Raw genomic sequence first — 72,089 nt, 5'->3', positions numbered from 1 at the left:
TTGTGTATTTGACTTACCCTGATTAGAATTGTGGCACCCTACTTAGACAGGGTTCAAACCTCTGCCAACTAGTAGAGACCCAATTTCTTACATTTCTAAATACAAATTTCTTATAGTATGTATTGATGTTTTGTGACCAAAATCCGGACACAAAACTATTGCAAATGGGAAAGGGACCCCTTCCCATTTCTGAATGTTGAAAAAACAACATTGTTCAGGAGTAGGCAGTCGTTCATGGAAAAACAGCTCACTCCTAAAAAACGCTTAAGGAACATTTTGTTTTTTTTAAAACACATCCCTTTTTCCATTAAGGAAAATGACCTACATTTAAAAAAGTGTGTAGGTAACACATTGTGGTGGGTTTTTCTTTTTGAATTAACTCATTAATATTTATGAGGTAGGTTGAATTGCGCCCCACAATGATTCGGTATTTTGTGACCAAACCTATGAAATCAAAGGTCAGTTCGCAAAACACAAATACATCCAGTAAATATCAGTACAGAAATTGCGCCACTTTTACTGAATGCATTGTATGCACATCTGTCCCACAGAGTGTATTACCTTATTTTATAGAGAGTTTGTTTGCAAGTGCATTTTGATATGGCTCTGACCTACATGACGAGTCTGGTATGGCACATTTAAAACATGCTTTTTTAAGGGGGTATATAAGAGGCCATTGAGCATAACTGGGGGAGAATCAGCCTTTAATGAGGCCTAGAAGGATATGGAATCAATTGTAAGAATATTGGGCAATGAATTGGCAACATATATTCAGTTCTTGCTCCCACAGTTGGCTAGTATGCAGGCTTGGCAAATGATCAGGCACCCTATTTCAAGGTGCTAAAAACAACATTATTTGGGGCCCTAACTAAAGACTGTCTGCTCCGTTTTCATTACTGTACAAATCACAGCAAGAAGGAGACCCATTTACTCAAAGACTTAGGGGGTCATTAGGATGGCGGGCGGACTTTGTCTGCTACCCACCCTATCAGGAAATGGGACCGCCGGCCATAAGGGTGGGGGTCCCGCCACAGTGGCATTCCTGTCATTGTGGCGCGGCGCCTGCCATGTTGTGCATGGAACTACTCCCCACTCCCAGAGTCCCTGGGGGCCCACAATGGGCCCCCAATGTCAATCACTGCATGCCTTTCCGTGGCGGCAAAGGCTTGTCCCCGCCGGCATAGTAATATGGATGGCGGTGTCTAACAGACACCACCACTATTTTAAACCCTTTCCCACCCGGTCAACTCGTTGACCGGGCGGAAAAGCGGTGGATGGTCTTTCCATCCGCCGCGGTCCCCCCACCATAGTAATATGGTGGGGGAATTGGGTGGCGGGCGGGGTCGGATCACGGGCGGATTGCCACCACCATGCGAGCAGTGGCGGTCCGCCCGTGATCCTAATGGGCTCCTTAGACTCCTGAGTAAACCCATTCTCAATTACCTCTCCGAACCTTCATTTGATTCTTCCTTAGAGCTGTTTTACTTGCTGCCTGACTTCTCTCACAAATTTCACGATTTTCTCCAGTTTAGCATATTTGGGAACTCCCCTTCATGGGAAGCTTTGCTGTTCGATTTGCTTTTGACAGCTTTAAGAAATGTGTCTTTGTATTTGCTATTTTAAATTGAATTGAATTATACTGATAGATTTATGTATTGACTACTGATTTTTGACAACATTAGAGTATTTGAATTTGTAACTATGCTAATCTGCTAAAAGCGTTTATTGTCTGCAAATCTACTACTTTCTATCATCACTGTGGGGCCTAATGTGCTGAACTGTAACCTATTTTATTTGAGTGTTAATGACAGTACTCAGTCCAGGATTAAAGATCCATCCACTCTAGAGCAGTTTGTACTCAAGTTTGCACCAATGATCTGCACGGTGCAAAACCTGCTGCAACGGCAGACAGCAGACTGTTTTTTTTAAAGTCCCAGAACCAGTAAATTAGGCAATTTTAAGGTGGGAAAATCTCAAAACCATCTCAGAAATGAATAGTGGTATATTGTTGTACTTTGACAGACTTAAACCAAATCTACCATAATCTGGGCATGTCACATTCTAGTGAGAGGGAAATAACCCATGTTAGTTGAAGGTGAGGGATTTGTATACCTGATCTTTTGAAACTGAGTAGGTGTTTCATTTATCAGGTGCTAAAATCCCTGGAACCCTCAAAGAGGATGCAAAACAATTGCTCTGCCTTGTAATAAAGTACTAAAGGCTGATGCCGCTTACCAGATCTGGAAGGTGAACCTTCTGATCTATGCCCAAGGATGTAGGTATGATACACCTATTCTCTTACCATACCTGCTGCTTACTGTTGTATCTCCAAATGACAAGAAGTCTGTAGAGCTGGTACCTGTAGTTTCAAAGATAACAGAAGATCTATGGAGACCTGCCTCCTCCTGGCTCCAGCAGGTCTCCTCGAAATACGAAGCTAAGAACCGTCATACTTAAAGCATGTTCCAGGTTCCAAAAAGGAGGTGTTAGGGTCCCACAGGAACCCACATGTGCAGTGCTGTGCAGATGCTTGCCCATACGGTGACCAGCATGAACAAGCCTGGTTGATTTGAAAGACCTAACATCTGTAAATCATTGTCAGTGGGACTTTATTCTGAAGGGTCCACCACTGACACTAGCAAAACCTTGTTCTTAAAGGCCTACTTGAAAATGAGGTGAGCTCCATGCCCAGCCCAGAAAAGGCACAAAGTTCCAGTCCATTGAATGTGCTTTGACCAGCATAAAACGTTTTCAGTCTTCCAAAGCATGTCCACTAAAATCTACCTAACGGCACCTTCTAATCAAATGCATAGTTTATTGGAAAAAAACTCAAGAGCTGCACAGCTGGGGAGGATTGAGCTCTGAAAATATCCCAAATCATAAAGGTAACGTTTTTCGTTGGCATTACCTAAAGACGTTTCCAACTACAAGTGTGAGTAGGGGTGTCACTGGACCTGGTCCAACTGAAAAAAGAATACTGGCACTCACATTATCTTACTTCTTTACGATCTCCAGTTTAATGACTTTACCATTCACAGATTTGTGTTTTAATGGTTGGCCTCTGTTTTAGTTAACGCTATTCTTCTACACTTTTGCATTATCAAGTTCTTTGTATTTTTTGCAATAGTTAGGTTTATACTATTTTGAACTTTGCTTGGACCTCATACTTGTTTCTCCATGTATTGTGGATAGGATAGGATAATACACTTTTAGGTACTGAATCATTGAAAATCATCTCCTGCTTCACTGCAATTTTACAGAGTAACATTTTAGCTTAATCAAACATATTGGGGGCGGAAACAAGGACAGTTTGCTCTTTTGATTTACCAAAATTAATAAGATCACCCATGATGATGTTGTGAGCATTCAGCACTGTGTTGTGGGGAATCTCACAAAACCCACAGGATAATGCAGTGACTTAACATTTTCATTCTTTGCATACACCCCAGGGCTTAGGAAAATCCCAAATATATTTCATTGGGATATTCAAATCTTAGTTAAATCCCTGTTATTCTACTAGAGCATCTTCTTACCCAGGTGGCTACACACCCTAAGGGGAGGGATATGTTTATGAGTATCAAAGCTCTGGGGGCGAATGGTAGGATATGCACAAATGGATTTGGGAGTATTCCTCAGATTTTCTCATGAGGCCTAATCAAAGAAGGCTACTGCCAACTCTGAATTAGCAGGATAACCACCACCTTTCCACCTCCCTTAGGATTGCGCTACTGTGCTCTAAATTGGGCTACCTCCTTCAGGACAATGGCAAAGGTAGAAGAAGGGCCAGGATACCTTCAACAGGTTTTTGGAATCTCTGCACACACCTCTATTATCAGAGAATCAGTGACTGCTTAAGTCCACCCACAATTGCCATTGGTACTTGGACTTGTGCCTCCTCTTGGTGGTGCTACAGCAACATACCTGCAACTTGTTGGTGCAGCCCTTGTCTCCAGGATCCTGCTCTCTTGCTCTCCAGCCCGCCTTGGTGCTACTGGAAGTCTACGTATCTCTGTACTTTATTCCAATGCCTGTCCCCTGACTTTTGAATTCCTCACCATTTGAATGAAAGGTGGATCTGCCCGGTGCCACAGAGAGCAGGGTGAGCAGTAACATGATTAATGTCCCTATAGGGGGCAAGGAGTTCATGGGGAGTCTTATGGAATCCAATGGTCTGGCCTTTTAGGATGTCAACCCTCTTTCGCTCTGCCCACTGCTGCTTCAGCCTGTCCCACCAATCTACAGCCAACTCTTCTCAGTAATTGGAGATGAAGCAAAAGGCTAGGGGTGATGAAGGGGGAGAGAAAGCAGGTTCTGTAAAAGGACAATTCCTAAGCTGATGCCACAGCTCTGACAATGAGGTGTGGTTGGTGGTAGAGGGTATTATTTCTTGACATATAACTTAATATAAGGTCAAATATAATGTATAACTTTAAAAATTACATCCAACTAAGCATTTGGTCAGTACAGGTGACATTGGACACATTAGATACTGCAACTATATACAAACCATAGGGTTGTTAAATAAAATGCAAACAAGGTGAAACTGTGGCAGCTGTTTAGGGATTGGGTGAGTAGATTTGCAAACATGCTTGTTAATTGTCTCATATCTGATAATTAACCATTGTTTTTCTTTGATTTATAAAGAAACTAAAAGTGCTTATAAGTGTACCTATCTTGGAGCTCTTCTAAAGCACCTTGGCTCAGAGTTTGTAGATGAGTGCTTCACAGAAGGCATTATAGATATTCATAAGTGGCCCGACTTGGTCCACAATAGCAGGCCATTTAACTGATCTCCGGTTGTTACTTACTGACAATTGTGGGTACTTGTTTTCCTGGTAGATTGAGTGGGTTAATTGGGTGGTGATCAGCCTCCTAGTCAAGGTGTTAGTGCATTCGATATCTGAGGGGATTCGGCCATTGCAATCTCTTAGACCTCTTTCTCTGGTGAAATGAACTTGTTGCATTGCTGCAATGGAGCACAGTACCCTTGCGTTTGTGGCTAAGAGGGGAATCCCCCTAGCCAATTCTTCGTCTTCAAAAATAGATTAAATCCCTGACAATGATTTGTAACAGCAATTAAAATAGCCCCCCCACAAGAACATCTCCATTCTGTTCGATAGATTTAAGGACTTCTTATAACCGGTGGATAACTGGTGATCCCTTTGTGAACTGCCTCAGTCTTATGTTAAGGTTAATGTTAATGTTAATGAAATTTGTACAGCGCACAAATACCCTTGGGTGTCTAGGCACTTCCGGAATAACATACTGTGCTTGATACTACTACTGCTGAAAGAGCCAGATCTTCAACTGTTTCCTAAATTCCAGATGGGTAGGGATTTTTCTAATATGTAATGGAAGGGAGTTCCATTCCTTGATGGTGTTGAAGGTAAGACTCCTGATAGACTTAATGTACATACACAATAAAAAGCTATAGCTGTGCTGTATTTGGGGGTTTACATTTTTATCCTAGGATGTCTAGGGAGGCAGTCCTCAAGACTTCTATGGTGCCATTTAAGTTTTTTTTTACCCATATCGTCAACCCACCCAAAGGCCTTTCTTTGAGGGTAGAGCCTCTATGCTGAATGTCCTGTAACCTAATTTATGTGGTAGCTCTCCTAGTCAGGTCTCCTGAAAAAGGCAGAGGTCAAAATTGCAGATGTATTCATGCAAATCTGGCGCCAAGAGTTTTTGATTGAGCCCGGCTATGTTCCAGGATACCACCATCATATTTTCTGGGGCTAAGTTGACGATCAAATTCAGAACACATTCAAATGTAGTTCTGCTGTCAGTACTGCCAATTGGAGAGGTATTGGGTACCTGGATGTCATACACATAGGTGTCATATATGTCCGGAGATACAGATATTAGTGAGGAACAGCATCCACGTTGGTAAATGTATATTTGGTACTTCGATTCGCATTGTTCCGCTCGGTCAGTCTACTAGGTCTAAGTTTCCTTTGGGGCCTGTAGAAGACTATTGCCTTTATCTATAGTGGTTTTGTTCTGTCTGAAGCTAATTCTGGACTCAAAAAGTGAGTGGGTTCGCAGATTCAAAACTATCAAGCTGTCTGTAATAAATTTTGAATGGAAGGTTAACCTTATGTCATCCAATTCTTGGTGGAGGCGTTTGACTTTTGTTATGTCAGATCTTACAACCAATACACATTGGCGTCTACTTCTAATCCAATGTATCACTTTGTTTTTTAATGAGTCCTCATCTTCTCTAACACCCTGCTTTATTCTGGGGACATTTGTCAAATAGACATTGTAGGTATTCATCCTGCCCTGATTTAAATGTTGAGCTGCGATTAAGGTTTTGAGGGCTGTGGACTTCCTTTCCCCCCCTAGAGTTTTGACATAGTCCTTCGGGTCTTACGGAGTTGGAACTGTTTGGGATATGGATGTCTGGGGGCATGGCAAAAAATCCCTTATGTCTAATTAAAGGCGGCATACTAGGCCTTGGTCCTAAGTGATGTAGGTAGTTAACATATCCTGATGTGGGTAAAACAATTATTTGAGTACAGGACAGTCAGCACTGATTCCATGGGCATTTAAAGAGAGAGGGTGAGGCAGGCTAGATGGACGTGTGTCCGGGGGCTGCAAAACTGGGTGGGGTTTCTTTTCACAGTGAGATTTTTTATTTTACTTGTGCACTGCCGATCTCACTTTCGAGGGTGTTAATACAAAGGGCTAAATTCCCAATTATCTTTTTCAAGGCCAAGACCTCATCTTCTAATCTATTTAGTTTTTGGCACAGTTATGCCGTGAGTTCAGGATTATCCATTCTGTCGTCCTGTACCCCATGTCTTTTGTACTTTTTGATAACCGTTTATTGCATTGGGCCAGCTTTGTAGGTCTTAAAGAGTCTTGCTCTAGCAGTGTTGTTAACGGGGAGTATCTATTAGAGCAATCTACTGTTATAACCTCATTATCAGTGCACGTGACTCGGCTAGGTGATGGCAGGGTAGCTGTAGCGCCATACAAATGCAATAAATAAATAAATTAATTAATAAATAAATACCGGATGTAGGAAAGTTAATTCGGCAAGGATCACTCGTCACAAGAGTTATTGGGGGAATTAGCTTCTGTAGGACTCCCTCGCCAAAATTATGGGGAACAATTATCCTGGGTGTAGGGAATTTTATTCAATTGGGTTTATCCTGTTTGCTGTAGTAGGAGGAGATCTTTTTGTAACAAAAACAAAAATGTGTGGGGAGGGTCAAGGGGAATATTTAATGACCTGTCTGCTCACACCCCTAATATCATGACAAAAAGCACACAAAGGGGCAGACCAGGTCTATAAGATGGTGTGTCGCCATACCTAGAAACTGTGAAACCATTAGATGTGTGTATGAGCGAATGCTGTCAAAGACATAGGCTTGAACAAATCCCATCAGCCCACCCTTGAGGTGGAGTTAACGTCATGTGGGAGTTGCTGATCATTCAATACCACCTCCGACCATGTATTACCGGTGCGGGAGTGAATGTCAGTGATCTTAGCCATATTGTCTGTGCTAAAGTGGAGTTGATAGAAGTGCAGTGCTCAGGTGAAAGTGAAAATAAAATTGACTACGTAGACTTTGAGAAACGTTTAGAAAAAAGTCTGTATGTCAAAGGTTAAAAACACGCCGAGTAGTAAGACTACCCTATGGCGCTATGTAGAACGGTCAACATGTTTCAGCCCTTGGGGCATTGCCCCGGCTTTCTTCAGGACCTTAGATGTAGAAGAGGCTACTGCAACTAAGAGTGATGTGTAAAGTGACAAATAACAATAAATGTACTAAGAGAAGTTACATATCTACCAGGAGTGTATCACGCTTGGATGCCCAATGGAAAGAAAGAAGAATGTCTTCTTCCTAGAAAAAAAGAATGTTTTACAATAACATTCAGTAACACACACAACCATGAAAGTACACAGAGACTGTATTAACAAACACACCTGCATGAATGATTTGCATTCAGCATTATATCAAAAGCATATTAGCTTAATCTACTGGAGGCATTTCCTCACAGTGATACTCACCCAGCTTTGTGTGGGTGAAGACCTCACCTCACCCGGCAACCGCTCGGGAGTATGAGGCCCGCTCTGTTGTGTGGAAAAAGGACACTGTAAGTCCACAGCTCTACAGTGCCCGATCTAATTATTCTACACATTAACCCAACAAACGTGTGTTAGAGACCCACTGTCACACTTCAAACTAGCCCACATTAAAAACTACCATTGAACACTTATAGAAGCACACTTGCTACGGTATTCGTATTGTACAGGAACCCAGCGTTGACACATTAAAAACTACCATTGAACACTTATAGAAGCACACTTGCTACGATATTAGTATTGTACAGGAACCTAAATGTGCCAATAGGCAACTTCTGTATGCCTCCTGGAAGTATAATCCAAACCACAGTCTATTAACATGAGTAGGAAGTCCTGATAAGTGCCATAAGAATAGCTATCCAGGGCACCTATAAATTGAATCTGAAATGATAGTGGCGCTGCCAAGGCTCCCTCTAGTCCTATCTCTTCAGACGAGAATTTACCGATCTATTATTAAGCAGGAGAAAAGGAATCAGCCCCCAGGTTACTGACCTGTCCGTCGGTGCCTCCGGTATTAGACCAAGCGGAAGTGGAGGTGTGTGTCAAACCGACCTTCACCCTTTTATGGCCGCCTCCAATTGGGTAATAAGGCATGTTGGGCGTGTAATACGAGTAATCAAGATGAACAGATTGCAGATGGAGGCTCGACGTAAGACGCCGCTCCTTCGCGCATGCGCGGTACTCAGGATCCGCCATGACATTATACATTATTTCAGTACATATCGCCGTTTCTTTGCGATAAAGGAGACAGAGAATTAGTAAAAGGTTCCATATTACTCGTGCAGCCTGGTGCACTACGAGCTGTCTTTTATCGGAATCCAGTATAACAAGAAGACACATGACGTGTGTAGTGTCTGTATCGGTCTTGTCCCCAGCGTGAATTCACGCACATGATCAGTAAGGAGACACTGTTCCTATGACGTGCATACGGAAAGAATACTGAATCGGAAATCACATAACATTGGAGGTTCCTTTCAAAGATGTCCTGGACACACTTCTTCCGATATCAGAACCGACAGTGTAATGAAACTCAAAGCTTACTTACTACATAATCATGAGGTTCATGAAGTAAATTATGTGGTCATTCCCAAATTAGGGGCGTCCATACTGAGTTGAAGGGAAATTCATGCTCACTGTTCTGTAAATAGTAATATATTCAAAAGGACAGATATGTTCAGAGATACTGAGAGATGTAAGCCCACTTTATAGACTGCTACTGATCATTTATGCTCATGCAGTATTTATCATAGAGTGAAAAAGAGAAGGATGTTGTTGTCATCAAGTGTCCAAGGAGGGGAGAGGCTAGATGTGGTGGACAGAGGGGAAGCACACACAATTGAGTTGGGTGAGCTAAAGGGGTGCAACCAAAGATGTGTTGCACTCATTCAAAGACCCGCAACTAAAAAGTTGCTCTTAATATAAAAAAAACAAAAATGTGTGGGGAGGGTCAAGGGGAATATTTAATGACCTGTCTGCTCACACCCCTAATATCATGACAAAAAGCACACAAAGGGGCAGACCAGGTCTATAAGATGGTGTGTCGCCATACCTAGAAACTGTGAAACCATGAGATGCGTGTATGAGCGAATGCTGTCAAAGACATAGGCTTGAACAAATCCCATAAGCCCACCCTTGAGGTGGAGTTAACGTCATGTGGGAGTTGCTGATCATTCAATACCACCTCCGACCATGTATTGCCGGTGCGGGAGTGAATGTCAGTGATCTTAACCACATAATTTACTTCATGAACCTCATGATTATGTAGTAAGTAAGCTTCGAGTTTCATTACACTGTTGGTTCTGATATTGGAAGAAGTGTGTCCAGGACATCTTTGAAAGGAACCTCCAATGTTATGTGATTTCCGATTCAGTATTCTTTCCGTATGCACGTCATAGGAACAGTGTCTCCTTACTGATCATGCGTGTGAATTCACGCTGGGGACAAGACCGATACAGACACTACACACATCATGTGTCTTCTTTTTATACTGGATTCCGATAAAAGACAGCTCGTAGTGCACCAGGTTGCATGAGTAATATGGAACCTTTTACTAATTCTCTGTCTCCTTTATCGCAAAGAAACGGCGATATGTACTGAAATAATGTATAATGTCATGGCGGATCCTGAGTACCGCGCATGCGCGAAGGAGCGGCGTCTTACGTCGAGCCTCCATCTGCAATCTGTTCATCTTGATTGCTCGTATTACACGCCCAACATGCCTTATTACCCAATTGGAGGCGGCCATAAAAGGGTGAAGGTCGGTTTGACACACACCTCCACTTCCGCTTGGTCTAATACCGGAGGCACCGACGGACAGGTCAGTAACCTGGGGGCTGATTCCTTTTCTCCTGCTTAATAATAGATCGGTAAATTCTCGTCTGAAGAGATAGGACTAGAGGGAGCCTTGGCAGTGCCACTATCATTTCAGATTCAATTTATAGGTGCCCTGGATAGCTATTCTTATGGCACTTATCAGGACTTCCTACTCATGTTAAAAGACTGTGGTTTGGATTATACTTCCAGGAGGCATACAGAAGTTGCCTATTGGCACATTTAGGTTCCTGCACAATACTAATATCGTAGCAAGTGTGCTTCTATAAGTGTTCAATGGTAGTTTTTAATGTGTCAACGCTGGGTTCCTGTACAATACGAATACCGTAGCAAGTGTGCTTCTATAAGTGTTCAATGGTAGTTTTTAATGTGGGCTAGTTTGAAGTGTGACAGTGGGTCTCTAACACACGTTTGTATCTTTTTGTGACATTATTTGTTAACTCCTTCCCATTATCTAGTATTGTCTCTACCTCCTCAAAGCTCATCAATTGCGGCTAGAATACAATTGTCTGCTGCAGTTTTCGTTGGTTTAATTTTCTTTGGTACTTTACTCCTTCCTGCGACAGTCTCTGTGGCCTTCCTCTTTCCCATTTTCTGGAATGGTACAACAATGATACATCAAAATCACTGCCCCCACTTGTTACAGGGCATGGGCTATAGAGCTGGGGAAGGGAACAACAACAACGCCAGTACTTCCCGTGTGGCTCAACCAGTGTGTGGCCCAGGGAAACACGCACCCCCAGAACACAGAAGACAATCGGGTAGGCAGAGGGTCAAACCAACAGATCAATCAACAATTTAGTCGACAGCCCCACAGCACATTCAAACAGCAAGAGCGAACATGTAGGAAGAGCTTCTTGCCAAAGTTGGAATTTCTCACATACCCACGGCAATGGAAGAAGGAGTTTATCAAAGTCTTATGAGGGTCCCAAATAACAATTAGTCGCCTACTGAAAAATCGTGGAGCACGTAGTTGCTGCAGGCAGGTAGCACCAAGGGATGGCCCTGTCCTGCCTCCTCCTGGCTCCAGCAGGTCTGCTCCTGGCACCGCAGGGGGACAGGCAGCATAGGGAGCATGTTAGTATCACTTCCCTCTCATTTGCAGCGATGGCTGAAATCACGAGTTGTGCTCTAGGGCTTGTAGACCCACCAGGGTGTCCAGAGCATAAGGTGAGCTCCGCCAGCAGGTCAGTGCATCCAGGAATCAAACATTAGAGGCCGCATGCATCCCGCACTGCAGGAGAGCTGTGCGGTACTTGGAGGCGAGCGGGCTCCTCCCCCTTGCTGGTTACACAGATGTCGGCTGGATGACTGAGTCCCACCCCAACAAGTGCTGCTGACAATGGGTGTGGGGGCCCAGGAAATGCTGTGATCGAGCAATAAGCACGTACAAAGCCAAGAAGGGGTAAAAGGCCGCCTTATTGGACAGGTAGGCAATACATAATACAAATGCATAACAGATCATAATGTAAACATTTCCCAAGCTAACACCCCAGCCCCTAAGCAATATCCCTGTAGGAACTATTTCCAGCCTAAACCTCCGCTCAAACGCCTCTCTCCATCTCCTGCCTACATCTTGACTCCAACTCCTCTCCCCTGCTTCCCCCTGTCTAAACCTATTCCTAATGCCCCCAACCCTTCCTGCCTGTCTTGATCTTCTCCAAATCTTCCACCAGGAAAAACCCTAACCCAGGTGTTTTTCCTGTCCCCCCCCCTGGCCAGTTGTTTTGATAGAATGAACTTTTGTCGTAGACCAATGTCGCCAAATAGGATAAAATTCTGTATTCCACAATAGAACCAATTTTTGCAAAAACCATCACGAAATATATATATATATATGTGCATATTTATATACTGTCGCCATAACAGTACATAACTTCAGCCAACAATAAATATTTCCAGGGAAACTACAACCCCAAAAAATGAATACATTATCGGGAATAGTGATGTATGCAAAAATCTTTTGTAATAAACTTGGTAAAAAGGAGGGGGAAGGAGGAGGGGAAAGGAGGGAGGGTGAGTGACAGAGAGGGTGAAAAAACATGGAGCAAAAACCATTGCTGAAAAACATTCATATATATGTATGTTGTCGCTTAAACAGCATATTGTCAACACCACGTATGTACATTTAAAATCTTAGCAATCATTTCTCTTATGTTTAAGATATAAATTTTGTTCCCAATAAAAGACAAGTGGACTCCATCATGTCTAAAAAACTGAAAATCCGCCTTAGCAATTTCCTCATGAACTAACCAATGAATACCATTGCTAAAACAAAAACGTTGTAAATCACGATTACCTTTCCGTCTTGCACGTTCCACAGCGATGAAACTGTGTGCCCCTCTCCATATTCTGCGGGGTATGAGAGCTGTAAAGATAAGTTGGGTTCTGGGCCAGGTCTTTTAGAAAAGAAAAAATAGTTTTATGTCTATCAAAAGCCCCAAACCAGAAAATTGCAGCAGATCAATCTCCCCAAGATGTATTAAAACCACTTCTGGCATTATTTTGGAGGATAACTCACTTACTAGCGGTAAAAGTTGACCCCATTTCATCCCGCTCTTTCGTCACCAAGATAGAACAACTTCTTCAGAAGAAAAACCTAGATTCTTGCCAAAGTGCAGTTTTTCTGCCTGGGTAGCCGCCCATTTGATGAAGGAGTGACCAATGAGCCATACTAGCTGGTGGGATTGACCCAAACCTAAAAAGAGAGAACAATTAATATCTCTATCCTTAGTTGTCATGCTTCAGTTTTCTAATATACCGTAAAAAACAGTCGGAAGACCATCTCCCTAACTTTTTAACATCACCCACAGAGAAACCCCATCTGGACGCTTCCAAGGCCGCCCCAATGCGAAAAGAGTGTGTACCAAACTGTTTGGACTCCTTGCCGATAATCTTCAATGACTTTCTTAACACAGCTAACAACTGTGATGCTTTTAGCTGTGCACCATCCCAATGACGGAAAATACATTTTGTCATTTTACCGCCTATGGCTATAAATTCATACCACACTTGTATGGGGCAAATAATACCTCCTATAGCCTGTAATATTACCTTTGAACCTTTTCCTGACTGGTCAGTTTTGGAATGCTCTAAGAAAATTTAAATATTTGAATGGACCAGGGATACCTTTTTTATCTGTAAATCATCCTTTATAGCAGTACCTAGCAGTTCTGACACCCTGAAAGCTCCAAAAACGAGCTAAACCATGCACAATTTTTGAAAATGGAACTTGAACTCAGAAAAACAAATCCGGCGCAGAGTTATAATTATTTTGTATGACAACTTTAGCGATATAGGTTCTCCCTTGTACAACCCTCTCCTTTTTGTCTTGGCCCATCCTTGCAGCCTGCTGAGGGCTCATATCCCCAACATGATTTACCATAGAAAGAGATACCCGCAAGCTTACCCGATATAGTGGTGGAGGAAACATTCTTGTTGATATTAAGCATAACACATTTTACTACTTCCTCTCTGTGCAATTGTAAACCCCTTCTACTGCAGATTCTAAATATAGCACCTGAATGTAAAAACTCCAGCCACGCTCTTCTGTAAGCCAATTTGGAGCTTTTTGCAAGCAAATTCTCGGCGAGCTGATAAGCATTCATATCACCAAATTCATATCTCGCTGGGAATGGGAGTCCTCTGTGCGTCCGCTCCGGGTGCCAAACCACAGATTCTCTCCCACTGAAAATGAGACAGGGCATCCGCAATACTATTTTCTACTCCTGCAATGTGTTTTACCTTGAAAACAATGTTAAATTTTAAACACCCCAACATAAAGGTCTGCAACAACTTTAACATCTGTATGTCCTTCGCCTTCTGACCGTTAACTAAGTCAACTACTGTCTTGTTGTCAACATTGAAAAGAAAAGTTCTGTTGGCCAATTTATGACTCCATACCGCTAAAGCCACTATAAGTGGGAAAAATTCCAAGAAGGCTATGCTATTGTTCTCACAACCCAATTATCCGGCCACTTCTCCGCACACCACTTAACCCCCTAAAATAGGCTGAGACCATGAGCACCGGAGGCATCGTAAAAAAGTTGCATTTGCCACATAAAATCATTGTCCAATGACGAAAGTGTTATGCCATTGAAATCTGACAAAAAAAGTGGACCAAACCTCGAAGTCCGCTCGCATATGTGCTGTGACCCTGATTCTGTGGTGTGGGAGCTTCAGCCCTGACATAGAGAAACCCAGACGCCTGCAAAAAGATCTACCAGCACGTATAACTTTACAGGCAAAATTTAGATGACCAGCAAACATGGTGCCTCCACTAAAGTAATTTTTTTAATAGTGTGCGCATGTTCTACAAGTCTTGTTATTTCTGTTATTTTCTTCTGGGGAAGCCTTGTCAGGCGCTGACCCGAATCTACCAGTAACAGAGCGCCTACAAAGAGACATCTCCAACAGACGGAACTACATCTCCCAGAAGGCTAGTAAATGGGAGGAGCTTCATCTATTTTACCTAGCAATACGTGGAGTGAGGTGTGCGTAATCTGCCGTTGTTCCTGATTCTTTCCCGTCTCGAGTCTCACGCGTGTTGCGTGGAGACCCTTCTTCGTCGGAGCTTATTGTGCTGGGGATATCGCCAGGACTTCAGTATCGTACTTGTGGAAGCGAGGTTCTTCTGCTGTTTGTGTTTGACTAACAGACGCTGCTGGAACCGCCACCATTGGGGGACACACGTTGAAGGAAGTGTGTTGTTTTGTGCCCTCTTCAGAATAACAGAAACGCAGTTGCTATTACTTTAGCGCTGAAGGAAGCGCTTGTTGGCAACTTTATTCATTGTGAGTCAGAGTTCAGCGTTGAAGGAAGCGCTGCTTTTTCTATTACTGTGGAAGCTGCTCGGGAGGATTCCGTGCTGACGGAAGTGCTTGGCTTCTTGAGAACTTCTTCAAATATAAGCTGTTTCTTTTCCACAGTTGGGGAGAAAAAACTAATCTAATGAAACTTGGAAAGGGGAGAAGAACATCATATCGCCCTAAGGGAAGCGCTTAGTTGTTTTGGTTCTATCTTCCCATGGAGGGAAAAACTTACTTTGAATGGACCTTGAGTTTATTATTTTGTTGCTCTATTTATGGTGTTCTCTGGAGCAAGAGAAACAATCTTAATTACATTGACGTTATTTTGAATCTCAGTTCTGGAAAGGAAGGAAGCACTATAGTTGAGTCTGTCTTCTGTTCTTGCCATCATAAATGTTTGATGGGTATGTGTGGTGAAGTTCCTTCCATATTGACAAGGAGTATGCAGTGAGAAAGGAATAATAACTGGTTGTGTTTATTGTTGTAGGTTTGCCTCGAGGTTAGAGGTTGACGTCTCAGAGAATTGGGTGTACAGTTGTGCGGACTTCCTTGGCCAGTTGAAAGGTACTAGTTAGCCCTAGTGAGAACATATGAGAGTAGTGACATTGGCAGGATCTGTATTAATTCTATATTCTTTTATTACAGGTCTCCCGCTCCCCGCTGTTCCTTCCCTAATCCTTTTTTCTTCCCTCGCCTAACTACCTTACTACTCTGAGTTGTTATTATCCAGAGTTGGGAAAGTTTGGAGGTGGACCCCTTTTGGCATCATACGAAATCGGAGGAGTGGCCTTGATGCTGACAAGCCTAACCTGCATCTTGACGGTATCAATCTCAATGTCCAGGTATGTAAGGCAACAACAAGGGACTTCTGTTTTGTCCTCTGCTAAAGGGACTCCTAATTCTTGTGCCAAACGTTTGAAGTCTTGTAAAGCAGCTTCGCAGCAAAGTGAGGTAGCTGCGCCCGTAAATAGAAAATCGTCAAGATAGTGTGTAATGCCCATGTGACCTGTACGGAAAGAAAAGCAGCACTGAAGAAAAGAGCTGAATGCCTCGAATAGTCTGCATGAAATCACACAGTCCTATATGAAGGGTCTGTTCTACAAAGTATTGTCCTTCAAAAAATATGCCCAGTAATGAGAAATCAGCAGGGTGTACCGGTAATAACCTGAAAGCAGACTTAATATCATACTTGGCTAATTCTGCCCTCTCCCCAGTGTTTCTGATCATAGCGAAAGCTGAATTCACTGATTCGAAATGTACCATGGAATCATCTTTGGCAATGAAATTATTGACAGAATAACCTTGTGGCCATGTTGGATGTTGAATCATCCTGAACTCACCCTCAGCCTTCTTTGGAACCACACCCAGCAGTGACTATGACTATGTGTGAAAAAGTATTGGCTGATTTTAAATTTGGCGCAAATTTAGGGTTCCGTGGTCCTTGGTAGCCTAGCCTGAAACCTTCCTTAAAACACCATTGTAATAAGGTAGCGTCCTGGGCATTTGGATAGAATTGTAAAGAGTTAGATAAAATATCCACTTTGATTGGTGTAGAAGCCCTTGTTACCAAGCTCAAGTGTAAACCCTCTTCCTCTACCTGGAAAACTGCTTACCCAATTTGTCTGCTCCCCGAAACATTGTATAACTGCATGTTTACCACCGCACCTGGAACATTCATGTTTGTATTTGCTGAGCTTTTTGGTAGAATACCCTTTTTATTGAAATTCCAGCATGCTCCAGAGACCATTTTTTGAGATCTGGTCCATGAACCCACCACTCCGATGGTGGGTCTGAACTGAAAGGGCCGGTATGGAACCGCCAGACCACTGGCTGTGTGCATAGACGGGGGGGCCTTTGGGGGTACATCCACTGTATCAAAAGCATGTTATCAACCTCACCCTATGGTTTCTCAGGCATCAAAACTAACCAGGCCCTAAACTCTTCATCATAGTGAAGCCAAGCATAGCTCCCAAATTCTGTTGCGGACTTCCTGATGGTATTTAAATACTTAAAGAGTGATACTGATCTGTCTGAAAATTTTTAGCAGTATAAACTGGCGAATATAAGAAATGTAGACATCAATGAATATATATTAGCAGGTACCCTCGGCATCCTTGAAAGTTCCCAAGCTTCCTCTTTCTCTTGTATGTCCCGGTGAAGAAGCTTGAAAACGTCAATGAAGTCCCGTTTCCATATCCTGTCCTTCGGCCTTGCTTAAGTGAGCACCCAAAGGCATAGAATAACCCATGTAGGTAAACGTTTAAACGCGCTAGATGATGCGTTGTCAGACTCGCCTTCTGTGTGGTGGCATCACCTGCCAATACTTTTACTTTATCAGTTACTAGTCCCCCTTCCGTACCTTCTTGAACAAGTTTATTTAGAGAGATCAATTCATTATGTTCCCCATCAGTACCCACTCCCTTATCAACCCTAAAACGTTTCCGAAACTGTATTTGAGCCTCACCTGACTTATTGATAGCTTGTTCATCGGACAACAATCTGTGCTTCGCTGCTTTGTTCTGCTGGCTTCGCACCGACTGCATAGTTGGCACTGTCCATTCCTTCACTATGTGAAAAATGTTATCTGGAGATATCTTTAGTACACCCCCCAGTTTTTTCCAAAAACTTGGGAAAACCACCTGATATGCCCTCACAATCCGATAACTCCCCTTCTTCCAATGATTCAATATCATCCTCTGGCAACAAGGTACCTACCACCCCTTTCCTACCTACACTACAACTCCTTCCACTGCTACTTGTCTGCTCTCCATACCCAATACCCCCATCAAACTCCCTCCAATTTATAGCTTTCTTGAAAGAGGCAGCTCTCTTATCATCTAATGATATGGGAAATTTCGCAGAAAAATCCCCCTCATTGCCAGTTCTGACATTGCAGGACGCTGGAAGCCTGACTGATACAGCCTTACTAGCCTTTCTTGTGCCTGGCAGAATCTCGCCCTCGTTGTACTGCCAACCGCCTGAATTCACAGTAGAAATTCTACTCTTTTCTTTTAAAATTAGCAATCTACGTTCATCAGTGATCTCTTGCGGTATCCACACCCATTGTCCATGTGCTTCAAGTCCGGGGGAACTGTTGAAATAATCAGAAACGGCCTGATTATTGATGGCTGATAAATAAGGAACACCTGTGGACATTACTGCACCTGTTTTGGCCGTATCATTCATTTGACAATTGTCTTTAAGCAAAGACTGCCCGACATCAGGTTTCTGAGAATTAACAGTGTTCTTTAACATAGCATTTACTGTTTCATGTGATATAAATGGAGCTAAACCCCTATCATTTTTAACTTTGTGTACCTTTTTAATGATATCGCCCTTATGGGTAAAATGCAGATGTACTTGCTAGACGTAACGAAATGTGCAGCAAAAACGGGTTTAAGCGCAGTCTGGCCACTAGATGGTGGTCTCTCATCACTAGAGGCTTTTTGTATGCCAGCCTGCCTAAGCCCGACTTGTTTTTTAATTGTTGTTTTCGGCTGATAATAAAGGAGGGGACTGCGCCTGCGCGCGTTTTGCCCCTCCTTCCACGTGAAGAGACTGCCCGGTGCTGAGGAGGCGGAGGTCCCCGCACCTGCACCACTGGTAAAAATGAGTGCTCGCCTGACAAAACTTCCACATGCGAGTGGTCCTCTTTGGCAGACGGCGTTGGCGAGCCCTCACTCAAAAGACAAGCGGCGACCACTAGCAACACGCCGCCTGCTGCCTGGCGTCCACTCTGCTCCAGGCCGACCCATGCTTGGGAGAGCGTGCCCGACACTAGTAATTCCTCCCACCCTGCTGGAGGCGGAGGATTCCATAACGCCAGTGAAACCCTGAAGACTTTTATTAATATGAAAGCAGAGCCCCACCAAAATGTTCCGCCCTACCTCTCCTGAGCCTCATAAAAGTGCGCAACATCGAACGTTGGGGGATCAAGCTTGCGCTCCCCATGGCCAGCCAATCCCTGAAGCCCTCCTGCTCAATGAAACGATAGGGCGTACCATTGCCCGAAACTGCCTGGGGCTGCACACTCTGCGAGTGTCAACCCCAGGAGCCCCCGTTGTCTCCCGCGCTGCACAGTACTTGTAGGCGAGTGGGACTCCTCCCCCTCACTGGTTGCATAGATGTCAGCTGGGGGACCGAGTTCCACGCCAGCAAGTGCCTCTGACAATGGCTGTGGGGGCCCAGGAAATACTGTGATAGGCTCCTGCGCTACGTGAGAGCTTCACAATACTTGGAGGTGAGCCGGACTCCTCCCTCTCACTGGTTGCAAAGAAGTCACCTGGGGACCGAGTCCCACCCTAGCAAGTGCCTCTGAAAATGGCTGTGGGGGCCCAGGAAATGCTGTGATAGTCTCCCATGCTGTGGGAGAGTTGCACGGTACTTGGAGGTGAGCGGGGCTCCTCCCCCTCGCTGGTTGCACAGAAGTTGGCTGGGGGACCGAGTTCCACCCAAGTATGTGCTGTTGACAATGGCCGTGGGGGCCCAGGAAATGCTGTGATAGTCTCCTGTGCTGCAGGAGAGCTGTGTGGTACTTGGAGGTGAGCAAGGCTCTTCCCTCTCGTTGGTTGCACAGATGTTGGCTGGGGGAGCATGTCCCACCCTAGGAAGTGCCTCTAACAATGGCCGTGGGGACCAAAGAAATGCCATGATATTCTCTATGAATTCTTTATGTTCCCAGTCTCTTTTAGATTGTGCACCTTCTTGCCCAATAAACTTTGCATGTACTAAATAATAATACACGAAGATCTTGAACTGGGCACTTAAAGACCACATTAATTTTTGTATGCCCTCTCTTGTATGTAGAATCAACGATAACAAGGGGCACTGAAAAACATGCAGAACCCCCGTCTTTATCTGGAAACCCTGTCTCCTCCAATTTTGTGTCTGAGTGGCCTATGCTAAGTAAAAGGAGAGGTGACCATGTATTATACAATAGAAAAATTCCCTCTTGAAGAAGATATTTCAAGGTGCAAAAAATGGGTAGGAAAGGTCAAGGGGGAATACAATGGATACACAAAGCCACTCTATGATGAGTTTTCGTGCCCTTAGAGGATGTAAGAGAATATCTTACAGAACCCAACTTTTTAAACACTGTTATATAGGGACTTTAAAAATAGCTTTTCTAGGTAGAAAGGCTCAATCAAGATTAAATACAGCTATGAGCGTTAGACCATAGGATGTTCTTTTGTACCTCAGGCCATGCTTTAGGAGGATTATTAACACCAGTCTCTTCCAGGGTAGCCAAGGATGTGTTGGTATTATTTTTTTTAAAACATTTTTTTATTGGCATTTTACATCAAGTATGGTTTGGCATACTTAAAGATTTTATTGAACTACAATTACATAGAAAATAAGCAGAAGTATCAAATAATTAGCATTTGTGCTGAAAAAGGACACCCAAAATATCAATTAGTTCAACATAGGAAGGTATGAGCTCCAGTATGCAGTAACTATTACTGCCACTGGTGAGGCTGTTCTCCATGTGCAAGACTGGAATTGTATCAATACACACTTTGTGCCATTCCAGTAGGTAAGTAAGGGGTATCTTTGGAGCTAGTCTAGTCAATTAGGCACATTACCTATGGCTCTCCTGTCTGTCACCGAACGTCTGGGTACAGTGTGAGGTCAGTCCTACAATCTCAAAGTAATGGTTGGGTGTGAAGGAGGGATGAATGGGAATCCCTGGAAATATAATGTATTAAAGCTCCTCACGGTGTAAGAACGGTCCCTAGGTATCCTCAAGGGGTACAATTGATCTTGTATCTTGTATATGTGTTTCTAATAGGTGTCTAAATGTTATAACACCGCAAACCACTCTTGATGTGTGGGTCTTTGTGAGGAACTTAGTGTCGAAGAATACATATCTTGACCATCATTAAGGCTGTGATAGCCATCTATGACAATGGGAATTGTGTCATCCACATTGCTAAAATCATGTAAGAGGGCCAATTGGGTAGAGTTTCTGGAGGGTGTAGAGCTAGTGTATGGGAGTGTTCTCCATATTGAGTGCCAGTAGGATGTCAGACCTTGACAGGTCCATAGTATATGGTAGAGACCACAGCCATTGGCAGTACCATTTCAGTAATTGTTGCTTGTAAACAGGTAGGATTTATGTGGGGACCAGTACTGCAGTATGGTCTATGGGCCTCTTTCTGCGTGCATGTTAAGTTAGCATGGCATATTAGAAGTTTAAACGCCATTTTTCCTTTTTGCACACAACTCTGCTTGCATGTTGTTACTGATTTAGCTTTCACGTAGGTCTATACATGAGAAAAGGTTTATTTTTTGACATCTCTTGACATACATCATGTCCCCAGTCTGTACAGTGAGTGCTGAGCCGACAAGGTTATCATAACGTGCAAGCCTGTTTATCGGCGTGTCCGTGTAACACATTCTAGGCACAACAATTTGGCAGCTGCAAGCCGAGTAGGATTCTGGCGCCTTTATCATAGCACACTGGGCTTAATTGAACACACTTGGAAGATTCCAGGCATGCAGAGAGACTAACCAGTCCTGATGTAATTTACACGTACTGAGCAGACCGGTAAATGGGGCCCCCCTAAGAAAGCTCAAGAGAACTTCTATAGTTTTATAATACATAGTTCCTAGATAGGGAGGGTGTTTTAAATAGGCGCTTTTATCACCTGTTTGCACTATCATCGAAACATGATTCCTCCTTTTGTATTTTATGTAATTGTAACCATGCTGAACGTATTATTTTTAATAATATGTATGCTTATGTTGATTAAAATACTGCGCTTGAGATCAAGTCGTTAAAATAAACATTTTAACCTTAACATGTATCTATTTTACTCCTGTTGTGGACTGGTATGAGCGTATAACAAAAGAGTGTTCTCACTTCCCACCATTCCTGAGATGGTCCTAAGACGCATGTTCTAGGTTGTCTAATCATTGGTTTATTTGCTATAGGACGAAAAGCTAATGTGACACTGATTGCTAGTCTAGTAGGGGATTTTGGGTACTAAGGTGAGTTTTGGCACACCCTAATTCACTGAGGTCCTAAGTCTCTTTTTTTTAAATGTATTTTATTTATAGTATCACAGCAGCAAGATCACATAAATCCATATATAATTCATAAACCATAGATACATAGATGTAAACAAAACAAATACGTAAAGGCAACTTAGATCTTAATCATCAATCACAATACAAAGGAAGAGAAAAAACATTAACAAATATTTGACAAAAACTCAATTCATCCCACTTTTTAAGATTAAACTTCGTAATAATCACGAAAAGCTCCCCATATATTTATACCCATCATTCGCTTCCTGGAACCTTTAACCGAAAATAAGCCCCATTCCAATTTATATAGATTATATATTTTAGCTGGCCAGTGCTCAAATGCCGGCGGCTTTTCCTGCAGCCATTCCGTTGCGATACACAGGCGAGCTACAGTCATAGAAAAAAAAAAAATAACAATATTGATATAGTCTATTCGTTGATCTGTTTGTGGTGATCTTCTCCAATAACATCATAGCAGGAGTAATGATCAAAGGCATATTAATAACCAAAGACAAGAATTTTTGTATACCTGCAGTAAAACTATGCAGTTTGTTACATCTAAAAAAAATATAAACACTGTCCACATTATCTTCACCACATCGAAAGCATTTCCCATCATACCACCCCCCCATTTGGCCATCCGTGCAGGGGTATAATATATATCAAATAAGGTCTTAAAAAAAGAGGTCCTAAGTCTCTCTGCACAGTTCTGTGTTTGAGCACAATCTCTGTTTCAGTACCAATTATGTAATATCTTGACGTAGGAGTGTTTCAATGGTTCGTCTCGATTGACGGGTCATGGTGTTCCATGATCTCGTTCCAGTCTTCGTCCAAGAAGGCAATTCCTTGCCTGTCCTGCCCGTAGGTTTTAGGGGATTGTAACATACAATTGGAGTAAGCATTTTCACTATGGATCCCATACAGGTTTGAGACAATACCCCTAGAAAGTCACTATTCTCTGAGATATTCCAATATGGGTGGTTCCGGAAGGTATACAAGAACCCCTTCAAGTCTGCCTTGTAGGCAATGTCTCAGTTGCCATTACCCATACTGTTGTGATTAAGGTGAAGAGAAGTCTGATTGGAGCATTGCAAAAAAACAATATTAGTCCCCAATAAAGAGATCTCGAATCATCATGATCACCCTGTGCCCATGCCAGACATCTAACTGGCTTCTAGTCTATATTTATGCCTTCATTAGACCCGAGTGGCACCTCCTTATGAATCATTCTATCTATCCACAGCACGGGGATAGATAGAAACATGGGGGACAGTGAGCAGGCTGGGATATTGTGGTATCATAAAAGATACCACAATATCCCAAAGGCTTGTGTCAATGTACATTCCCGGGGTAACCTTCTGGGGTTGATTGTCGGCTGGTGCAATAGAATAGGCCAACTGTGAGAGGTGGTAAGTGAGACAATACAATGCATATAGGGAACACATAGGTCTCCAGCCTTAGTGATCATATGTAAACTTGCAGGTTTAAAATGAGGTTTCCTGTCTGCCCATATAAACAGTTTTAAATGTTGATTTATAGTCAGGAGTATGTGTATATAGAGTACAATAGGCAGCATGACAAAGACATAATTGAATCTGGCCACCTTTACCAATGTTTTTCATTTGGATTGTAACCCAGAAGAAACCTGCAAAGCAGACCAGCTCCATTCTGGAAACAAGGAGGTGCAGATTCTCAAGAACCATGCCCTCCAGGTCTACTGTTAATAAGAATGCCCAGGTATTTTAATCCTGTAGTCTTTCATGTGACGCCGTAGGAACCAAGTGTGGGTTCTCCTTTGTGGGGGATGTTTTGATTTAAATGCAAAGTGCTTCCTTATATAGTTCACACTAATCAAATTATCAGAAAAATTCGAATATCATTTCAGTGCTTGTTGTAAATACATGTATGAATTTGGTGAATAACCCTGATAATAAGCAACAGTAAACATTTTTGGTATTGAGTTTACCTAAAATTATGTTATCTTATCCCAGTACAATAATTGTAATCAAGGGGGATTTTAATCTAAGACGTAACCGTATTACAAACAACCAATTGCAAGATGATGTTTTGTCTGTTTAGAATATCCCATTAGAGGTCTTCCTAAGACTTCTATGTTATCTTCATCATTGAAAGTAACAATATTGTTATCAATGAAGGCTGTGGTTCTTTTAAATAGTAATTTTTTGATAGATTCCCTGGTAAAGCACACTTTTACAGAAGGCAATCAAAATTGCTCTGTTCAGCATATGTTTGAAAAATTCATCTGTTTAACAATTTCCAAGTGCTCTATAAGAATGGGAGTAGTCATTGTTTCCTTTGAACAACTCTATGCTGTGAAGGTCAGTTATAACAATGAAGAACACTTTCAGTGGAGGTAGACTTATTAAAAAGACTGCCTACCCTTCTTAATGAACAAAATCTGTTGAAGAGGTTCGGAGCAAAAAACGTAATATCATGATATTGAGCTACTGTTTTTGAAGTAGTCAAGTGCCTAAATATGAGATTCAGACAAGTCAAACCCAACACTACCTTCAGATAAGAGAACACATTGATGGTTTGATGAGGATTGTCATATCCTTAAGTCTAAATTGAAGACATTACAAATAGCGCTAAGTCAAGGCCAGTGATGTCAGTTTCTTTTAAAGTATTGGAATTTCTTCATAGAAGCTAAATTAAAAAGAAAAAGCAGATTTATAAAAACTCCTGCTGGAAAAATATGATCCAAGCAATTATAACTAAAGATTAAAAAAATACTGGGATTTAGTTAAACAGGGCGTAGGGAAAACATTACCCATGGTAATATGAATGGCTACTGAAGGGTAGGCTGTCTTGAGGTAATACATGTGATGGTCTATACGGACTCTCTGTTGGACTAACTAGAAAGCAAAAAATAGATTCTAGCCCTATTTGCTATTGCTGCAGTACAAAATTATATTTTCACTTAATATAATGAGTGTTAAAGGCCTTGACAATCTGGCAACAATAAGTATAAAATCCAACGTAGAGTGCTTGGATAGAGCACTATCCCTGGTGAACCAACAAATTATTATCATGAGCCAATTCCTATATAGATGGAGAGGGGTAATTATAAAACATATTCGCAAAACAGTGATCTAATATCACCTAAACACTACCGATTGATAAGTCTTCTTGATGTTGGAGGATTTGGTTTTTGCCAAAATATTGCTCCAGTGTCTTAATGAAAGTTCTGTCGATAAGGATTTAATACTGATGGAGCAAGGGGGATTTAAGGAGGGATATTCCACTTAACCATTGTTGCAGCTTATGATCACCTGCTCTCAAATCAATAGAGCAAACAGGTAATCTTTTCTGTTGCTTTGTTGACTTCAGAGCAGCAGTTCACTTAGTAAATTTAAACATACTCTGGGATAGGGAAAAAAAATGGAAATTCCCAATGCGTTGCTCTCTATTCTGAGGCAGCTTATAAATAAACAAAGACGATAACCTCTCAAGGAAAATTCCATTTAAATTTGGCAGGTGCCAAGGCTATGTTTTAGGCTGATTACATACGCAGTCTTCTTGGCTCTTTCCATTGGCCTTTAGAAACTTGGGCACTGATTTAAATCATGGTGGTTGATCAGCCATATCTCCGTGGCAGTGGTTTCAAGTACTCCATCGAGTTGACAGAGTGCTGCTTGCCATATTTAGATGTGTGCAGGCTGGCAGTATTCAGCTGTGTTGATTTAGATGTCCCTATTATGCTGCCATTGTCCTTGTGGTGGATTCCTGATGGAGTGAGTCCCTGGCAGAGTAGAGATTGGTAAGTACAATGTATTTTCATGTCAATACACATATATGTTGTTTTTGTCTCAACAACATTTGCAGGTAATGTGTTATGCCCCTTTTTGTAACATATTGCATGCCACACAAACAACATGCACACACTATTGAATGCACACCCACAGACACCAAAAGCACAACACCCACAAGCACCACAAAAACAAATTCTTTTAAGTATCAATACAGGTGTGTTCCATTTTCCTTGATGAGTAGGAAAATTAACTCTACTGCATAACACATAGTAAAACATTGTATGTAAGAGCAATGAAAAATAACAAGCCTACAACAATTGTCCTCACACGATTCATAGTAAGACAACTAAAAGAGTTGTATAACTTAGATCCCTGTGACAATGGAGTCATTTGGCATCCTCTTGGAGTCAGAGCACAAGAGAAGGGACATGGGCAATGGGCTCCAGTCAGAAATGGAAGTAGAAGTGAAGAACAGTTAAAAAGGTAAGTCCTTAGCTCAATCCCTTTTATTCTGTCATTTCAAAGTAGGGGGGATTCCCACAACAGTTGCCTCGATGGAAAGCCACATCGTGAATACTTTGGCGGTCATTTTCGCTGGACTCCCATTGACAGTCACTACTGTTTATGGCGTAGTCGGTGGGAATCTGGTAGACTTTCATCCTTGGACCCGCCAACATCTAAATAGAGAGGGCTCCAAGTAGGAGGTTGGTGAATCCATCAAACAAAGGATGGCCAGACCACCACTGCCAAGATCTAAATCAGGCCCTTGGTCTCCTTATCCCCAAAATGGGTGGTTTTCATATTCCTTGTATCCAGCAAACTGCTGATTTAGTCATAATGGATACTACCCAGATTGTTTAAAAAGAAAACTTACTGAGTTTTATAATTATTGTAACTGTGAAAAATTATTATTCACATGAAGATGACTAAAGTCATGGTGTTTGTTAAGAAAGTTGTTCTTGATTTTCAGGACCAACACACTGGAAGAAGTAGATTCTATAAACACAAAAGTATACTCTTTCACAGAAGGTTGATTTCGAACCACCAGAAAAAGGTTTTAAAGACCAGAGGTTTAACCTCTGTAGCTGGGGTAAAGAAATGTAATTGAGATTTTGGTGGCTCCTCATCAAGGCCAGTTCTCTTCGATACAATGATACAACCATAGATTTACTATGGGGCTGAACTCATACGCCTGAACAATAAACTTAAATGTGATTCAATAGAAGTAAGTTTAAAAAAAAATCTGTTGAGTCTTCTAAAAGCCTCAACGGTGCAGCCAATATTGAAACAATTGTAAGTACACAGCTTTCTAGCACAGTTTTTTACTCTTCCTTTCTGGACCTGGCTTATATATGCTACCCTACTCAAAATTGTGAACCTATGTCAAGAAGAAATTGCAGAGAGTGAAATGTGTTGGGCTAAGGGGGAAAGTAAGAGTTTTACATTATAAAAAAAATTGACTGAAAGTTAAGCACTGCTTATCTGTCTGTAAGTACATTGAAAAAAGGGTGGTAAAGAACTCATTGTGACCCAGATTTTCAATGGTTCATCATCAAGTTTGCATTACTTTTTTCATGCAGACTCAACACAAACCCCTTTTTCAAATTTGGATTTTCCATTTGTTTGTAAGTAAAAGTAACACAAACCAGCACGAAGATCTAAGCAGCCATGGTACATGGGCATTCTCGTGCAACCATACATCGTTTTTCACACTAACACAATCTACTAATAATAGTAGACAGAGCTTTGCACCAAAAAATAATGCCACTTAAAAGCAGGCTTTGTACATACAACAATGGCCCCATGCATGCAAGAAATATGAAAGGAATAAATATAGACAGAGTCAATCTATATTACGAGTGACGTGTCCAGCCGGACAGTGGTCTTTAAAGTTTACTCAATATACACTTCGTTATAACACAAGGAGTACCTTCCACAATTCAACCAGTTTGGAACACAAGCCTGTGCCCAGCACTAACAGAATGGGAGCACAACTGCCCACGGACTCACCCGGTTCCCCAGGCTCCGACGGATACCATTTTGTACCGCGGACTTATGCGCTTGATTGTGGGCGCGTACTTCCTACACCTTCCCACTGCCGTTCCCGATTCAGGCTCGACGGCAATTAGAGGCTAATTATTGTTAAGGCTTTCATTGAAATGTCCTGATGATGGTCCCCGTGATTTACTAGGGGGTCCGAAGCGCTGTCGACTTTTCGAGCACCTAATGCTAAAACGTGATTACTATGTGTTGTAATGGTGCTTTGTTAAAAAATTCTGTACAATTGCATTAATGACAGAAAACGTGCTTTGCCTTAAAAAGCCCTTCTTCACTCTCTATATCCACCTTCTGTACCCGTTCTGTTAGTGCTGGGCACAGGCTTGTGTTCCACACTGATTGAATTGTGGAAGGTACTCCTTGTGTTATAACAAAGTGTATATTGAGTAAACTTTAAAGACCACTGTCCGGCTGGACACGTCACTCGTAATATAGATTGACTCTGTCTATATTTATTCCTTTCATATTTCTTGCATGCATGGGACCATTGTTGTATGTACAAAGTATGTTCCCTGAGGTCCCTGCTGACTAATTTGGGGCCCCTTGTTGTTGTTAACTTAACTTAAAAGCAGGCATCATACGGGGAACTACTTTTGTTTCTCCTTTCTTTTCCAATTTTGCATGCGTGCTGTACTGTACAGCACACTTAAAAGTGGGAAAAGCTTTACAACTTATCTAGGCATAGTACCTGCAAAACATATGTTAGACTCACGCAAACACCCTTGCACCAAGGTGCACAGATGTGTGGTGCCGCACTGCTGCATGATCGTGTGCAGGCACTGGGGAGAGAGGAGGATAGTGCCATATGTCTGTGGATATGGGCCTTTCTGGCAACCTTGGGCGCTGTGCTGCATTGTGTGACAGGTATGTAAATCTGTGACTGAGAAGCAAGGCCAACAAAGTTGTATCTGAGTGCCTAAGGAATATTTTGCCAAATAACAACATGAGACTAGCACATGCCGTTCGGAAACCATTCGGACCAAATCGGTTTTGGAATGGTTTCCAACCAAATCGGATTCTGGGAGTCCGTCGAATGATTACGATGGTTCCAAAACCATTCGGTCAGACTCCCATTGATTTCAATGGGGACCTGTGTTCTGACTGAATACAGAGGCTCCCATTGAAGAAAGGGTTGGGTACCCTGTGGCGGGCACCCCAAGGTGCCTGCCACACTGTGCATGGATGGAAAGGGGGGAGGCACCCATGGGCCAAATTCGGAGCCCCCGGTTGAAGGGGGGACTGCTGAAGGTCCCAAAAGTCAGATTCCGACAGCTGATCCATGTCGGGACAACCGATTTGGAAAGGCTGTCTAAATCCAACATCCTTATTGTTCGGTCGGAAATGCGGTCCTAAGACCTGTACGAGTCAACTCTGAAAGACTCAGTTACTCCGAATGCTGTTCTGAACCGAGTCGGACAGGCCGAACAGTTTCCGGACATAATAATCCACTCCGCAGTGCTGCGGACAATTTGTGGCAGTGTACAGAGATCTCCCCCGCCGCTGCGATCTTGGTTGCGGGTTGAGCTCTGAGGTCCGAGCCACCCCTGAAGTGACTGCTCTGGCTTCCGTTTTCCAAGAGGTGCTGTGGGGGAGCTTGCCAGTGCTCGAAGGGGTGCTTAGGAGGAGCCTGCTGCCGGAGTGGATTACCAAGCGGCGCTTCGGTACTGGTTGCTAATCGGGGCACTACAATGTGCTGAGGAGGACCTTGCTACTGGTGGAGGCTGCAGAGCGGCGTTCCAGCCCTGGATTGCAATCCCTTCAAACCCAGATGATCCCTCCAGTACCCGCTTTGCTGTTTTAATGAGTTAGAGGAGTGATGGGGATGTAGGGGTTGCCTGATTACCACATTACTCAGCACAAGTCACTCCGGCTCTTACCTGCACGCAGGTGTCGCCTGCTCTTCCTGCCTACTATTTGGGATGCCACATGAGACTGTATTGTTTTGCTGGCTCCGGATAGGCTGTCCTGGATCTGCTGGCACTTTTTGTTTTGGCTCGGTTTTCTTCAAGGAAGGGTGCCCATTTTGACTGATGTTTTAAATGTTGTGGTTTGGCACCCATTTTGTTCTCCTGGCTCACATAATGGAAACTGTAGAGGGGTGCTCCCTTCCCTTCCCTGGTCTCTGTTCTCTGCTAGCCAGGGAAAGACAAATAGGTGTGCTCCAGCCTCAACATACAGTGGCCATCCTGGAGTGGTCAATTTACCTCTATCACACTGAGGTTCCGTGACAATTGTAAGTGGTGTTTTCGACTCGCACGAATATGGTCGAGTCTGGTATCTATGAACCGCAAATGACGAGTTTAGTAAGTATGCGCAGTTTCGCTGTGCTAACTTAAACCGTTCGTTTGTTATGTGGGTTTTTCATCTGTACCCACGGGTTCCATCTTAGATACGGCATCCATTTTGTCTCTTGCCCTCAAGTAGTCAGCGAACGGACGCTGTCCGCTTCGCGACCCTGGGACTCCCAAGATATTTGCGGAAGACACATGTTCGTTGTAAGTGTCTTTATGACGAGGGGGATGCTACTGTAAGGCAGGTGGCGCCGCTCGAGGCTCATCTTGCCTCACAGGCTTATTGTCTCAGCCGAGCATCTCATTAGGCACGTCCCTTTGATGCCTGTATCTCGTGCTTTCCGATACCTCCCCTTTTACACCCTTTCCGATCTCCCCACTGTCTCCGTCTTCCTTTGCACCTGTCTTCATTCCTATTTCCGATCTACTTTACTGCTGATTGGAATTTGCTAATGGTGGGAAGATGGGTTTTTACAGTTGGGAACCGCCAAATGTTTCCGCACTTATGATCCGGACCTCATGTGTTTGAAAGCGACCAAAGCGACCCCTCTGGGGGATGATGGTGGGAACCGGGTTGTAAACTTTTGTGTACCATGTTGTCTTATGGGTAAAAACTGTATAAAAGGAGCGATTCCACAGAACCAATTTGAAGCAGTCTCCCCGAACTACACTCGATGTACTTCCTGTGACTTCTGTTTTCCCTGCAGCAAATAAACCTTGAATCTTTGACGTCAGAGGAAGTGTCCCGTGTCTCTGTGACTTGTACGCCGGAACAGGTTACCCACGAAGGTTTCAGGTGTTGTGCCCTGGCACCGCTGGGTCCAAAAGAACCCAGTCCTTCAGTTGGCGCCCAACGTGGGGCTGCATCAGTGGTACCGGTCCAAGCCCGACGATCGTGAGGAACTTCGTGTGAAATCTCCGAGGGAAGGTGCACCCCGCTTCATCGATCCTGTTGTCGAAATAAGTTGCCCGAAGACTTTTCCCGCGAAGATTCCCGCCTCCTGACGGCTGCGACGGACTGCTGCCCTGACTGTAGACCTGTTTTGGCGCCTGGCGTAGACCTTGGTAGAGCGAGACGATAGACGGGCCTTCCTGGTGACGCCATCGATCTTTGAGTTAAGTATTTGTGGGTCGCTCCCATAGTCCTTGGTTGTTGACACTTTAGCGAGTGTCTTTGTTGTGCACGCTGTGTGAGTGTTTTTGTCGGTGACACTTTGCTAGCGTACTTTGTTGTTGTATTTGTTTGACGACTGCAGCCGCCAAAAACCGAGGGTTTTGTTCTTTGCTGGGACTTGGTAAATCCCGTAACCCTTGAAGTTTGTGAAACTCGGCTGGTGTGCAAGATGCCTGGTCGCAGTACTTTATTTAGTTGTTTCAGACCTTGTGGTGCGGATTCCCTGCTGGAGGACTCGTGTCCGATACCTCCAGTTGGAACTCCTACTTATGACTTATATAGCAAACATGGGCTAGGCCCGATTGCTTTTAATGATTATTGGATTAAATATACAAAGAAAGACGGCGATCTTCGTTGGCCACCTCACGGTAGCTTCGAGGCGTCGATCTTAGATAACCTAGAGATGAAGTTGTTCGAACGTAAATCAAGGCCGGCCATGTTTGATGCCTTTCGGTTGTGGCGCAAAGAAGCCCGACAGAAAGAAATCAGACAAAATAAACGTAGTCAGCGAGATAATGTTGCTACCATTGTAAAGAAAGCTGAGCAGTTTCAGCGTGATAAGGAGGATAAGGATAAGGAAGTGTTTGAGAGATTACAGCGTATGACCATAGATAAATGTTATCCTGCTTTACCTATGGAGTCGGATAAGAAGGAAGAGGCAGTTGAGGATCCTTTAATGTCCTATCTTATGAAGTCGCCACCTCCGTACGTACAGGGTACCGCAGCTCCCGTGGTCCCTACCGTACCTGTTCTTCCACCTATTGTTCCTCCACCAGTTCCTCAACTTGCACCCGTTCCTCCGACTGTTCCTGCTCCTTCGTCTGTTTCTATTCCTACTGCTCCTCCGCTTCCACATACTCCTGCTCCCGCTACTGCTCCTGTGTTGTTAACCCCCGTTGTTGCTACTGTTTCCACTCCTTCTCTTGTTAGTCCTGTGTCTTATCTCTCTCCCTCTACTCGTAGTCGTAATTCTCCTATTGCACCAAGTTTTTTTCAGTCGCTTGGACCTGTCTTTGGGTCTGCTGGTTCTGATGGTCCTCAGAGACGTAGCCAGCTTCCTGGTAACAGGGAACGCGCTGCGCTATATAATATGGCGATGGGTTGGATGGACAATCCGCAGAGAAATCCACCCCGAGTTGTTCTTGAAACGTTTAGTCAATTCAACATACCAACTCAGAGATATGTGTTTGACGAAATGTGTAAGTTACTACATGATCAGATAGCGGCTAATGCGCCTGACGAGGTGCTGACCGCCCTGTCTAACCTCCGGCTTCAGTTCGCAACCGGACTGATAGTAGATACTAATGTCCGACGAGCTATTGAGCAGTTGCTATCCCTTCGTCCCGCTCCCATTCCTCATGCACTGTTTGTTGAGGATATTGAAAAACAAGACGAGTCAGGCCAATATCCCATGCGCGAAGTTCCACCGGTTTGGGTACCAGCTGATAATACTAATGCTGCCCATCCAGTACCGGCACATTTTGAGAGAGTATGGATACACCTTCCATGGAAGCGATCGGAAGTGCTTCAGGTGAAGCAATCTTTGCCCGATCCTCGTAAAAATCCTACAGGGTATTATAAGGAATTATCGCAGCTCGTAGATGCTACGGTGATGAATCTTGCCGATATCGACATGTTGTTTGGCAATGTCGTACCGCAGCCGGTATGGGCTAAGATCCGTCACCAAGATCACGCAAATGTATTAGGTGGTGATTGGGCTGCCATTACAGCAGCAGATGCTGGACATGTGGCTGCTACTAAGCCCGATCAATTGATTACTGCTCTCCCTCAAAGAATTATTACGTTAATGAAAACGCTTATGCCAGCTACGAGGGTAAATTGGGACAAATTGTCAGCTTGTAAACAAAAGAAAGATGAGAGTGTTTCAGACTTCTTTACGAGGTTTGAAGAAGCATTCATTGATCATAGTGGACAGGATATGGGTACTGAGGGTGGACAGAGGTTGTTCGTGGATAAATTTGTTTCGAATTTATTGCCCGATTTGAGCTATAAATTAAAGAATTCGGAAAGTGCATGGGCCGTTTCTACTTCAGCTCAGATATTGGCTACGGCACAATATTACGAAAATAGGGAGAAAGAAGAGAATGACCGTGCTGACAAAAAGACAAAAGAGCTGAAAACTAAAGTGTTGTTGCAGCAAGCGTATCCACCGCGTTCCAATCAGAATGCGCCTCAACAGAATAGATCGCAGTCTCAATCGAATAGATCGCAGTCGCGTAACGATTCCTCTTTCCAAAGATCCTCGTTAGGGTATAATCAATGTGCTTATTGTAGACAAGAGGGACACATCAAATTCAATTGTCCTGCTCTGAATGAACGTAATAGTGGTAATTCGTCCAAAGGAGGCCGTGGTGGTGCACAGCAGGCATCACGTGGTAGAGGTCGTGGTACTCAAAATGATCGCTCAGACAATTCATCTAGTTCTAATAATTGTTTCGATCAACGTGGATCATCGCAAGGACGATCTGCGCAGTACAATGTAGACGATTATTACGTCGATCAGGGAACTGACGACAGTAATTACTAGGACAGCCGAAGACAAAAGGAGGGAGTGGTATCAGTTCCGGTTGATCAGAGAGGGCCTTACGTCGCAGTTGCTACATCGGGCGTCGTTGAGCCTTTTCTGTTGGACACTGGTGCAGCGAAAAGTTCTGTTATGCATTCGAAACTCCCTGGCGCACCTTTGTCTGGCTTAACAAATGTTTCCGTTGGATTCTCTGGCGCCCCCGTTAGCAATCCAGTTTCACGCCCTTTGCCCCTTCAAATTGGGCCACGTGAGCTCGAAGCTCCGTTAATTTTGACCACTGGTTGTGGCGAAAATCTTTTGGGTCTGGATTTGCTTAAACGTTTGTATGCAACATTGTATTGTTCTCCTGCGGGTGTAAAGCTTACGTTAGGAGAGAGGGTTGTCTCTCCCATGTACTTGTCTCTCGACAAGCTTCCACCGGAATTGAATTCTCTTCCTGTGTCTTTGTGGGCGACGGGTCCAAATGATGTGGGCCTACTTGATATCTCCCCTTATGTTGTTCAGTTGAAGGCTAATGTGCGACTGCCACGTATTCCCCAATATCGTATCTCCCTTGATGGTGAACGAGCACTGTTAGCGATCATTTATGATTTGATCGAGAAAGATGTTATTGAGGAGACTCGGGGAAACGTGTGCAACAGCCCTGTACTACCCATTCTTAAACGTACTGATCCTACAAAACCGCCTGTTTATCGTTTTGTTATCGATTTACGGGAGGTAAATAAAATTGTGGTTCCTCAATTTCCTGTTGTGCCTGATATCACGGCGCTACTGACTCTGATTCCAGCTACTGCATCATGGTTTTCGGTGATTGATTTGAAAAATGCGTTTTTCAGCATCCCGATTGCCGAGGAGAGCAGGGACCTTTTCGGTTTCTCTCTCGGTGGGCGTAGCTTCCGGTTCAAACGCGCTCCTCAGGGCTACTGTGAAAGTCCGTCTATTTACAGTCAAGCCTTGAAGGGACAACTGGATGCGTTTAGGTTGCCGGTTGGTGCGGCCTTAATCCAATACGTCGACGACTTATTGGTGGCTGCTGATGCTCAGGACATTTGCAAAATTGCTACGGTGTCGTTGCTGCAACATCTCTGTGAGTTAAATCATAAGGTGTCACCTTCTAAACTCCAATATTGTTGTCAAGAAGTAACCTATCTAGGTCACTTATTGTCAAAGGAGGGAAGGAGATTGACCCCAGAGAGAATTGCAGCGATTGCGCGAATGGCTGTGCCAAAATCCCAAAGAGATGTGCGTGCCTTTCTAGGTATCACGTCATATTGCAGGCAGTGGATTCCTAATTTTTCATTGTTAGCGAAACCATTGGTGGCTCTTACGTGCAAGGATGTTCCAACTCTTTTACCATGGACGGAAGAATGTCAGAAAAGTTTTTCTGAACTGCGTGATTCATTGTGTTCGGCTCCTGTGTTAGGTACCCCTGACTACAGTAAGCCGTTTACGTTATATGTTCACGAGAGGGAAGGTTGTGCTTTGAGTGTCTTAACGCAACCTTTTGGTGGTAAGCAACGTCCATGTGCATATTTTTCCTCGACCTTAGACCCAGTAGCTAGAGCATTGCCGAGTTGTTTGAGAGCAACTGCGGCAGCTGCGGTCTCCATCCGACAATCAGCAGGATTGGTCATGGATAATATGCTTACGGTGATGGTTCCGCATGCAGTCGATACTCTGTTGAATCGTACGAAAACTCAGCACTTGACGAGTGCGAGGTTATCTGGGTACGAATTGACGCTTCTGGCAAGCCACATTCAGATAAAACGTTGTAATGTCCTAAATCCGGCAACTTTGTTACCAATTAGTGCAGAGTCAGATGAAGTAACAGAACATGACTGTTACTTGCGGACGGAAGAGGAAACAAAGGGTCGAGTGGACCTTAAAAACACCCCATTGGAAAATCCGGACGGCACTTTGTATGTGGATGGGTCATGTTTTAAGTTGCCGAATGGCGATGTGACTACTGCTTATGCTGTTGTAACATTGAACACTGTTGTTGAAACTGCAAGATTGAGTCAGAATTCTGCCCAAGCTGCAGAGCTGATTGCTCTCACTAGAGCATGTGTGTTAGCAAAAGGGAAACGTGTGAATGTGTACACCGATAGCCAGTATGCCTTCGGTGTAGCGCATAGTTTTGGGCGATTGTGGCGAGAGCGTGGTTTCTTGACGTCGCATGGCACGAAAATACAGCATGGCCAGCTTGTGAACGATCTTTTGGATGCATTGACGTTGCCTGCACAAGTCGCGATTGTTAAATGTAGTGCGCATCGTAAAGTGACGGATGATGTTGGTCGTGGTAACGCGTTTGCAGATGAGATTGCTAAGGAGACTGCCCGGAACCTTAGTACTCGAATGTATGTGACGAGTTCGGTTAGGTGGCCTACAGAATCAAGTATGTGTGTAGATACTTTTGAGAGTGTGAAAGCAATTCAGAATGAGGCCACTGAGACTGAAAAGATGAAGTGGAAAGAGAGTACGGGAAAGTTAGATGCGAGTGGTTGCTGGATTGATTTGTCGGATCAGAAAAGATGGATGTTGCCTGATGCGTATGTGCTGGCCGTTGTGACAATGGCACATGGGTTAGCACATATTAGCGCGAAAGGCATTTGCAAGTTGCTGGCCGATGTGTGGAAGAATGATGGCATTACAAAGTGTGCTGAACGTCTGGTGAAGAATTGTATGGTGTGTCTAATGTACAACCCTGGCAAAGGAACCCCAACTCCCCCTGGCAGTTTTGCTCCTCCTTCGTATCCCTTTGAGGTGATCCAATTGGACTTCATCCATATGGAGCGATGCAATAACCTGAAATACGTTTTGGTTGTGGTGTGCGCATTCTCCCGATGGATTGAGGCCTATCCCCTCAAGGATAATACTGCTTTGTCTACTGCGAAAATCCTACTGAAGGAATACTTTCCTCGGTATGGAATGCCTAGAGTCGTGTGGTCAGATAATGGAAGTGAGTTCGTTGGAAGTGTGATGAAGAGCGTGTGTAAGGGCCTTGGAATTAATCAGAAATTCCATAGCGCCAATCATCCCCAGTCAGCTGGATTGGTTGAGGGGTACAATGGCACCCTTAAACTAAAGTTAGCGAAGATTCAGGCTACGACTGGTCTTTCGTGGCCTGACGCTTTGCCTCTAGCATTACTGTCAACTAGGGCGACTGTACACTCCCGAATAGGGCTTAGCCCCTATGAGATAGTGTTCGGCCGTCCTGCGAATGTGTGGGGGGTTCCTAGGCCAGGAATATTCTCCGATCTTGAGTACCCGATGTTGATTGATTATTTGCATGACTTGACTGCTAAACTGAGGTTAATTCACCAACAGGTTTATGACGCCTTGCCAACGCAGACGGAGGGTCCAGGCCACCAGCTCCAGCCCGGGGATTGGGTGGTTACCCGCAACTTCTCACGCAAGAATAATCTGGACCCCCGATTCACCGGACCATACCAGGTACTCCTGGCCACGAGGACTGCCGTTCGTCTCGAGGGGCGGAAAAATTGGGTACATGCTACCCATTGTAAGCGAGTCCCTATTCCTTTGCCGGCAGACCCGTGGGTAAGGAAAGGCATTGCGTCAACAGAAACAGAAACATTGCCGGCGTTTGTACCTTTTAGCGACGCACAGCTTGTTGGAGAACACTCAGCGCAGCAGAAAGCCACTGTTGAACATTTGTCAGCAAAAGACTCAAGACCAGAACAACGAACTGATCAGCAGGACGCTGTCTCTTCAACAGATCCTTTGTTCGACGAGCAGACACGTCCTGGGAAACATCGATATTCTTTGCGATCTCACACTAAGGACAAATAAAATTTTCTTGCGTTGCTGTAATTGACAACTGCAATATCTTCGTTTCCCATGATCAATTTTGAACATTCATATCATTGAAATTTTTTTTGTACATATGGTGAGCTTTTTCCTTGTATCTTTTTCCTTCCACAGCTGAGAAATATTGTGCTAATATACATACATATTGTGTATTGAGGGCCGTAGGGCCGCGCGCGTACTTCCTTCTGGACAGTAGGTCTTGACGTTAGGTTAAAGGCCGTCGGTTCCTAGGAACTCCTGGGGATTGACTATTGCTGCACAGAACGAAGTGCGTCAAGAAACGTTGCGGACGGTCGTAGGGAATGGCATTTTCGAAGCTAAATGATTTGGAAGGAGCTCAGGCATACAGATTCAAGCTGCAGCAACTCAGTCGTACTAAATGTTTCATATTTCAATTGTTTATGTTGTTTCTGACTGCTTCTGCATTTTTGGCGGGTGGGGTGTATTGCACTATGTCCTACTTCCTACCTGCTACCCCTACTCCTACTCTTCACCCTAATCTTACCACTACTGCTTCTCCTCATTCCTTTCACATGTTACCGGAACACGAGCAGGCTAGACGTGTAGAATTCCGCAACAATTCCTTTATTCAGCTCCTCCATCAGCATCAGTTAGTGGTTAACACTACTAATTGTTGGGTGTGTGGGTTGATGCCACATACTACGGGTAAGGGAATTCCGTATCTGGTGTTACCGTATAGTTCCCAAGGGTCAGCTCGAGCATTCCAAACAATGTTTCGAAGCGCATTGGGTTTCCACCCCAATCGAGAACCTCGTTCCCCCAACTCTGGTCCTACCTCGTATCAGAAGCTGCTATCAATGGCAATAGAGGATATGGAAGATGAGATCCATGATCCTTTTCTTATCCCTGAAGAAGAGGTACGAGCTTACAGGGTCCTAAGTAGAGGGGAATACAGTATGTTCACTAGTGAAAAGCAGCTTAAAAGCTCGCCTCCAATATGGGTCGTACCCCACACTGGTAATTTGTGTCTCATGGGTCGTGGCCAAAGTCCGCAAGCCCGATTTGGAGACAGTGCTTGCACTGAAACCTACGTTGTGCCAATGACCCTGTCCCCTGTGTTTCTGGCTGCCAAGGGTACATACTTTATCTGTTATGATCGTGCATACACATGGTTGCCCACAGACTTTATGGGTATATGTTTCATTGCAAATTTGTTGCCTCCGACGTTTACTGTAGATGCCGATTATCATAAGACTAGAGTTGTACGAGGCATAATTAGCGAAGAAGATACTGCCGGTCAAGAGGCAGGAGACTTTTTCAAGGGTTTCCTCCCGTTTTGGGGACCTATGGTTAATAGTAGGAACCTGAGACAGTTGACTCGAGTGGTGGAATCGACAGCTAATGTTACTGCCAGTGCCCTTGGTAATATCACCATGGAACTTCAGGCGGAGAGACTTATGACGTTACAAAACCGTATGGTTTTAGATGTCGTCTTAGCGGATCGCGGTGGGGTATGTAAGGTGATCCATTCGAGCTGCTGCATTTTCATCCCAGATAATGCTCCTACTGTCTATCAAGCCATCTTGAAGTTGCATAAGATCTCTGAATCCATACACGTGGATGTAGGGGATTGGACGCTACTTGGATGGTTTTGGGGCCTGATGTCGACTTGGGGTTGGAAGATTCTGATGATCATCGGAGTTGTGGTAGTGTTCCTGTTCACGTGTTGCCTTTGTGTGCAGTGTGGTCCTGCCTTATGTGGTCTCTGTGCTACAACGTGTATGAGACAACCATCTGTTACCAAGGGGACTCGATTGGACAGAGCTATGCTACAACAACATCTCGATGGTCTGATGAATATCGAATATGATTCCGACTAGTGCTTGCCTACATGAGGGCAAAAGGAGCGTCTGAGGTTCCGTGACAATTGTAAGTGGTGTTTTCGACTCGCACGAATATGGTCGAGTCTGGTATCTATGAACCGCAAATGACGAGTTTAGTAAGTATGCGCAGTTTCGCTGTGCTAACTTAAACCGTTCGTTTGTTATGTGGGTTTTTCATCTGTACCCACGGGTTCCATCTTAGATACGGCATCCATTTTGTCTCTTGCCCTCAAGTAGTCAGCGAACGGACGCTGTCCGCTTCGCGACCCTGGGACTCCCAAGATATTTGCGGAAGACACATGTTCGTTGTAAGTGTCTTTATGACGAGGGGGATGCTACTGTAAGGCAGGTGGCGCCGCTCGAGGCTCATCTTGCCTCACAGGCTTATTGTCTCAGCCGCGCATCTCATTAGGCACGTCCCTTTGATGCCTGTATCTCGTGCTTTCCGATACCTCCCCTTTTACACCCTTTCCGATCTCCCCACTGTCTCCGTCTTCCTTTGCACCTGTCTTCATTCCTATTTCCGATCTACTTTACTGCTGATTGGAATTTGCTAATGGTGGGAAGATGGGTTTTTACAGTTGGGAACCGCCAAATGTTTCCGCACTTATGATCCGGACCTCATGTGTTTGAAAGCGACCAAAGCGACCCCTCTGGGGGATGATGGTGGGAACCGGGTTGTAAACTTTTGTGTACCATGTTGTCTTATGGGTAAAAACTGTATAAAAGGAGCGATTCCACAGAACCAATTTGAAGCAGTCTCCCCGAACTACACTCGATGTACTTCCTGTGACTTCTGTTTTCCCTGCAGCAAATAAACCTTGAATCTTTGACGTCAGAGGAAGTGTCCCGTGTCTCTGTGACTTGTACGCCGGAACAGGTTACCCACGAAGGTTTCAGGTGTTGTGCCCTGGCACCGCTGGGCCCAAAAGAACCCAGTCCTTCAACACAGGGATATTCATTCTCTCCTACTTTCATATGATCCAGCACATTCTTCCACCCTAACAAACTTGCACCAAATTGAAACTATCCCTACTGACCCTATCTGGGAACCAAGGCTAAACACCAGAGCCTTACATGAGAACAACCTCACGAGAGTCACCACCATACTATCTGCCCCAATGGACACAAATCTCAAATGGATGCTTCTCAACTGTAGATCGGCAGTTAAACATGCTGCTTACATTGCTGACCTCATCCTTGCGCAGGGCTTTTGACCTTGTAACGCTGACTGAAACCTGCCTAAATGACTTAGCTGCTCCCATCCTGGACATTTTAGTGCCTCCCAACTACAATATCATTAGGTTGGATAGAGCAATTGGACAAGTTAGAGGCATCGCCTGTATACATCGTAGCAATCTAACAGTGTAAGTACTACAATCTGACATCCTGCCATCTTGTGAATACCTATGTATTGAGGTGGCTGTTAGCAACAATCACCCATGCAACTGCACACGTTCTACCACCCACTACATGACAACCTTCCCTTCATAGACCAGATCATGGACATTATCTCAGAAAATGCGAATTTCCATGGCCCTCAGCTCTTCCTGGGAGATTTCAACCTTCATTGGAATGAAGTGAATGATGTGGTGGTCAATAGCCTTTAAATCCTTCCTGCTAGACTTCAACTTAATCCAAATCTGTGACAGCCTCACACATTTTAAAGGAGCTACTTTAGATCTTGTCATTGGTAAGCCCAATACCATCCTTCTGGAATTGATCCTCCTGTGTGATTGGACAGACCACTATTGTATCACCTTCCTCATCCTGGGTTCTGTAAGAGCTAGTAGAGTCCAGCCTAGGAACACCAAACACTTGAAAAGATGTCTATGAAACATCAACTCACACAATCTGACTGCTCTATGGGATAACATCCTGCCCCCTCCTTTGAACATGCTTGATGTCCATGACCTTACGGCCCATTATAACCACTCCATGAAAAGTGTATTAGACTCAGTGGTGCCACTATAGCTAAAAACGACTGTCTTCCAAAATCTCCAAACCATGGTTCAATGATAGTCTTAATAAAGAAAGAAGGAATTTATGGCTTGCGGAAAGACTGTGGAGATCCTATCCCTCCCTTGAACATCTCTACCATCTGATATCCCTAAGAAGAATCTACAACAAATGCATCAGATGCTCGAAAGCCATCTTCTTCAGAAATCAACTAGCAAAAAAACTCCAAAAAAAACCTGTTCGAACTCATCAAGTCTCAAGCTAACAGTCATCCTAATCTTTCTGCACTGGGTCGAGGGATACAGCGGAACTTAGAAGAGTTCACTCATTTCTTCACGGATAAGACTACTAACATCAAAGCTGAACTACGCTCTGCCCTGGAGCACCTGTCGATCTGTCCGCCGAACACCCTCCTACCTCCTGGGTAGGTTGTCACCATGCTTATGCAGCCTTGCCCCCCAAAAACAAAACATCCTGGAGCCTTTTCCAAACCTTGGACGAAAGCACTATACACAAAACACTGGCTACTCTGAAACCTTCTAATCACTACAATGAACCCCTGCCATCAAACCTCCTCTCTGAAATAAGAACCTCCTTACTCAAACTTTGGAATAAGATCGTCAATGCTTCACTTTGGCTAGGTTCTATTCCGGATTGCCTAAAATGGGGGCAAGTTACCCAGATTCTAAAGAAACCATCTGCTGATTCCACGGACCTTCATAACTTCTGCCCAAAATCTAACATCCCCACGTTGGCAAAACTCCTGGAGAAATGTGATTGCCCAACTGTGTAACCACATCGATCATTTCCAACTCCTGGACCAAAGTCAATCTGGTTTCCACCCGGGTAATAGTACAGAATCTGCGCTATCTCACATTGTAGATGATGCGCTAAGAATGCTGGATCAAAATTAATCTTGCCTATTGATCCTTCTCCACCTTTCTTCAGCATTTGATACTGTCAAACATGATAACCTAATTGACCTCCTGTACCCAGGATGAGGTTGTCTGGGCCTGTTCTAAACTGGTTATCCTCATTCCTTCATAACAGAACCCGAAGCTTCAAGGTGAATCAGTCCCTATCTCATCTTTCTCCTGTCCCATTGGGGGTTCCACAGGGTTCAGTGTTCTCACCCACACTCTTCAACCTGTTCATTGAGCCTCTGACAGAATTTCTGAAATCATCTAGCAGTCGCTATCACTTGTACGCTGATGATACCCAACTATACATGAAGTTCACCTCTCCTCAGGACATTGGTCCCTCAACTCAGTCCTACTGAAAACAGAAAGCTAGCTGACACTTAACCACTTGAAGCTAAATGCTCTCAAAACGGTTTTCCTCTTAATCGCACCACACAAGCAATCTCCGGTCATAGATCAATGGATAAATCAGCATACTGCTCTTAACTGTACGCAGCACCTCGTTGATTCCGCAACCTCTCTAGGAATAATGCTAGACAAAAATCTAAACATCCAGAAGCACATCACTACCCTCACCAAAGGAGCGAACTTCCAACTGCGGTGCAAGCCTTAGTGATTTCAAATATGGACTATGGCAGCGCAACCCTTTGCGGCCTTCCTAGTGTGAAGGCAGCTCCTCTTAGGGTTGCCCTCAACTCTGCTGCTAGGCTCTTAACTGGCCCTGAAAGATGCAACCATATTTCACCAGACCTGCTATTCCTGAACTGGCTTCCATATGAAGCTCGGATGCCGTTAAAAATTGCATGCATGGCACACAACGCCATTTATTTCAATACCCCGCTGTACCTCGCTCAAAAACTGGAGATCTCGTGTAGTTCAAGAGCCTCCAGAAGCGCCAGCCCCCTATTGCTCAAACCACAAAAATGTGAGCCTTCTCAGGTATTCCACCGAGGATTTGGAACGCCCTACCCCCCGAAGTCAGGGTGAATCCTTCCACTCTTCTCTTCAAAAAGGAAGTCAAAGTGTTTTTGATTAGGAAATTCATGCCTTAGATAGGCTGTTCCATTGGAGATTGAGGCCACAGCCGCAGGTTTGTGTCCCTGCTACCAGGGCACCCGAGGATGCCTGGCTCTACAAGACTGTGAATTTCCGTCCTTGTTTATTCTGTTTTTGCTTGCTTGTATCCTTCTTGATTTATAAACTGTAAAGCGCTCTGATACTTTCGGTGGTCATATTCGCGCCGTAGAAAACTTTCTAAATAAAATAAAATAAATAAATAATTGGTCATTCGGAGATGTTTCCGAGTCGGTCAGAAACAAGGCTTCTGAATCGCATTCGAACTAATTGAATCCCGCTCGGAGCCTTTCCGAGCAACATCATATTCGATCCTTTAGAATAGGTTTTAATCCTTTCTTTGTGCATATAGAGCTAATTGAGGGAAGTGTATAGGCGGCATAACTTCCAAATGTAATACTGCTCTTTTGAGATGTCATCAGTGATGTCATGAGTGATGTCACTGACCATGTCCTGAGTGATGTAGTATGTGATGTCATCAGCAGTGCATTGCGGACGCGCGAGTTATAGTTAGCTGAACTAACTATAAAGGGGTAATTTCAATGGTTTTGTATGAATGAAATCTCCAGCTAACTATAACATGTGTGAAACCTAGGGTTTTTTCAGTGAATTTGCAAGGTTTTTTTAAATGCTAATTCATAACTGTAACGTGGCTGAAACCTATGGTTTTTTCAGTGAATTTCAAAGGTTTAGTAAATAATAATTTTTAAATGTATAAATTATAACATTTCTTTTTTTTATACTAATTTCTTACATTTGTATTACAAATATTTATATTTAATTTATTTTTTAAATTCTTAATGTAAAATAATAACAAAACTAAATCCCAATTTTTTTTATATAAAAATGTTTTCCCCATTTTTTACAATCAAAATCTGTATAATTCCTTTTTCATATTTTTTTTGGTAATCGCACCGTACGCGTACAGTGATCGCACTACACTTTGTACGGCAAATGGTCCTCTGTGCATAGCCGCGCACTCGTTACGGATACGCTTTGACCTTGCGCATCGCATCAACGCTTCTGCGTGACGTCATATACGGTGCCCTGTAAGCATACGGTGCAAAAGTTTCTAATTGTTCAAAAACATATATTTATTTATTTAATGGACATATTAAGGGAAGACTGTATCTAGGACAATCATGAAAATAGTTTTTTTAACTTTTAATAAGCAATTATTACTTTTAAAAGAATTACGCAAATCGCAGAGGTACGTTGTACGTACTCGCATCTTAAGAGCACCGTAAGAGCACTGTATGGGTACGCAAAGTCATGTGACCATAAAAGGAGAGTTTTTTGATTGGTTCATAATAATTCCTATTCCAACTGTTGAAAAACCCCTCTCATTTTGATCATCCTACTTCGTCCCAGGAAAAACATCTATTATGTGGAGCTGTATTCTTTTACAACAAACTCTACAATGGCTGCTCTTTTTGAGACTTCATCAGTACATTCCTCTAAGAAAGATTTTGTTACTGAGCCACCTCAGAAAAAGAGAAAAGAAGCTTTCATTTGGAAGTTTTCTTCATTTCCGGAGGGACAGAAAAAGGTGAATGTACCGAAAGTAACATGCAAGATTCGTGAGGTTACACTTTCCAGGGCAGGCCCCACTAAAAAGTACTCTTTCGGGACAGCCTCAATGGTTCGCCATGTCAAAAATTTGCATCCAAATAATTATGGAAGGATGGCAACACAAAGGCTCCAGGAGAACCCTCAACCTGCAGTTCCTTCTACCTCAACTGCACCACCACCTCCTCCGAGCAGTCTATTCACCTCATTGTGGAGAGCACCGTAGCCCAAAACAATAATATTTTATTTTATTTTTTCTTCCTATGCCACAGTTTTTTTGTTTCCAGTTTCATTTCAACAACTAAAAACTTGCTGAAAAAATACAAAATAATGGAAAACTAAATAGAAAAAAACCTCACTTCTTTTCAGAACTACCTCCACTGGCCTAAAAAAGAACTATATTTCTATATTAGTGTGTAAAACTTTATCAGAATGAATGTGTAGTGCATAAATGAACGAATGAATTAGTAGCGTATGGTGAATGTGAATGTGAAAATGCACATCTATAAGAGAGTGCTACAGCATAAATGTATTTGGTGTTTATCTATACTATACTGTAGTACCTCCGAAGCACTTCAATGTAACACATCCACATAAATATGTTAGAAGTCTATACTTCAATTTGCACTGCTAGTGAACCTGCCTGGGTGAATTTGTATGTGTTAGGAACGAATTTACAACCCCCTTGTACCTCTTTTACACATCTTTTCCGTAACTTTTGTGATGCAGCGGTGGTGCAAAAGATGTGCCATGGTGTCTGATATTTACAATGTGATGCATATAGAAGGTGCATCACATTCTAAAGCCCTGCACCAGAAAGAGACTTTCCTGCACAGAGAGGGGGGGAGGGAGTGGAGGTGTTCTAGCATAGGAACACCTCCTAAAAGTGACTGAGTGAAATCTACAATATTTCATTCAGTCACTTTTAGGCCTATGCTACATCAAAACCCTGCACCTGCTTGAAACAGGTGTAAGGATTGACACAGCTTTGTGAGCATAGAACCCCAAGAGCATTGCTGGAGCTGTGTTGCACTTGGAACGCAAGTCAAGCAATGCAACACCTTCACAACACGAATACATCACATATCTCTGCTGTTTTTGTTCCATAATACCCTACATTGTAAATACGGTGCATCCATTGTGCTGATATCACAGTGCACAATAACTGCCATATCTCTGGGAATGTACCACTTATTGTACATCTGCTGATTACTGTTTGAATGTTGTGAATGGATTACTACACACTAATCAATGAGTCACTACAAAACTATAACAGGAATGACAGTGTTTGGTGGAAGTGTAAGGATAGAGACGGGGGAATTCAAAATATAAAAGGTAAATTTGCAGGTGCATAAAACAGTACATGCATAGCAAATAGGAATTTGAAGCAGTCCATATACTAAGGCCTACTTTGCTCCATAATTACTTGGGTCCTGACTGCATGATTACAGTTCTGCAAAGAGAGTGCATGACTGAATTTATAAAAGCTTCCGTTTTACCACAGTACATATATAAGGAAATACTGCTGAATGGATCACTACAATACTGAAACAGAAGAGTGAGAGTGATTGTGAAAGTCTAATGATAAGTCTAATGATACAGACTGGACAATTGAATGTGTAAAAAACAATGGGAAATGTGCAGCTACAAAGAAGAGTGCATGCATACTCTATACAGATTTAGAGCAGTACAGGGCCTAAGGCCTACTTTGCACCATGATTACTTGAGTACTGACTGGATAATTACAGTTCTGCAAGGAGAGTGTCTGTCTGAATTTAGAAGAGCTTCATTTTCAGCACAGTGCATACATAAAGGCATTCTGCTGAATACCACACTACAATACTGAATCAGCAATCACAAAGAGTTTGCTGGAAGTGTAAGAATATAGACTGGATAATAAAAGCTATAAAAGACAAGTTTCCCATGCATAGAAGACTGCATGCATAGTGTATAGTAGTTTGAAGCAGTCCATGCCCTAAGGCCCACTTTGCACCATGACTACTTGGGTACTGGCTGAATTATTATAATTCTGCAAGGAGAGTGTCTGGCAAAATGTACAGCAGCTTCACTTTCAGAACAGTGTATACATAAACACATACTACTGAATGGCTCACTACTATATTAAAATATCTGTACCAAAATGTTTGGAGGAAGTGTAAATATACAGACTAGGCAATTGAAAGTTTAAAAGCCAAGTCTACAGGTGCATGGAAAAGGGCATTAATTATTTAATAACCTTCCCAAAGCCCAAAGCGCCAGCACACATTTCCGAGGCTAGGATTACGATTTACAAATGCTAGCATTTTTTAAATTAAGAACCATAAAAATAACAAATATTAAACCTTTTTTTTTTCTTCTAACAATAACGATATTTTTTTATACGTCTTCTATTTAGATGCTTTTAATCATGAAAATGCAAAGAACACATTTTACCGAGTAACACTTTTTAAACTCTCCAACGTATGTGGATAATAATACCTTATATGTGTTACTATCAAATTCGAAACCTTTACAGCTTCACAGTTTGAAACTTTTCCGAACACGTGCAGATGAAAAACAGTTAAAACACTGAGCACGTCTAAACTGCAAAATGTGCCATCCACATAGGCGGAGCCACATCTTCCTTCCATAGACTATTAAACAACAAAAAACTATATAAACCACACCTACTGTGCAATTAGTTTCGTTTTCCCGAGTTATTTCCGAATGGCCAATCTCTGTTGCAGGTTCTGTTCTCTAGCATCAGATTTTCTTTTTGCGTCAACAAACATATTCCGGAGTTGTAAGTTGTTTCAAGATGGTAAAGGCAAAGTACTTAGTTATAAATTGTGACTATTTGTCAATATTTAAACATTTATATGTAGAAAAAAATGTTATTGCATGTTTTTCCCTTTTTCTCTGTAACTTCAGCAGCTTGTTCCTAGAAACAGATATATTATAACAAATATTACTCCTTTTAAGGCTCATTTTACCTTACATGTAGTGACTTTTTATATTATAATATTGATACTGTACTTCGCCCGAGAGGTGTTGCTAACCCGTCGACGCAAACGCTAAACATTTACAATCAACATGACAATGATACACTTGTTATTATGTTTTCGCCTAGAGATCACATTCTGTTAATATGTAATTTATAACAATAACAGTCTTAGTGATCCTAGCGGAATTCACAATCCGTCGTCACAAACAGTAACGATAAGTAAGCAATATTACCGGCTTGCAGCTTTCAGTCTATTTTCCCCTTGTGATCATATGCTGTTACAAAATATACATATTAACTATTCTCAACGTCATGATCTCAGAGGAGTTTATGACCCGTCGCCACGAAGATCTAATTTTTTCACCTCGTGGAGAAAAGAAGTTCAGTAAATAATTACCGCTCGAAACTATTTCTGTTAAATACATAACTTTATTTTCCTTTTCTTTTTACTGTAACACTGGTATCAATCGTTATAATATAATAGATTGTCCTATTGCTACAGAAGAGGAATGGGAGATTTTTCAGCGCCATCTGTAATATAATTATCAAATATTTATAAAAACTTGATCAGATATTTTTATATATATTAAAATATAGCTATCATGCATACTTTGTTACTTTAAATATTTAATAAACCCTACATTTCTGAATGTTATTTTCTAATTTCTATTCTTAGTTGCGATTCCTATTCACCTTGTCCCTAAAGAATATGTAGGACCTGTACTTTAATTATAAGAGTAACATTTTATATATTCTTTGCTGAGTATGTGATTTATTAGCGGAACAGTCTGCAACTTGTAAACACTACGACAGCACATTTCTGAATTGAACAGAATACAAATTTTAAAAATAATAACGCATGCATTTCTATGTAATATGAAACAATTTAGATTTTACTGTTTTACTTGTTCTCTTGATCTGAGATAATGTAGTGCAGGAGTGTTTGTTGTAGCACTTCTATTCTACTTTATCTAAAAAGTAACTGATGCCCTCTTACATCATCAAGAATGTGGGGCAACACTTTTACAAACTGTAGCACAAAAATGAACTATATAGCCACGCTTAACTGATATTTCATGAAATTCCATTTTTACTTTTCACCCCTTTCATATATACTGTGACAGTTTCTGAAGAAAATGTATTTGTATTTGCTTAATAAAAACTGTTTCAAACCTAGACTGAATGTTTTGCTGCGCAACCACACCTCCCCATCATGAAAGTAAACACCACATTATAAGTAAGTAGTACTACTAAGAAGTATGTCACCTACAAACTAAAGAAGAAAAGTCAACACAATTATTGATTCCTCTCCCAACATTTAAAAGCACCTGGGGGAGGTGGTAAATTAATTGAGACTGAATATGTTAGTACAGCCTACTGTGCCTACGCTACCAGGAAAACACAACAGTACAAAGCCCAGATTTCCATTGTAGTGATTTCTTAGTAGCAGGTCTAGTTGTCAGATCGACACACCCTCTATCATGGCTGGTATACACCCACACCACACCTATCCAGCACATTCGTCACTACACACGTGACCCTATGTATAAAAAAGATGGGGCGCGCGTGTTCTATGCCATTTTAGAGTTGTTCCCAAGGTACCGAACAAGGGGCCCACTACTACATGTCTGGCCTCTTTGGTCACTGAGTTAGTGGTGCTCAAAGCACTGAGCGGGTCAACAACCTGCAATGATAATGATGGGAGCACGAGTATGTCTTTAGCCATATACATTTACCACCCATAATAAAAGCATAAGCATAATAATGGCTTTCTGTTGACGGACACGCGTTGTAATAGCTGTGGCTTAAGTGATTCAAATTACTTTTTACGTATACGTGTGACCAAGTCTGATAACATCGGAGGCCAAAGACAAACCCAGGACATCTCATCGATCACAGACAAGATAGGCGGAGGGTAAAATGAAAGTAACAGAAAAAAAAAACGGAGGAAAACTACTAAAATAGCGGAGGACGGAGTATGTAATCAACGTTTGGCGACACCGCAATATGATTATTAAAATATTACAAAAGTATAGCAGCGATTGACACAGACGGCCCGGGAAAAGAAAGCGGCAAATTTAATACCTGAAATGAGGACAGCTTTGTCAGCTTTGTCAGAGAGAGCAGTTTACATGCTGCTCTCTCTATCGAAAACCAATCTGCTTTCCTACTTGAAAGAGAGACCAGATTAACTTGCTATCTCTTTCAAATAGGAAAGCGGTTTGCTGTGGTAAAGTGGGAACAGCGACTCTCTCCCAACATTTAAAAGCACCTGGTGGAGGTGGTAAATTAATCGAGACTGAATACGTTAGTACAGCCTACTGTGCTTACGCTACCAGGAAAACACAACAGTACAAAGCCCAGATTTCCTTTGTACAGCGACTCTCCCGCCCTACCACAGCAAACAGCAGTGTCCAGGGATTTCGATACGCGTGCTGTACTTCGTCTCTAGATATCGCTATGATTTTCTCAGGAACTACTGAACGGGTTTACACCATTTAACAAAAAGCACAATCTGCAAACCGAACTCTACCTCTCTGCCAAATTTGGTGTAATTCCGTTGAGCCGTTCGGGCTGTAGCCCTGGCTATAGGTCCCTATGGAAAATTGCATGGGGAAAACACGTTTTGGGACCCCTTTTTTCTCAGCCCCCACTTCACGAATCACCCCCAAACTTCAAAAGAAGGAGCGGAGCGGAGCAGGCCATTTTCTTTGAGAAATTCGCGAAGATTCGTTCACTGGTGCCAAAGTTATTCCAAATAGAATGTTGTGGATTTCCTATGGAAAGTAGGTCCTAACTATAACTACCTACTGGCGACCGCCAGTAGGTATATATATATATATATATATATATATATATATATATATATATATATATATATATATATATATATATATATATATATATATATATATATATATATATATATATATATATATATATATATATATATATATGTATATATATATATATATATGCCCCAAGTTCCTCACCAGGAGAAGAATGAGTCGCTCGCCTTCCGTGATCATTAAAAGCATTTATTCATTTGCTGCTTGCAGTGTAATTTCCTAATGCATTTTGGTCCCAACTTGGACCTTTATCAAAGGAGAGACGCCACAGCAAGTTCAGGTACAGCAGCTGTTCCAGCACGTTGGTTGATTTTGAAGGGTGTCTGCCCTCTAGTGGTCGCCTTGCAGGGCTGATTCTCCCCCGCAGTGTGCTGGTATCGGTAGTCCGCTGTTACCAGTGCAGAGTAGTCCGTGCTGTTTATCGTCCTGCAAGCAAATTGTCACGCAATCCAAGCATGCCGCTTTTCATTAACGTATTTGAATATTTGCATATTAATTTAATTTCTGGAAAATTTCAATTACTCATTTTTCATACAAATTCACGTTATGGCTTCAAGTCAAGGAGTCATTCAACCATCATCTTTTTACAAAAACCTTGGAAACCTGAATTAAAATGGACGGAATGGCTTAGAGACTTTGAGAATTATCTCACAGCCATTGATGCAGACGGTTACTCACCTTCAAGGAAAGTGGCACTAATATTAAATCATCTCGGCACACCTGGCCGTAGAGTTTTTGAAAATGTTAAATATTAAAAATTATGTATCATATTAATTTGTTTGTTTTGCTATATGGGAAGGGGTATGTAGTATGCTGTAATTATTGACTTTTGCATTTGCCCTTTAAATATTAGAATGTTCTTCTTAAAAACCTTTCATGTCATTAAAACTATTCTTATGTCAGACGTTACTGAGCTTGCCTCTTTCAAAAGCTCCTGTATCTCCTATACTACTTAATTAAATATAGAGGTATTTCCTGCAACCTATATCTGCCTTCATTGTACTTTGTGCACCCTACCACAGAGAGTTTGACTTCAGCAAATGTTCCACAGTAGAACGTCACTCATAGATTTCTTTCATTTGTGTGATCTTTGAAAATATGTTTAATCCATAGAAATGTGGTGCCTTTATCGACCAGTACCTATTTTCCTTCAAAGAAGGTCTGGCAATTAATTTATTCAGGGACTGCAGCAAATTTCAGGAACATATTTTAAGCACGATCAAATATGGGATGTGCCGCTTAGCGATACAAATTGTCAACAGTAAGACAGCACAACTATGCATATATTAATTCCACATAAAAACTGCTAACTTTATTTCTATTAAAAAGTGGTCACAGGTCAAAATCTCAAAACTCCCATTGCCATTGTCAAGCAGTCGCCCAATAATACTAATGCACTTTTTCTTGCTGTTTAGTATGCTGTTGTTGCACAAAGTAGGATCACAGTTATTTACATTACAATTATTTTATATGGGAACTTTGATTGCAGAAACGGGTGACTGATTAACAAACATAACTCCTACGAAGAGCCAAGTTCAAAGTTTGTTATAAAGTGTTGAACACATGTTTAACCTTGGCGAGAATGTCCCCTGGTGTGAGGAAATTAAATACAACAGCCTGCCAATCAGGATGGCACCTGGAAAACTCTTACACCGGAAAGTAGCCTAAAGACAGCTCAAGGTGAAAAGCTTCTACAAGAATCAATCAGCGGAGAACACACTGGATTTTTAACAGAAATGCAGACAAGCTCAGCAGAGTCCCCGCTAAGCCTCTGACAATGCAGATGCATTCATTAAGGAAAGGCCAGGTCAGGAAAATGTAACGCCTTGCACAGTAAAGGTTTCGGGAAAAGCACGTGCTGGGACGATTAAAATCTGATTATATGGGTTTAATACAGATTTCCATAAACGTTAAAAAAAACACCTCATAAAGCATAACTAAACCTCTACGTCAGCCAGTTAATGATCCAAGGAAAGATATTAATGAATCTTAGTAAAAAATTACTCAACATCTGTGAAACTGGAAATACCTTGGCATTCAAAATAATTCTAATGTGTTTCCTGCGTGGAACACACATATATGCACCAATATTAATAGGTGTGTAATCGACTTTACATTCCCAGTATTATCTCACAAAATACATAGAATAATATGACCTGCTTTAAATAATTTTCTCTAGGAAAAAAAACGATGTTATGTGAAAATGCACATGCTCATAAAAATAGGAGTAAAATATCCGAAAAGAACTTTCAGTTTGTAACAAAAAATGTTTATGTTCTGGAATATTTAGATAGCATTGCTCTGTGTAGTGTGAACATGCATAGCACAATATATATAACAATAAAGGTCCCAATTTATAAAGAACATGTATTTCACTTCTTAGTTACAACAATACAAACGTACACATGCAGTGGTATCCAAATAAGTATTTTGATGATTCCAAAACATTACCAGACCATCATTTTTCCTGGCCACAATCAGGGGGGGAGCTAAGTCAGTGAGATTCGAGGGAGGGGAATCTCAATTTTACTTACTAAATAATGAGTGGAGTAGAGGGGTGAGGTGACTAAGGTTATGACAGTGGGTCAGTACTAATTTGCGTTAGGTGGCACACCGTGTGCTTGTGTTCCAGTTCAGGAAGGACCTGCCCTGGTAGTTCAGACTTGACTATTCTATTTGAAGCAGGATCAAGACTTATTTGCATATGGCTGGGTCCCAACTGTGTGCAAACTGTGGAGGCATGGGGGGAAAAGAAAGTTGGGTTGATAGGCTACCCTGAGCGATTGCCATTAGTTAGACAATTCGTCCCATCACCTTTTGGAGGTATGATTGCCGTTTGCATGCCTGGAAAACAGAAACTGGTGCAGTGTTCAAAGCTTACCAATGCCATGTTTGAGAATTCCAAAATGTAGTCATTGGCACCCATTCAAGCAGTATTTGTATGGTTATAGATTTACTATATTTTTGTAAACCTATAACTATATACATTTAAATGTCCGCTCCAAAAAAGGAACTAGTTAAAAGCTCTTAATAAAATGATAGCAACGAGAGAAACCAGCACACACATAGCTTACCTGACCCAGGCCCCAAGCACCCACCTACCAAGCCAAGAATGCATCTGGGAGGTGTCCCACCCCAAACACCCTCCTAAAGCTATGTCCCTGCCCATCCAAGCTGGGCCTGGTTGTTCTCCCTAGACACTCATGGCTACCAACATATGTAAAACAACTGCTTGGAGTATCTGCCCTGAAATTGCTTATTTTAAATGTGTTTCACTGCACACAACCGCTCTTCTGGCCTCTGCGCTGAGAAGCCTTGATGGTAGAGTTGTCAAATTGGTGCATGTAGGAGTTCTCAGTGTCTCCAGTCCTCAATTTTTACAAATCATTTTTTTCAAGTGGCTGATGGCTTCATGTACTAAGCCCAAGTTGCAAATAGATTAATAGAGTGAGCCGAGCCAAGGGTCTGCCTTGACCCTAAGGGACCATGCAAGAGCCAGGCCACAAAAACTTTTCCCATGTATATTGTGCCACAAAAAATAATGTAAAAATATGATACAGACTTTTCAAAATTAAAAAAGTGTGTTTCTATAACATTCAAATGTGTTTCTCCATAGTGGATCATAGTATATCACTGTATAGACAGAGATTTATTTCAAGCAACAATTTTAAACATTAACTTAGAAACATTAATGGCATGCCCCCAATGAGGTAAGAGGCAAGTTAGTAGTCATGCAAACCATAAACGTGACTAGATGGAGCAACATTATAGTCTACTAAATTAAAAATGAGAGGTGCCTGCACAGCACACATCCTGAACTCAAGTAATTAAAAGGTTTGTCATGAGTGATAATAAATAAAAATGAGGCTCTGTGAAATAAGATGTTTGCCTAGGACCAGATTATATGGACAAACAGGGATGCCAGTATAGCACACCCTGCAACTATCACCCAAACCACATCCAATATGCCTGCCTATCTTCCTGTCGGCACTGCTCCAACATAATTCAGGTTCCAGTATATGAAGACTACTGTGCCCTGGTATTGAGCACCACTTTAGTTTCCTAACATACACCTACTACTGCAGGGGCCTAAAATGCAGTCACTGTTGACATTACTTCACCTGCTCCCATTCTACAACCTGCAGCTGACGTCATTGTGGAGAAAAAGAAGTACTGGGAGGAAGATTGTCTAGCAACTGAATGGGTAGCTATAGAGACCTGAGGCCAACATGTTGGGATTTGCCTGTGCATGGTGATTGTATTGTATTTATGCTATGTTGTGGTTGATGTTGGTTGCAGTTCTTATATGCTTGACATAACTATGCATGCAGCCTACACAGAGAAAAGGCTGAGTGCGCATGAATTTGTTTGGTTGGCCCGAGGGGGCCGGACAAACAGTCTTTGTGCACTCAGGAGTGGGCAGGCACTCCACTCCTACCCTACCCTGCTCTCAGAGAAGCCATGCCCACGCGCAACCAAACATAAAATGATAATCATGGAATGTTATTACCATTTTATGTTACTGCTTGGCGCACTGCGAGAAGCAGTGGGGCGACGCTCCTCCACCCTAGTGGAGAAGCCGCCCCTGCTGGTAAATTACATCAGCTGCACCTAAAGCTTTAGAAATCGCCACCGCACTGGCTTTGTTTTCTAAGTAGGAAGTGCAATCCTTAACGTGGGGTGGGGGCTGTTGCTTTCAGTGCTTCTGGCGGGCCAGCAGGCTTCCCGTCCTCGAAAATGGCTACCATACTCTCCCATACACCACCAAAAATGTGGCTCGGTCAGCGTTTGTTCGAACAAGTTCACCTGAGACCTTAGTTCCTAAATTGTCCAAATTCTTTCCATTTGCTGAGACCTGTGACCATCTAAAAGAGAAATTTATAAATAATTCTCAATATATTTATTACACATCTATAAAATCATATGAAAATGAAAATGACATGGATGTTTGTTAAGAGAATGGGAAAAGTTAGCCCTGAAGATTGAAGTAAATTTCTTCTCACAAACACCACTTTCCTAGAAAGGCAATAAATACATGCATAAGAAAAGGAGGAAAACGCATCATCATAGGAGGGAGAAAAGATCAGAAAAGCATAAAAAAGCATAAAAAAGTCAAACAAATGTACACATCAGATGATATTATTTGTGCATAGTTCCGGCGTAGTGCACTCCTTAATTAGGTGTTAAATGAAAGGAAGAATGCGAATTGAGGAGCGATATCCTCCTCCTTATCACTCGGGAGAAAAAGTGAATGACAATGCAAGAAGGACAGGGAGAAGTGCACTGATGAATTTACGTTTTCCAAAACTGTGTGCTTTCCCTAAAATAAGACTACAGAAAATACAATGCAATGCCTTTGAATTGTTTACCTAGAAGGCCAGTGTAGCCTGAGCTTCTCCACTTATTTTATTTTGACAATCTCAGCTTAGTCACGCACTCATTCCAAAAGCGACAAGCATAACCATATTTTTCGAAAGCCCTTGAATTTAATCTCGCACGGTATCATTTCTATGAGTAGAAAATAAGCGATGCTGGCAAAGAATGTACCTACTGCGAACAATGCTCGAACCTTTGCTTTCTTTTTGATCAATGTCGATGATCTGTGTGCAGTAGAGGATCCACACGTCATGCTGGGGAATTGACACAGTAATATAAAAATAAATCTTCATTCTGTGAGAATGAAACCTGTTGCGAAATTGTTATCAATTCAGGGTTTTTTCATAATTCTACCTCCAGTTTTCAAAAAAAAATTGGAAAAATAAATTTGTGTTATGCGGTTTTCTTCGTTTGAGGAGAGGTCCGATATTATGTGTAGACTTTTGAAGATCCTACTATACAATGTGCTTTTCATTGTTGCTGTTGTGTAGAACTTCATGACATATTATAGAAACTCTTCAAATAATGAGCCATGCCACTGCAAGTTGGAAAAATCCTTCTTCGTCTTCTTTCTCTAATTTGTTGAGCTCTACTTCAAATTCACCGAAGAAATACCTTTCCAAATGAATGCAGAGACATAGGGAGAAACAAGCATAGGCCAAATCAATAGGACAGGTTTTAAGGAGCTAATGCGTACAAGCATAGGAAGTCACAAATGATGTTTGCATGCTTTAGCACATTAAGGGTAGATCTATTGGCGTTGCCAGTGCATGGGCTCTTATTGTAACCTAAGAGACAGCTACTAGTACTCCTTCCGAAGCACGGGCATATTATCAAGGGATTTATCTCCGCTTTTTTGGCTTTAAAAGCCAAGAAAGCGGAGATAAAATTATCTCCCTATCAGCAACAGGGTGCTAACACGCAAATTTGCATGTTAGCACCCTTTTTCTCTACGCTTCCCCTTGCATCTCTAATGAGATGCAAAGGGGGCGTTCCAGACAAAAATAATAGGAGAAATATTGTTAAGCGACATTTCTCCTATTATCAAGGATTTCGCTAACCCTGTTAGTGATAAAAAAAAAGCAGCGCTAACCGCGGTTAGCACTGCTTTTTTTACACCTGATATTTTCCTGACTTAGCCATAATATCCTATGGAAGGTGGATATCATGGATACGTTTTTGAGCCCCTATCATCAAGCTAACGCCAACCTTTGAGAGATTATCGTTGGTTTTCCAGCGATAATCTCTCAATTGGCAGTTAGCGTGAGGATTTTTATCACTTCTGAGATAAACCTTGCTAATAGCAAGTTATCTCTGCGATAATTTCCGGCGATGCTTAGCGTTAAAAAATTTGTTGCTAAGCATCGTAAGCGAGAAATATCGCTTAACGTTGGTAATATGCCCCCAGTGTTTTCTGTTCCTACAAAGTCATCAACCAGAAACTAACTCATTGGAACTTAATCAGAGTCAGATTAGAGGTGGAATGTAAATATAGCCTCATTGAATAAATGCAATGAGAAGTATTTCATGATTATGAGATTGCTCAATTTAACACTTTTTAAGCCTCGGTATTGCAGTAGAACTGCTTTGTGACTGTTCATAGGGAAGAGTCATCAATTAAAACGGTCAGACCATCGTTGATATGATGCTGACAGTTTAGGGAACACTACACACTTTCTCTAGTTGTTGTCATTTTTACGTTCTCTGGATGTGTGTAGCATTCTAGCATGAGCATAGGCTACAAGGGCTGGTCATTCAACGCTATGTGTAAAGTGACACTCCTGGCACAGTGAACAGATACTTGTAGGATGACATGATGATCTAATGCAACACAACAGGGAGGGATTCCAACATGACATGCATGCAGTGGGTAATGATGCAGTGGACACACAAGGAGAGTGAATATCACCCCAGGTACATGCTGTTAGACTAGAGAACATGCTCAGATGAGCCTGGAGAAGTCATTGAGCAGTGAGTGGGAGGCAGCTGCCTCTCCTCTTGCAACTCTTGTTGCCTGTCTAGACAGATCAATGCACCTTATTCTTTGCAATCTGATCTCTCTGTATGGACTATTTAGAAAATGTGAATATATTGAGTGGGACATTTATTAAACCAATTAATTGACATGTACTCATAAATGGACAATACTAACCAGCCACGTTTTGTGTCATAATTGCAGAAAGCCGTGAAAAACAGCAGGGGCACACGACCTCAAACTGCACAAAACCAGGAGTGTGTATTCTGTCAGTGCTGGACGGAAGAATTAGAATATGGTTGAGACAAGACTTGCTGGGGTTGCAGTAGGGAGAGATAACATTTACTTTACATGTTCTGAAGCTGCAATCTGCATCATCTTAGCGGGATGATATGTTTGAGAGACTCTCGCCCGGTAGGCATCTTGAGGGAACAGGAGTGCTATCAATTTTGACACCATCACAAAATTCCATTCAAATATGCACAAACGTTCTTGTCGCATATTGCCGCCTCTGAATCCTGCTTTCATAACATGTGGGAAAAAGGAGCTACCACTTCCTTAGTTTATCATCAAGGATACAAAACCGGGCTTGTCGAACATGCTGTGGGATTCAGCTCATCGCCTTTAACAACTAGATCACCACAACATTTCAAGAACCGACTTTTTCACTTCCTATCAACCAGGACTCAGGACATACTGTAACACAGAGATGGTGATATCCACGTGTTGCATGTTTCACTGCATATCTTTGAAGTGTATGAGTCTCTGCTAGTCTTTTTTTTATCTTACTCTCTGTCTATGACGGTGTTGACCAGCTCTTCAGAGTTTACTGTAGTTGGGAATAAGTGGAAGAGGCACTGCTCTAGATGAATTTGTTGGCCCTGGCAAGTCCCAGCATCTGAACATTAAGCACTCTTTAACACATTCACATGCATGTTATCTTGGAGCCCCACTAGATTGAATCATTGCACTAATTCTCTTCAGGCTCAATATTATGTCTTCTGACTAAACCATGTTAAAAAAATGTGCAAATCTTCCAAACAGCCATTGTATTTATGGCGTCTCCCAGATTGAATGTGTTGCATTGGAGACGTGCAATATTGTCGGTTATGTTCCATGGGCATGTGGCTAACATCCTTCAGCATTAACCTCTTAAGCGCTGCTGACGGCCAACGGTCGTCACAAGCGCTACCTCCCCAGTGCTGCGCACGACCATTGGACGTCCATTCAGCACTAGTTCCAATGGACAGCGCAGCACTGGGGAGGGATATTTGCGCCGCAGCTAAGGTGTTAAAGATTTAAATGAGTTAATATATACTGATGATCGTGACAGTGTAAAGTTAATTTTGCCAATTCATCTTTTATTAATAGCTCTAACTTGAAAAATGCCTCAATATAGTAAGTTTGAAATGATAAGCGATTGGTGCTTTTCGTTTTCCAATGGATGGAAGTATACAATGAATATTGTTGTTTTTCTATTGCTTTGATGAATATAGCAGCGAAGCAATAATTGCATGTGTCAGTGTTTATGGTTTGGAATATACATCCATTAAAATATACTTCAAGTTCGTCAAGAAGATTAAAACAATGATTACCTATCAAAAACCCTGAATTACACTGTTGGCCGTTGGCAGAAGCTGTGGATCAGGTACAGCGGAGGTGATGCCTAAAAAGCTACTACAATCAGTGAGTGAAGAAGACAGGGTAGCCCTGTACTAATTGGAAACTGGGTAACAATTGAAGATACCATACAGGGTTCCACATGGACTGAAATGTTCTAGATGGCATTGACATATTCAAGTTACTAAACAAACCAACAAAACTATACATTAAAAAATGATAGGACACTTTTTAATACCAAATTCTATGTGGTAGACCTGGCATCCTTTGTTTGGTTTACCCTGACTTGATGCCTCTACCTCCTGGATTTTCAATGCTGTGCTGTATTTCGTTTTCTGGCTTAGATGCTTTGGGCACTTTGCCACTTCTGATCAGTGTGAAAGTGCAAGTGCTCCCTGTCCAAATTGTTAATACAGTTGTTTATTCATGATTGGCATATTTGATTTACAGTAAGCCTTTAGTAAAGTGCACAGAATGTGCCTGGGGGCTGTAAATCAAATGTTGCTAGTGGGCCTGCAGCCCTGATTATTACACCCACACAAGTAGCCTTCCAAATATAACCCTGTCCCTGCAGCGCCACTGATGGACTCCGCATCTTCTCAGGCAGCGCCCTCTGTCCACTCTCCTTCAAGCCTGCAAACAACACCAGGGACTGGCACCTGCCCTTGCACCCCATACTCCCTCACACACCTTATATCCCTCCAGCAGCTCCTTCCTTGGTGTCCTAGTGGTCAAGGGGCACCCCCATCCATGAATGAGAGGAACAGATGTGGAGGCAGCCATGGATTCAGTTCCTTGAGAACCTGAGTGCAGCAGGGATCGGCAAGGGTAGAGGAAGTGGCAGAACCAGGAGCCCACCCACTCCTCCCGCTGCATACTGTCCGACAACACCGGCCCAGAACACACAGCCCCAGCGGAGGGGGTATCTCCATGTGAAGTGCGGCGAGAGGGGACAGGGCCTTGGGACTATCGGAGTGAGCCACGAGCCACAACAAGTGGAAGACTCTTGCTAGGGAAAACTAGGAAGTTTATCTTGTTCTGTTTTGGAAAGAGGAAGGAGTGGATGATCCGATCAGGCAGCAGGCACAGAAGTAGCACCTCGTAGCCCGTGTGTTGTGGAATCTCCTGACCATCACTACCCACAGGAAAGGAAACACACGGACCCCACTATGCACTATGCAGCTAGTACCAGGAAGGCAGAGAAAGCCCTGTTTTGGTTGATGAAGGATCATAGTGGATCCTAGTGATTTTATAGAGGAGCAAGATCGGTAGTTCCAATTTGAAGAGGGGGCGCGCTACTCACCTCTGGGGCCAGATTGAGACCCAACTCTGCTGCTCTGCTGTGCTGGGGTGGGTTTTGGTCCCCCAATTTACACCTCTGTCGATTGGAGGGAGGAAGAGTCTCCTGGCAGGTGGGACGCTGAAAGGCACCAAGTGACTCCCGCAAATCAACACATCAACAATTGAGAGGTACTGTTTTCTGATTATGGGCGAGATGTAGGTAATATCAAATTTGCGAGTCTTTAATATCGAATTTTACCGATTCGCTATTAAGTACTCGCAAAATTGAATGTAGATAGGAATCGCTAAAACATTAGCGATTGCTTAATATTCCTTAATAACAAATCGCCAATTGAGATTTGTTAATAAGGAATACCTACCCATTCATTCCTATGGGCTAGGAGGCCAAAAGGAATGAATGGGAAGATATGCACTATTTGCGATTCGCTATTAAAGAATCGCAAATAGCTGGAGCTATTTTAAGGGTGCCAGGTTGTCAAAAGGACACCCTGTTGCACCCCTGAAATGTGCATGTGTTCACATGTGGTGGACATACATGCCCTAAGGGCATGAATGTGGCACTTTAAATTCCTTAAGCCTAAAGTGCACTTTCTTTTGTGCTACTTACATTGCAAATTTTGCGATTCCTTATTGTGCAAGTAGGTTTAAACTCACCTACATTGCTCTCAGCCAAATAACGATGGCAAACGCTGAAATTCTGCGAATTCCGGCGTTAGCGATCAGTATTTGGCCCTATATCTCTTAATTTCAAATAGTGGCCTCCTTCCTGCCCCAGGTGTTCAGTTTGTGTAGGTTTGCTACTGCCTTTTCAGTCTTTTAGTATAAAGGTCATTTGCCAGCATCGCATTTGTGGGCAAAAAAAAAGCAGGCAAATGTGGTACAGTTTCATCTCCACTAGCAAAGCCTACCCTAAAGCCTACTCTAATTGATCGTATGCTTGAACGAGCCGTCAGTGCCATCTCTAATGATATTGTCAGAACTAAACGGATGCTCTCCATAAATTTGGATGGCATTACTGAGGACTACCTGGTCTTTCCCTTGCACCCATTTGGACATGCTTGTAGTTTGACCCAAAACAGTGCGGATCCTCTTCCTATCCACGGAACTACAATGAAATGTGTGACTCCTCCCACAGCCACTCCCTCCATGAATTCCAGTGCTGAAAACAATAAGTCCTTGCTCACTCCAAATGTGGTAAGGCATGCAAACAGGCAGCTCTTTTATCCCCTCCCTAGCAAGTATCTGAGTCTGAGCCCATGACTGTTTCAACACCAAGTCCAGGAGCTCTATTGTCAGCCTTCCTCTTACAGGACAACACGTCTTATATCATTAATGCCACAAGCAAACTTCTTGCCAGCCAACTAAAGACTTTCTCAGAAAAACTGTGTTTAATGATTAATACTGTACTTTCTCCCCTCGTGTCACAATTGGATACCATTGAGTCCAACTTGGCTGCACTTGGTTCCAGCCTGCCAGGCCCCTCCAAGGGAACTATAATTACCACTCCCACCAGGCACCGCACTGTGAACAACAGACTTGACAAACCTTCGGGACAGCATATTCAACCTACACAGGCCAGTTTGCTTTAAGCAACCCATCAGTCCATGCAGACCATTCACACAACAAAAGTTTCTTAACAGGCCAGAAAGTAGTCCAATTACCTACTTCTACTTTCAATTTTATTAACACCACAAAAAGGCACAGAGGGTGGAACGATTCCAGCACACCCCAGTTGCAGAGATAATTACCAGTTATTAATCTCTGCCCACCTGCATGCCCTACATGGCTGTCTTGATAGGGGTACCCTCTTTGAGTCCGGACCAGCGTGATACTTATAAGCAACAGTTCAATAAAACCTTAGACTGAATGCTAAGAATATACTGCACATAAGGAGAAGCACATGTATCTGGTCAAATCGCCCAGAATCCCTGGAAAATTGCCTGGTGATTAATTTTAGTTTTCCAAACCTGGTACATAATCTGTTTTCTAACGCTAGACCCAGTAATCGAGCCAGTACCTTCATATCCCTGGTCCCATTAGGCTTTCTTTACAGACCCCCTTTCCATCTTGGGCAGTGTCAATGCAATTCATCTTTAAACTACAGTGCTCATGCTGCAAGTCCAACCATCTGCATGGGTTTGTGAACACACACTCACATAATTTCATACAGACACACATAGTTAGTCTACTGCCTTCCAATGTTTCAGCTGAAGCCAAGGGCCCACAACATGCATCCTCTGTCTCGTGCTCCGTACCGAAATCTAACAGATATGATGCACTTTCCGACCTGATTGACTTGCCGGTCCTCAGATTGTTTTACCATCTGCTACTGCATGCACTACATCTATGACTATTCAAAGAAAAGGGAGTTACCCCAATGTTAAATACAAAGGGACAGGGTACAGAGAAGCAAAAACACAAAAGCCCCCATATTGAATTCGAAAAAAAGGGGTGCAACCACATTTGCCCTGGACCGAGTGTCGCATGTTCATATCTGTACCTATTTTTCAGTAAAGGGGGCAATTTTCTACAGCAACAACTGCTGTCTAATACAAAATTACTATACTCTATTCTACACCCAATCTTCACACATTTGTATGAAACTCGAATTTATGCATTTAAAAAAAATATAAGAACGAAAATCATTAAAAACATTTTATTAAACTCATTGGTCAATAGTTACAATAAAAAAAATCTTCCTTTAATAGATGCCTATGTCTTCCTCCCAAACTGGGTTACAATCTTATTCTTACAAGTTTACAGGTAAAAACTTTTTTTTAAAGTCGGCTCAGCGTTTCAGTGATTTCTTTAATAGTTCCACCTTCTTCAGGACTAAAAAGTTTCATCAGATCTAGATAATAAAAAAGCTTTCATCAGATCTCGGTAGTGATAAAGTGCAGTTTAAACACATTGCACGAAAAAATCATCCTATACATTCTTTAATGTTGTTTCAGACAATCATTTCCTCCTTTTCTTTGCCCCTTATATTTAAACAAGATTGTTTCCAAAGGGGTATCCAATCATCTTTAATTAACATACTATAAACAACATTGCAGTACTATTGCTTTTAATAAACATTGACACTTCGCACCGTAGCTTCTGGGGAAACTACCATTATCCAGACAATACACTTGGGGGCCCATTAGGATGACGGGCGGACTTTGTCCGCCCGTCATCCTGTTGTGTCTAGGGACCGCCCACCATAAGGGCGGGGGTCCCGTTGGGGGCATTAGGATGCGCCGCCACAGTGGCGGGTGAATCCAGTATCTTCAGCATTGCGGAGGGCGGTGCTGAATGCACTGCCCGCCGCAATGCTGAAGATACATGCAATGCATTACAAAGCACAACGTGACAGGCACCGCGCGGTGCCTGCCACGTTGTACTTTGTAATGCTGGGGGGTACAGTAGGTACCCCCATGTGCACCCCCCACCCCCCGGAGTTCCTGGGGGCCCGCAACGGGCCCCCGCATGGTGTCTCCGCATGCCTTTCCGTGGCGGCTTTGCCGCCACGGAAAGGCATTTGTACATGCCCATGCTAATATGGCTGGCGGTGTCCCATAGACACCGCCACCATATTAAACCTTTTCCTCCCCGGCCGCTAGGCGACCGGGGCTGAAAAGTGGCAGACGGTCTTCCCGTCGCCGTGGTCCCCCCGCCATCCTAATATGGCAGGGGGAATTTAGGTGCGGATGGCGGGCGGATTGTCCCCACTAGGCTGGCAGTGGCTACCGCCAGCCTGGCGGGGGCAATCCACCCACCATCCTAATGGGCCCCTAAATAATGTACAAATTACATATTTAATATGCTTATGGCCTTTGTGACTGCTATTCTAATATACCAGTCTACCCAGCTCGTTTTTTGTTTCATTACCCTTTTTGAATTCTAGAGACGATTCACATAGAGCTAAGGTGACCTCTATGATACCAGCAAACATATTAACTTGAATTTACCTGTATTTTCCAGATAATGGAACAGTGTTGTTTATTTGATTTTTTTAAAACACACGTTACTTGAATTAGGTACTGCGAGCATATCGTTATCATTAGTTCACCAGGTACTGATCTCTAACTCAGGGTGTCCCTGTCGGTACATTACATTTGGTTTCAATTACACCATTTGTGGGGGATATCCCTCCAAATTCATGCAAAGGTCTTTTTGATGAGCATAAAACGCAGAAAAGTCTTTCTTAAATTTATCTCACTAATTGTGAGTCTCTTACTTTTATAAAATGAAACCAATATTGTTGAATACCTTATCAATGGTCATCAAAGCAGTTTATCTTGTCCGTAAGAGCCACCGTATCACTTATGTTGCTCAAATGTTAGTTAAAAACCACAAACGTCGCTATTTGGCTTTTTTTATAAAGGAAAATCCAATAAAAAGATTTTTTGATCACATGAGCACAGAATTTACTCTGAAATGTTTCGACAAGAGCTTTCTTGGGGTTTGGTCGCTTACCATTAAAATCAGTGGGATGCAGTCCCTTTTGCAGTCAATTTTGTATTAGGTGATTTCATCAAACCGATGTCGAATGCCAAATTTCTTAAATTTTATATGATGGCACACTCAACTTTAATTCAACCTATGTGTGAGTAAGGAGAGATATATTCATTTTGACTTTTCACTCCATCGAATGGTTTAATTGTGACAGGATAAGGGTGTTTATAAATCACATAAAAATCTGATTTAAAACTGTTGATGCCATCACCCTATCTGATGTGTACATGAATGGTCAATCTCGCTCCATATGTGGATCGCTCCCAAAGTCCACTATTACAATGAATACTATTGAATATATCGAATTCACACCCATACTAAGAGGTTGTGTGTATTTCGATAAACTTAAAAAATGCAGTTAAAAAGTTCAAAAGGTAGAACCGTTGCGGTCTTGCCGGTGCTATTAAATGCCTTTCCATATATCTCGGTATTGTCAAATTAAAGGGGGGCATTTTGACAATATTCTACTGGGGCATACTGATAATATGTTTAATGTTCTATTTTGCAATCGTGTCACTACGTTACACATTAATTCACATAAAATGCCTTCTGCCGATTGGGGACTTGGGGGGGCAGCCGACCAGCGGGAGGCTTGCCCCCACGGGAATTTTTGGGGCCGGTAGGAGAGGAAGGGGACACGGGACGGACAGGAAGGGCTCCTTGGGCTGTTTGGGCTGGGGGAGGGCAGTTGGGCTTCTCTTGGGCTGTTTTTGGGCTGGGGGTGGTTATAGGCGGATATCGCGTGTCACTGTCCACCATTTTGTGGTACAGTGACACAGCAGCCAGCAGTAGTCAGTTAGGGCACGTGTTTTTGTAGTGAGCACGGTGGTAGGGGTATTACGTGGCGTCGTGGCAGGTGGCAGTGTGGTGACGGCGATCGGGCAGTTTTGCGTGCCGGTGGTGCATTGCGGAGCGGAATGGTGGCGCTTGGTGACCCCCACGTCCAGGAGGCTCTGAGGCTGCTGGGGGAGGCGGGCCGCATGGACCTGGTAAGGCCCAACCTCCTGGTAAGGCCGCCGTGGCACGCTGCAAATGGCGCCGCGGCAGTGGTGATAGCCTGTGGGTCTCCGTGGTCCCGGCCGTGGAAGGCCCCGGGAGGCGGGAGGGGTGGGGGCAGGTGGGAGGACGGGGCCGGCGGGGAAAGGCCACGAGGTGCTGCAAGGCGCGGAGGGGTGCGAGGGGGTCTGCAGGGCTGCAGGGACGCCCTGAGCTACAGTTTGTGGTTGGGGATGGGGGGCGGGAGGGGGCTGGGGGTGACAGCAGTGCGTTACCTGGCAGGGGGGTGGTGGCCACGGGGGTTGTCGTGGGGGGGCCCCAGGAGTGGTGGGTGATGGCACGGCGGCAGAAGACGGGGAGGGTATAGGGAGGGGTGCGAGGGGGTTGCTGGAGCAGGGGGTGACGGGCGGGGGCCGGACAGGATGCAGGGGGGCGGGGTCGCCGTTACTAATAGAAGAGTCGGATATGGAGGCCGAGGTGGACGGGGAGGGGAGGGGGGAGGAGGGGGCGCAGAGAGTGAGCTGGACTGGGGGTCTTCCTCCGGGGAGGGGGCGAGCGTGGTGTGCCCAAGCAGGTCTCCGTCACTGGGGAGGCGGGAGGGTAGGGCTCCGAGGGGAGGGGCATGAAGGTGCGGAGGTGGCGGGGGACTCGGTTGGAAGGCAGGGCCGGGGGAGGCAGTGGGGAGAGGGGGGACAGATTGGGGGGGTGGGGCCGGGATGGGGATGCGGGGGGGTGGGGTTGTGGGATTAGGCCGCAGTGGCCCAAATGGGAGGAGGGGTGGGGATGGGGGTCAGGGGGGCGGGTGGGAGCTGGGGGTGCCCGGCGCGGCAGGGTGGACATTCAGCACGGTGGGGTCGAGGGACACAGCGGGGTTGGGGTGGGAGCAGCGTGTGGGAGGAAGGAGGGGCATTTTTTCCCCAGCATGCTGGACTCCACCTTTTTTCATTGACGAGGGGCTCGGGTGAGCAGCATGCGGCTCCGTTCCACCGATGGGATGGACCGGCTCTGCCTGGTACGGGCGGTCGCGCTCCAACATGGGACATGGCGTGGGACAACGATGGGCGGCGACAGGATGATTCACCGCTAGCCCCCCTTGAAGGGTCACATCGGCCACCTGGGGTAGGGGGGGTTCATGCAGCTTCTGTTCCTTTGACTGTTTGTGCGAGTGCGGAGCCGGGAGGGGGCGAGTGCGTGGACTTGGTGGATCTGATGCTGGTGTGCAGAGAGAAGGTGGGGTTGAGCCGGCTGGAGTCCATGGGGGACGGCCGGGGGCTACAGGATGTTGGAGATGGGGAGTCTGAGGAGGAGGGGGAGATACAGGAGGGGGGATCTAGTAATTTTGTTGGCAGTGTGTTGCAGGTCTGGCCCAGCAGGACGCGCCCAGGGTGTCGGCCCCCTCAGCTCCACTGGTTAGGCGGGGGATCCAGCTCGGATGCCGACCTTGACGCCAGGTAAGGTTGGAAATGGAGTGGGGAGTGGTGCAGGCAAAAGGCGCTGTGTGCAGGTGTCGGTGGGGACAGATACTCAGGGATGATGGGAGAAGGCTGGTGAAATGCCATTATGTATAAGACACGGGGTGGGGACGGATGGCGGAGCACTGGCAAGCGCTCGGGTCATGCGCTGGCAGGGGGACGGCGTCGGGGGCGTGGAGGCAGGGGCGGCTGCGGCGGGAGTAAAGAGATTTGCGTGGTGCCGGTGCGGAAGCTTCCATACTTGGGAGAGACCAAGATGCAGGGGGCGCACCTGTCGCTGGTGACAAGGGAGAAGATCTGGAAAGGAGAATACATTGATCTTTCAAAGCTGTTGCATAGGGAGTTGACTTCAAAGGATGGGTCAAAGGAGGAGGAGTAAGAGTTGGCTCGGCGCCCCAAGGTCCTGTTAATGATCGACAATTGGTCAGCGGCTTTCCTAATATACGCCAGCTTATATTGTGAAAAATTCCCAGATCGGTCCATCGCGCTATTCAAGTATGAGTAGTCAAGTACATGGACGTGGTGCGGAGGGTGCAGGTTACATATGGGGGGGTACGCCTGGTCCCATTATGACGAGGCATTCCGGGCATGGATGGCGGCTGACCCAGAGGCGAAGTGGGGGGAGCTAGATTATGACATTTACCAGCAGACGATGGGAGGCGTCAAGTTTGGTGCACCATCTATACGGCCAGCAGTTGGCTGCTCGCGCCGGCCCCCTTTTTGGCCCGCCCCACCCGTGGAGGGGTGGGACAGAGTGAGGCCACTGGTCAAGGCTCAATTGGGGCCTGCTGGGACTTTAATAAAGGGGGGTGTGGCAGGCAGTGGTCCGATTGCCATTTGATTTGGTCAGATTTTTTCCCCAGACGGCGTTGGAGAGGAGCTGAGCACCCGGGAGCTTTTGACAGGACGAGGAGAAAGATCAAGAGGGAGATGAGGGATTTCTGTGTCAGGCAGGGTATAGGCAGGATGGAGCATCCCGAGCTTAGGTATGAGGCGGTGTATTTCTTTAGGGAGGATGGCGTCCACCTCTCACGGTATGGGATGGAACTATACATCGTTCAGTTGAAGGAGGCACTGGATGCGGCATTGGGGGTGAGCAGGTATCCAAGGAGGTTGGAGTCCTAGGGTGGGGGTTGAAAGACGCTAATGCGGCTTTCGAGTGGTGCTTCTCCTAGTTAAAAAGGGGGTAGTTGGGGGTATTGGAAGAGGCCTGGTCTTTTGCAGTTGTAGGCAGGGGGGTAAGTTGCGGACGGGATGTTATATGATGTTGTATGAGTTGCAATGTTGGGGATCCATTTAGGGGTGGTGGGGGTTGTCAGGCTTTCACGTATTTAGTGAGACATAGTTTTGTGCGGGGCAGGCCAAGGTGGGATTAGGCAGGGTGCACCTGATTCCAATAAAGCGGCCTTTATCACACCATTCCTGTGTCCGTGAACAGTGCTCCCCCCTCCTACTGGTGGGCCCCAATGGGGACCTGGGGGGGCAGCTGACCAGCGGGAGGCTTGCCCCCATGGGAATTTTGGGGCCGGTAGGAGGGGAAGGGGACACGGGATGGACAGGAAGGGCTCCTTGGGCTGTTTGGGCTGGGGGAGGGCAGTTGGGCTTCTCTTGGGCTGTTTTTGGGCTGGGGGTGGTTATAGGCAGACATCGCCTGTCACTGTCCACCATTTTGTGGTACAGTGACACAGCAGCCGGCAGTAGTCAGTTAGGGCACGTGGAAGGGGGAAGACCGGGGGGCTTTCCGGGAAATTGTAGTTGGTTTAAGGATGTTTTCTTGGATGAAGGAGCACAGACGGTTAAGGGACGTGGGTGGACTGTTGTGTTGTCGCTGGATCAAGTGCTGGTATTCTGCTCTCGTCATGGGCGCTTCTCCTAGGTGGGGGTATTCGAAGAGGCCTGGGTTGGCATTCGGTAGGTGGTGGGGGACACTGAGGTCTTTTGCAGTTGTAGGCAGGGGGGTATGTTGCAGACAGGATGTTATATGATGTTGTATGAGTTGCAATGTTGGGGATCCATTTAGGGGTGGTGAAGGGGTTGTCAGGCATTCACGTATTTAGTGAGACATAGTTTTGTGCAGCGCAGGCCAAGGTGGGATTTGGCAGGGTGCACCTGATTCCAATAAAGCGGCCTTTATCACACCATTCCTGTGTCCGTGGTCGGTGCTCCCCCCTCCTACTGGTGGGCCCCAAAGAGGGGCACTTAGACAATAATGTACTGGGGTACGCTGCTAATACGTTTAATGTTGTATTTTGCAGTTGTGTCACTCTGTTGCACATGAATTCACATAAAGTGCCTTCTGTCAAAGATGTGTTATGAAAAAAGTTTGGCCAACCGGTCGTACACATCATAGCATCATTGAGGTATGTCTTTAACATTTAAACGTATGTTTTGCAGTCATGTCACTATGTTACAGATTAATTCACATAAAATGCCTTAGGTCGATACGCTTCGTTAAAAAAAATATTTTAACCTGCTGCTCGTACGTATCATAGCATCATGGCGATATATCTTTAACTATGTAAAGATCCAACTGGACCTATACTGTGCTCGTTCTGTTCCCACTCACCGGTAAAAACATTGTCGGCCTCCCTGCTCTCACTGACTTCAGGAAATGATGTATACGGAGTATCAGGAATACTTCTTATATATACTAAAAAAGGGGCTGTATGAGTGGGCGAAGTCCCGTCTTTACATTTTTTTGTGTTAGATCTCCAGTTCTGGTCATTTATTGTACGCAAAGTATGTCTAAAGAGACAATAGTATTAGTGTCCAAATAGTGGCTCTTAATTATTGGCATATATCAATACTCATACTAATTTATCTCCCCATCGATGCCATAGCGTAGACTATGCCGATATATGTATATTAAAAGATATACAAGAGTCATTTTTTGACCTGCCAGCCAGTAATTGCCTATATGTCATTATTTTAATATTTTTGAGACATAAAAACTCTCTTCCGCTGTGGTCCTAGATGAATGCAATGAATATAAACCGAGGACCTTTTAGCATTAATATTAATACATAGTTGATGATCATGTTTGAGAGGTTTTAAAAATAGAATATTTCATAAATATCTAGAAAACTGGTTGATAGATTCTTCAGGATCACAGCCTCTCCTTGAGAGTAATCCTATCCATGCAATATGGCCGCCACAGATGCAAAGTGATGAAACATGCGTATTAGAAAGAGTTTTTTTGCTACATCTATGACTGACATTCCTTTAGTCACATCTACTGTCACCTCTGTTTTAAGAACAACAGCAGATACATCCCATAATTTGTCTATGCAATACAGAACTCTATCTGTTCTTAGTTGGAACATGGCAGGTCTTTAATGGAAGATTAATAATGAAGACTGGAGGGCAATAATTTTAAAGTTTGATTTAATCTTTTTGCAGGAGAACTTGCTCACTAATGCACCGCATTATTAGGGTATTCCTGTTATTAAAGTCCAGCTACTCCCTCTACTCATGGCCATGCGGCCGGTGCATTAGCTACTTGGGTCAGCCTAAGTCTCCAGGTAGAGGTGCCACAGGTTAAATCTAGTTCCTCGTCTTTAGCAGTAATAATTTGCGCACCGAGGACTAATGTTTTTTTTACCTGATAGATTTCTACAATAATGATTTTATCAATGCTAGTTGCATACATGATAACTGCCTGTTTAAATTTATATCTCAATCACAAACTAAGGCTAGCAATATGCAAACTACAAAG

This window comes from Lissotriton vulgaris, chromosome 10, assembly GCF_964263255.1.
Source record: "Lissotriton vulgaris chromosome 10, aLisVul1.2, whole genome shotgun sequence".
In the NCBI taxonomy this organism is placed as follows: domain Eukaryota; kingdom Metazoa; phylum Chordata; class Amphibia; order Caudata; family Salamandridae; genus Lissotriton; species Lissotriton vulgaris.
The sequence above is the reverse complement of the archived record's forward strand: the minus strand, read 5'-3'. Positions refer to the sequence as shown.